Here is a 72,089-nt window from a genome sequence, read left to right as displayed (position 1 = left end):
TTGTGCAAGAAATAGTAGGGGACCCTGGGTCTTTATACTTAGGAGTAGTGGTATTCTGAATAATAGAACTCACATGACTAGCTAGGAAGGCTTTCTTCTGGACACTAAGTTTTCGCTTTCGCGTACACATATCCTTAAGAAACTTGGCATAAGCGGGAATCTGCTTAATCGCATCTAACAATGGGAGGTTGATAGTAACCTGCTTAAAAACCTCCAATATCATTAAAGTTGGACTCCCTCTTAGTTGGAACTAGCAGCTGGGGGAACGGGGCTCTGGGAACAAAGCGGGCTCAGCAGACCCTCATTGGTCTCTTTGGAGACTCTATCAGTCTCCTCATTTTCTGGCTCAGAAGGGTGAACTACAACATGTTCACTATCAGGCATGGCAACCTTATTGTCAACTTTCTTTCCACTCCTAAGGGTTGTTATAGAATTCACATGATTGTACGATTTCTCTCCTTTAGGGTTAGGATCAGTTTGACTAGGGAACTTCCATCTTCTCTTTCACTAAGAAACTTAGCTATTTGGCCGACTTGAAGTTCTAAGTTAGCAAGAGACTGGGAATTATTCTTAAAATTCTGCCTGGTTTCTTCTTGAAAACCACAGTGGTTCTTTGATAACATCTCATGGTTCTTTGCTAACATAGTAAGGGTTTCTTCTAAGGTGGAGATCTTTTTCTCATTCTGAAACTGGGGTTGACCTGAAGAGTTCTTAGCATAACCAAAACCTGGGGAGGCTGAGAATTACTAGACTGTCCTTGATTCTGACCCTTAGACCAAGAAAAATTAGGATGGTTTCTCCAACCAGGGTTGTAAGTCTCTGAGTATGGGTCAAACTTCTGACGGTTCTCAAACCTAGCATTGTTATAGACAGCATGGGCTTGCTCTTCACTAACCTGACCTTCCCAAAACGAGTTATTGGGTTCTACTCCACAACTAGACACTTGAGAGGCTCTAAACCTATCATCAGGTTCAACAAGAGACCTATGTTTAGGATGATTCAATTCCAAAGCTTCTAACCTTCTAGACAAAGCAGCAAACTTAGCATCAGACCCGAAGCTTGTATCTACCACATTGGTGCTACTTCTATTGACCAAGAGTCTTTTGGGGGTTCAACACAAGACTCCCACTGTTGGGATTTTTCAGCGACAGCTCCTAAGAAGGTGAAAATCATCAACTTTTACTAGTGAACTCACCAGCGCACATAGACTCAACCATGGCTTTGGTTGAATAGTCTAAACCATCATAAATAATCTCTACGAGTTTCATCTTATCAAATCCATGGTGAGGACACTGGGATAGGAGATCATTGAATCTCTCTAAGAACCTATAAAGAGACTCTCCCTCTTGTTGCACACTAGCACTAATTTTCTGCCTAACAGACGCAGTTTTATGCTTAGGGTAGAATTTCATATAGAAAGCAGCAATAAGTTCCTGCCATGTTTCAATGGATTCAGATGGTAGGTTGTTCAGCCAGGTCTTGGCTTTATCTCTCAAGGAAAAGGGAAACATCTTAAGTTTCAAGACTTCATCAGTAAGGTCTTTTATTCTAATTGTCCCACAAATTTCCTCAAAGTCCCTAATATGAAAATAAGGGTTCTCATCATCTTTCCCTAAGAATATAGGGATCATCTGAAGAATACTAGGTTTTATCTCGAAATTAGCCGTAGTGGCTGGCAATTTAATGCACGAAGCTCGGGTGGACCTAGTTGGGAACATGTAATCTTTCAAAGTTGCCATCGCTGGCACAACTGAAGTACTAGGGGTATTTTCCTCACGAAGAGACAGATTCTCAAAACTGAAGTTTCCAAAAAAGGGCTCTCAAAAGAAGAGTCTTCGAGCTCCCCGCCTTCACAAGAAGAACTACTAGGTTTATCACTAATCAAACGACCTAGAGTGTTTCTTTTCCAAGCCCGCTCTTTAATAACCTTGGGCATACACTAGAAAAACAAAAGAAAAGAAAGAAATCCTAAAAGGAAGGGAAGTTCTATGCAAACACAAACAAGGCTGACTCCACCAAAGCAAACCTAAAGATTTCTAGCAAACAAAAAGCATGATGGCTCCACTTAGATTGTTTCTAGACCAGCTTCTAATCCTTCGAAAGGGAATTCGTTACAATTTAAGCAAACCCCTCTGGAATCAATCCGAGTTTAAGTAAGTTGAATCGAGACGAGGGAAGCTCAATGGAGCTTTGATACCCAAGGCCTCACCGGCGTTACAAGGCGGCGTATTCAACTCACAGAAACCATCATGAACTTTGAAGCATGCTTAAAAGAGTAACCAATATTTTTCGAATGACTTTCCTATTAAGCTCGTTACCCTATAGGTCTCGTTCTAGTCAAATTTTAGGCTTAGGTTCGCGTTTGGTTTCGTTTTCCTAAGGCGGGCAAGAAGGGAACGGTGATGAAATCCGAACCCTTATCTTGTATGGCCAGTCCTTGCCCTTTACTAGGAAATTAAAGCAGCCGTTTTCAAATCCTCAGCATATATGCAAACGAAGGAATACAGTAACTCGCTGACAGGAGATTCGCGAGTGTTTCGACAAACTTACCTCCCGTACCAGACGGGGGATGAACCGCTGAAGTCGACTCGGGCCACGACTCCTATGTCATGTACGAACCCGAGGGGCCGAGGCGATATCGTAATCGCGTCCTTCTCTGCAAACAGTTGATATTTAAACTACCCTTCCGTAGGGTTTAAAAAAATAAAGTCCCAAAGTCCAAGTCCAAAGTCCAAAAATAAAGTGCAAAAGAAAAAGATAATCTAAAAAAAAAAAAAAATTGTCTCTCTCTCTCTTTTTTTAATTAATTTTTATTCTCCTTTTCTTTCGCTCTTTGCTTTGCTTTACTCCAAATCTTTAAGTATTCACCAAAAGCTTTGGCAAATTTTTCTTTCGCTCCAAATTCCAAAATCTGTAAGGAAAAGACAAAAACCCAAAACGTAAAGAAGAACAAATAAAATAAAAATGAAAAACAAATAAAAACCTAAAAAAAATCTAAAAACTCTAGCCTAAAGACAAGTCCGCGTCGGCGGCGCCAAAAATGATGATTTTTCAATGATGTTGTAGTAATAAGTTCGTTGAGACTTGTGAAAGCAAAAGATTTTAGACTTATAAAACTTAAAAATAGAAAACTTATTGCAAAATTGATTTCAAGATATTAAAAGTAACCAAGACACTAGATTCCACTATTACACATGAATGAACGATACCAAATATGTTTCAAAACTCTAACTATCCTTTAAGTCCTTTATTTCTTAATTCACACATAATCAAACATATTCCCAAATATTAATTGTATTCCCTAAGAATAGACTATCAATCAATTAAACAAAGTATAATCTATCAAATTGAATCACAAGTAATTAAGAAAATTATGTGAACATTTAGAACTCCGCAAAAGCGGTGATTGAATGAATTATAAATTGTAAATTAGAGAAAATAAAATTGTTACCAATCATTCATGCATAGATAGCTTCATCCATTGCCTTGGTTGCGCGAGAATTAGCTCATCATCATGGAAACACGCTCAAAATTCATTTTTATTGCTCAAAGGGTGTTTACAAAGATGAAATGGGAGAAACAATGATAAAACAGTGATTTTCTTTTCTCTCCCAAAAACTCTCCCAAATGTGCTCTCTAGCTCTCTATTTATACACACAAATACACATCACTCAAATATATTCTTCCATAACTCCAAAATCTTCTTCTTTTAATTAAAAATATCTTCAGAATTTTTCCTTCTCTTTATTCTATATATTTCTTTACTAAACCCATATCTTCTTTAATTCGCAGAATAAAATCCAAGATAAAATCTTCTAAGGATATCTTTCTTGTTTAATACAAGATAACTTCCTTTTTCTTCAAAACTTCATGTTTGTAAGGCAAGAAGATATTCTTATCTTAAAAATAATAAATCCTTTACCGATAAACCAAATTTCCCGCCAATTTTTTCTTTTCAAATCAAGGAAGAAGATGGAGCCCCCTTAACCAGTAATGGGGTGCGATTAGCAGTTTATTCCCTGGGGTTCCCCTTATCAGTTAGGTGCCCCTTATCATTCCTCCTTCTTCTTCTCTTTCTTTTCTCCCTGCTCTTTTTCTGCCGACGTTTGAGAGGTGAGTTTGAGATTCGGTTTGAGAGAATCAGTTGATGAGGATATGCAGGGGTTGAAGGTGATGGTGCTGTTGTAAGTTGGGAAGAGAACAATTAATAATCGAAGATATTAATCAAGGGAATTACAGTTAGGGTTTGTAAAACTAGTTAACTGAGTTCGTACGGAATTGATAGGGTAATTAGGTTGATGCTAGATGAAGAAGCAATGGGTTGAGGTTTAATTGCAGTTTTGAAGATGTTCTGGAATAAATCAGTTAGTTAGGGTTTCTGGATTTGAAGCTAGATTTGCATGGAGATGATAGTGATGATTTCTAGTTGTTAATGGATGAAGATCGAATGGGTTGATGTTGTGTTTGTGAATTGAAGTTGTTATGAAGATGAATCGAAGAATGAAAGAGTTAGGGTTTCATGAGAATTGCAGAAGAGAATGAGAAGATGAAATTGAAGGTCTAAAGAACTGATTAGAGATGGGTTTGCTCTTAATTGATGTCTAATTGAAGAGACAGGGTTTCTGTGATGAAATGGAATTAGGGTTTGTTATGAAAAGTCACAGATGATGAAATTGAGTTTATAAACTATTGATTTGAAGTGGGTTTAACCTGAATTGGAGTTCTAAGATCGTTTTAAAAGATGAATTAGAGAACCAAGTTAGGGTTTCTCAAAGAATTGAATTAGAGTTCAAATTAAAGATGTATGAGAAGAATTAAAGATTGGGTTTGGCTGGTTGAGGAAAGGGTTGGTGTTTAATTGATGAAGTGAAGTTGTTCTGAAGCTGAATTGAAAGGAAAAGATAATTAGGGTTTCGATAAATTAATATTGGTGCTGATGCTTACTGAGTGTTAATTGAACAAGAATGATGGGTTGTTAATGTTTTGAGATGAATTGCTGAACCAAGTGAAAGCAAAGGAGAATCAGATTTAACTGTTGAAGGCCATGGTTAGGTAAAGCTGAATTGAGGTAATTGTTTTTAGTAGTATTAATCAGTTCAAGTTCCTTATTGAGTTTATAAACTTCTTTATGAATTAAGAATTGGAATGGTTTGTTGGATATGTGTTGTTGATATGTCTTGAGTCGTGCTGAAGAGAACTGAATTGTTGTGGTTGAATAATACTGAGATGAAGATATGTAGTTGTAAAGATGATGTTGTTAATGGAATTGAGTTGATGTTATGGTTAGTTGAATTTGGTGATTATACTGTTGAACTGATAGAAGTGGATTGTTAGGGTTGCAATTATGTGAAATGGAATTGTTGATGTTAGTATTCAGAGGTGCAGGACTGGATGGAATTGTAGTTGTTGGAGTTGCTTGTGAGATGATGAAGTTGTAATGAGTTTAGCTGAAGTTAATTGTGCTGGAAGAAGATGTAATAGGTGAGGGTACATGGAATGAATTGTTGGGTTAAGTGAACTGATAGTGATCCAACATAAGAAGTTATGTGATTGAGGTATTAGATGATTTCTAGATGAATGTGTGGAGTTGAATCTCTCATGTATAAGCTTAAAGCTGCAATGCAGGTAGGCATAGTCTTTAATTGTAATTGAGTTTTGATTTATAAATTAAAATGATTGAATTGTTGTTGTTTAGTCAAGAGTTATAAGAATGCTTGTAATAGAATCTTGAAGCTAGAGTGATGTACCATTATGGTGTAATAGTACCCTTGGCCTATGCATTGGCCTGTATCAGATCAGCTAGTCTGCTAGCTAACTTATCTTAATGAACTTATCTGACTGAGTCGGAACTAGTTGACTCACTGAGTTACCTGTCTTGACCCGAGTTAACTCAGTTGACCGATTTAGACTTGACCATTGGACCATGACTTAACCTTGACTGGACGTTTACCATTAATTGACCTTGTTGACTGTTAGAGACCGTTAGTTGACCCTAGTGGACCAGGCCTTGTGTAATGGGCTTGTTTAGTTGGACTTGGGTTTAGGTTAATGTTCCCATTTTAATGTATTGAACCCTTATGGTCTGATTTAGCCTTTGGTTTCTTCTACAAAGTTGTAGATGTTCGTAAGGCTTAGCTAATAGACTATAGAGCCAATCTAATTGAATTATTAAACATTTAGATATGCAATAGATGGATAATAAGAAGTGTAGAACCATAAATGGGCTCAGAGAAATTAGATAGACTTGTATGATTTTTGTATGAGCCATTTTCGCTAGCTTCTTAGACTTCTTATGTGATTAACAATTAGTCTGTATTAACAACGATCTATTCAAAGGAAGAACCAGTGGATCGTGGATCTCGAGGTAGGCGTGGCTTGTCATCAAAAGAGGTGGGAATACATTGGACTCTTTTGTAACCATTGTTGTTTCTTTTACAAAAGTTTATGCTTAAAAAATTAATGCATTGTCTAGTGTGCATTCCATATTTTGTTTAAATTGTATTACATACTTCTGTTGATTTTGTTAATCTTTCCATGGTTTGGAAAGGACTTGTAATGTTTGTTTGTCATATGAATTGTTATGGGAAATACGAATTTCCACTTGTGGTATATATGATACGCTCCTTCACATTTATAACTACATGAATTCAGCTTTTGTGCTTATATCGGTCGAGAGTTTGCGAGTTCGGAATTGTCGACATCCATATTTACGATTATATTTGGATTTGCGAGTTCGGAATTGCACAACCATAGTATACATTGTTTGAAGAAGGAGTTTGTCCATATACATGTTTGTTTACTTCTGTGAGGATATGCTCTTTCACATTTATATCTACATGAATTCAGCTTTTATGCTTATGTCGGTCGACAGTTTGCGAGTTCGAAATTGTCGACATCCATATTTACGATTAGGTGTGGATTTGCGAGTTCGTAATTGCACAACCATAGTATACATTGTTTGAAGAAAGAGCTTGTCCATATTCTTGTTTGTGTATCTCAGTGACTTGGTCACTATTTAATGTCTGGGAAAACGTTATTGTTTTCCTTAATCTTGTTTATGATTACTTAGAAGTTAAATGTTAATTATTCTCACTTTCAGTTTTCAGAGACAGATCAGAGTTGCGCAGCGAAAGCCACAAATGTTGACTCCGTTAATTAGTTAACTTATGCTACGTTTATTATGTTGTTTATTATATCTGTAAACCAAATTGACTATTGTATATGTATCATTTGAGAGAAGTGCATGTATATATATTCTGAGCGGGGTTAGTTTTGGGACAAGTTTTGTAGCAGATTTCTTAATTGAATGTTTAAGTATTTGAATTAGAGTCGTAGTGCATCTTTATTTGGTTAATCTCTTGGATTAGTCAGCTGCTAGTTTAGGGAGCGCTACAGTGTTGGTATCAGATCTCACTATTAGATCTTACGTGGGAATAGATTGAAATAGCCAGTGCCAGCTAGTGAAATAGCTTAGTTTAGAACTAGGTTGGTTTGTGAGATAAATCTTAATTACTAAAAGCTATCAATAATTAAAAGATTTATTTGATTGATTGATTGATTTGTTTGTTTGCATATGTAGTGAAGTAAAAATTGTAGGGTACACCATTAACTTTAGCCGATATGGATTTGAGAATAATTGATTTAAATAGTATGAACAGGTACACAATACAATACTAAAAAAAATAGTGAGATTAATATTATTTATAAATCTTGGAAGTCACATTAATAATATTTTTGGACTCAATAATAATTGAAATAGTAGTTAGAATATTAGTTCGATCATCAATGTTAATAATAAAATATTATAATAGTAATTACAGATAATAAAAGTAATAATAATTTTAATAAATTATGTAATCTTTTATCAATTAGTATCATATTAAATATATTAAAATTTTAAAAGGATATATAACTTGATAAAAACAATAATTATGATTAAATAGCTATGAAATAGTAATAAGCGGTATCTATGATAAGTTTTGTAATTAAACTAGTGACAAATTAGCGATGTATGTTTGCGTTTAAACTAGATAGTAAATATGATACTTATTGGGTGGACTTAAGAAAGCGAGGACAGTATATATAAAATAAAAAGACTCAACCTATTATTAATCTAACAAAATTTAGTTTAGTCTAATGGATGATCCAGTAAATCGTAATAATAAGGTGGAACAAATATACATGAAGTATTAAGAATAGTATTCAGATGTTTTGGTGTAGTATTAGAATTAAAAGAGAAAATAAATTTGTATATTAATAAGATACTTCACTTTGATAGCAAAATCTAAAGACTATAAGACATATTAAAATTTTATGCAGACTCAAATCTAAATCATATTAATTACCAACGCAAAGGATTTGGCAAGAGATAGTATATAGATTCAATATGAATAAAAAAATCTATTATAGCAATATTTACGTGATGTAGAATTTATTAGAAAGTTAAGGCTTATATACCAATTGGACATTAACTTAAGAATAATGAGAATAATAACGCAACTGAGTAATTAAGCTAGTAGTAAATCTATAGTAAATAAACCGAAAAATTTGTATATGGTATTACACTAAAGTTAAAACTATCAAATATTATAAATTGACATTAAGATCGAATTGGGATTACTATATGATAAAAAGTAATAAATAAATAAAAATTCAGATGATTAAATTACCTAAATGAGTGTGTGAACTATTTATATATGTTATGAAGTAAAATTTTAGGTTACAAAGTTACAATAAAATTTAGAGATTAATTAGTCGTAATAATTAATCCAGATCTGGGGAATAGTGAAGGTTGTGTTCTCTCTGTTTGTAGGAAGGCATGTGGGACTGGCCCAACCTTGACAGGGCAAACTGCATTCAGAGATGACCGATCATAGAAGTTGTTGTATAACTTTTAGAAACCGATATAGAGATAAATTCTTAGAAAGATTCGTAGGGAATTCCTTGTAATTAAAGACAATTATCTTATGAAATAGAAAAGTAGTAGTTGAACCTAGAGCCGTAAATAGTAGTAGTAGAAATCCATATTGGTTTTGTTTTGTTTTAGTTGTTTGCGCTTAGAAAAGAGTGGATTATTCTTAAGGTGGGAGTTTTGAAGACCAAAGGTGGTTCTTTTCGAGGACGAAAATGATAAGGTGGGAGAATGTAAGGACCCTTAAGCTAGTCAACGCTATTAGACTAGAGAGACATATTAGACAATAGTATCTCGATTAGTGTAACACGAACGTTAATTAATAGGAATTAATCTAAAAACGACCTAGATACAAAACTAGTACCGCTGGATAGATCTTGAAAAGTTGTGTGGATTAGACTACTCGAACGTGTCATTCGGTTACCAGACGAAGAAGATATCATCCGAACCGTGTGAACGGAAAAATAAGCATTTGGTGTTTTAGCCGACCCGGATCCCTTATCATTTTGAGGTGTCCCATTAACAAACATTGACCTCATCTATAGCCAAATCGATAGGATAGCTCTCATTCTTTCTTCTTCTTCTTCATTCCTCCTTCTTCTTCTCTTTCTTTTCTCCCTGCTCTTTTTCTGCCGACGTTTGAGAGGTGAGTTTGAGATTCGGTTTGAGAGAATCAGTTGATGAGGATATGCAGAGGTTGAAGGTGATGGTGCTCTTATAATTCGGGAAGAGAACAATTAATAATCGAAGATATTAATTAAGGGAATTACAGTTAGTGTTTGTAAAACTAGTTAACTGAGTTCGTACGGAATTGTTAGGGTAATTAGGTTGCTGCTAGATAAAGAAGCAATGGGTTGAGGTTTAATTGCAGTTTTGAAGATGTTCTGGAATAAATCAGTTAGTTAGGGTTTCTGGATTTGAAGCTGCATTTGCATGGAGATGATAATGATGATTTCTAGTTGTTAATGGATGAAGATCGAATGGGTTGATGCTATGTTTGTGAATTTAAGTTGCTATGAAGATGAATCGAAGAATGAAAGAGTTAGGGTTTCATGAGAATTGCAGAAGAGGATGAGAAGATGAAATTGAAGGTCTAAAGAACTGATTAGAGATGGGTTTGCTCTTAATTGATGTCTAATTGAAGAGACAGGGTTTCTGTGATGAAATGGAATTAGGGTTTGTTATAAAAAGTCACAGATGGTGAAATTGAGGTTATAAACTATTGATTTGAAGTGGGTTTAACCTGAATTGGAGTTCTGAGATCGTTTTAAAAGATGAATCAGAGAATCAAGTTAGGGTTTCTCAAAGAATTGAATTAGAGTTCAAATTAAAGAAGTATGAGAAGAATTAAAGATTGGGTTTGGCTGGTTGAGGAAAGGGTTGGTGTTTAATTGATGAAGTGAAGTTGTTCTGAAGCTGAATTGAAAGGAAAAGATAATTAGGGTTTCGATAAATTAATATTGGTGCTGATGCTTACTGAGTGTTAATGTTTTGAGATGAATTGCTGAACCAAGTGAAAGCAGAGAAGAATCGGATTTAACTGTTGAAGGCCATGGTTAGGTAAAGCTGAATTGAGGTAATTGTCTTTAGTAGTATTAATCAGTTCAAGTTCCTTATTGAGTTTATAAACTTCTTTATGAATTAAGAATTGGAATGGTTTGTTGGATATGTGTTGTTGAGATGTCTTGAGTCGTGCTGAAGAGAACTGAATTGTTGTGGTTGAATAATACTGAGATGAAGATATGTAGTTGTAAAGATGATGTTGTTAATGGAATTGAGTTGATGTTATGGTTAGTTGAATTTGTTGATTATACTGTTGAACTGATAGAAGTGGATTGTTAGGGTTGCAATTATGTGAAATGGAATTGTTGATGTTAGTATTCAGAGGTGCAGGACTGGATGGAGTTGCTTGTGAGATGATGAAGTTGTAATGAGTTCAGCTGAAGTTAAATGTGCTGGAAGGAGTTGTAATAGGTGAGGGTACATGGAATGAATTGTTGGGTTAAGTGAACTGATAGTGATCCAACAGAAGAAGTTATGTGATTGAGGTATTAGATGATTTCTAGATGAATGTGTGGAGTTGAATCTCTCATGTAGAAGCTTAAAGCTGCAATGCAGGTAGGCATAGTCTTTAATTGTAATTGATTTTTGATTTATGAATTAAAATGATTGAATTGTTGTTGTTTAGTCAAGAGATATAAGAATGCTTGTAATAGAATTTTGAAGCTAGAGTGATGTACCATTATGGTGCAATAGTACCCTTGGCCTATGCACTGGCCTGTATCAGATCATCTAGTCTGCTAGTTGACTTATCTTAATGAACTTATCTGACTAAGTATCTGACTGAGTTGGAACTAGTTGACTCACTGAGTTACCTATCTTGACCCGAGTTAACTCAGTTGACCGAGTTAGACTTGACCTTGACTGGACGTTAACCGTTAATTGACCATGTTGACTGTTAGAGACCGTTAGCTGACCCTAGTGGACCAGGCCTTGTGTAATGGGCTTGTTTAGTTGGACTTGGGTTTAGGTTTAATGTTCCTATTTTAATGTATTGAACCCTTATGGTCTGATTTAGCCTTTGGTTTCTTCTACAAAGTTGTAGATGTTCATAAGACTTGGCTAATAGACTATATAGCCAATCTAATTGAATTATTAAACCTCTAGATATGCAATAGATGGATAATAAAGAAGTGTAGAACCATAAATGGGCTCAGAGCAATTAGATAGACTTGTATGATTTTTGTATGAGCCATTTTGGCTAGCTTCTTAGACTTCTTATGTGATTAACAATTAGTCTGTATTAACAACGATCTATTCAAAGGACGAACCAGTGGATCGTGGATCTCGAGGTAGGCGTGGCTTGTCATCAAAACAGGTGGGAATACATTGGACTCTTTTGTAACCATTGTTGTTTCTTTTACAAAAGTTTATGCTTAACAAACTCATGCATTGTCTAGTGTGCATTCCATGTTTTGTTTAAATTACATTACTATACTTCTGTTGATTTTGTTAATCTTTCCATGGTTTGGAAAGGACTTGTAATGTTTGTTTGTCATATGAATTGTTATGGGAAATACGAATTTCCACTTGTGGTATATATGATACTCTCCTTCACATTTATAACTACATGAATTCAGCTTTTGTGCTTATATCGGTCGACAGTTTGCGAGTTCGGAATTGTCGACATCCATATTTACGATTATATGTGGATTTGCGAGTTCGGAATTGCACAACCATAATATACATTGTTTGAAGAAGGAGTTTGTCCATATACATGTTTGTTTACTTCTGTGAGGATATGCTCTTTCACATTTATATCTACATGAATTCAGCTTTTATGCTTATGTCGGTCGACAGTTTGCGAGTTCGGAATTGTCGACATCCATATTTACGATTAGGTGTGGATTTGCGAGTTCGGAATTGCACAACCATAGTATACATTGTTTGAAGAAAGAGCTTGTCCATATTCTTGTTTGTGTATCTCAGTGACTTGGTCACTATTTAATGTCTGGGAAAACGTTATTGTTTTTCTTAATCTTGTTTATGATTACTTAGAAGTTAAATGTTAATTATTCTCACTTTCAGTTTTCAGAGACAGATCAGAGTTGCGCAGCGAAAGCCACAAATGTTGACTCCGTTAATTAGTTAACTTATGTTATGTTTATTATGTTGTTTATTATATCTGTAAACCAAATTGACTATTGTATATGTATCATTTGAGAGAAGTGCATGTATATATATTCTGAGCGGGCTTAGTTTTGGGACAAGTTTTGTCGCAGATTTCTTAATTGAATGTTTAAGTATTTGAATTAGAGTCGTAGTGCATCTTTATTTGGTTAATCTCTTGGATTAGTCAGCTGCTATCTTAGGGAGCGCTACAGTGTTGGTATCAGAGCTCACTATTAGATCTTTTGTGGGAATAGATTGAAATAGCCAGTGCCAGTTAGTGAAATAGCTTAGTTTAGAACTGGGTTGGTTTGTGAGATAAATCTTAATTACTAAAAGCTATCAATAATTAAGAGATTTATTTGATTGATTGATTGATTTGTTTGTTTGCATATGTAGTGAAGTAAAATTTGTAGGGTACACCATTAACTTTAGCCGATATGGATTTGAGAATAATTGATCTAAATAGTATGAACAGGTACACAATACAATACTAAAAAAATAGTGAGATTAATATTATTTATAAATCTTGGAAGTAACATTAATAATATTTTTGGGACTCAATAATAATTGAAAGAGTAGTTAGAATATTAGTTCGATCATCAATGTTAATAATAAAATATTATAATAGTAATTACAGATAATAAAAGTAATAATAATTTTAATAAATTATGTTAGCTTTTATCAATTAGTATCATATAAAATATAATTAAAATTTTAATAAGGATATATAACGATAAAAACAATAACTATGATTAAATAGCTATGAAATATTAATAACGCATATCTATGATTAAGTTTTGTAAATTAAACTAGTGACGAATTAGAGATATATGTTTTGCGTTTAAACTAGATAGTAAATATGATACTTATTGGGTGGACTTAAGAAAGTGAGGACATTATATATAAAATAAAAAGACTCAACCTATTAGTAATCTTACACAAATATTATGTTTAGTCTAATGGATGATCCAGTAAATCAATAAGATGGAACAAATATACATGAAGTATTAAGAATAGTATTCAGATGTTTGGTGTAGTATTAGAATTAAAAGAAAATAAATTCGTATATAAGAAGTACTTAACTTTGATAGCAAACTCTAAAGACTATTAAGACAAATTAAAATTTTATGCAAACTCAAATCTAAATCATATTAAATTACCAACGGAAGGATTTGGCAAGATATAGTATACAGATTCAATATGAATAAATAAAATCTATTATAGCAATATTTACGTGAATGTAGAATTATATTTAGAAAATTAAGGCTTAATATACCAATTGGACAATTAACTTAAGAATAATGAGAATAATAACGCAACTGAGTAATTAAGCTAGTAGTAAATCTATAGTAAATAAAACCTGGAAAATTTATATATGGTATTACACTAAAGTTAAAATTATCAAATATTTTAAATTGACATAAGATCGAATTGGGATTACTTATACTGATAAAATTAATAAATAAATAAATAAATAAAAATTCAGATGATTAAATTACCTAAAATGATGTGAACTATTTATATATGTTATGAAGTAAAATTTTAGGTTACAATAAAATTTAGAGATTAATATGTCGTAATAATTAATCCAGCACTGGGGAATAGTGAAGGTTGTGTTCTCTCTGTTTGTAGGAAGGCATTGTTGGGACTGGCCAACCTTGACAGGGCAACTGCATTCAGAGATGACCGATCATAGAAGTTTGGTATAACTCTTTTAGAAACCGATAGATATAAATTCACTTAGAAAGATTCGTAGGGAATCTCCCTTGTAATTAGAGACAATTATCTTATGAAATAGAAATTAGTATAGTTGAACCTAGAGCCGCAAATCGTAGTAATATAAATCCATATAGGTTTGTGTTTTGTTTTATGTTGTTTGCGCTTAGAAAAGAGTGGATTATTCTTTAAGGTGGGGAGTTTTGAAGACCAGAAGGTGGTTCGATTTTCGAGGACGAAAATGAATAAGGTGGGGAGAATGTAAGGACCCTTAAGCTCGTCAAAGCTATTAGACTAGTCAAGAGACATATTAGACAATAGTATCTCGATTAGTGTAACACGAACGTTAACAACGACCTAGATACAAAACTAGTACCGCTGGATAGATCTTGAAAAGTTACGTGGATTAGACTACTCGAACGTGTCATTCGGTTACCAGACGAAGAAGATGTCATTCGGTTACCAGACGAACTACCCGGATGCCCTTATCATTTTGAGGTGTCCCATTAACAAACCTTGACCTCATCTATAGCCAACTCTAGAGGATAACTCTCATTCCTCCTTCTTCTTCTTCATTCCTCCTTCTTCTTCTCTTTCTTTTCTCCCTGCTCTTTTTCTGCCGACGTTTGAGAGGTGAGTTTGAGATTCGGTTTGAGAGAATCAGTTGATGAGGATATACAGAGGTTGAAGGTGTTGGTGTTGTTGTAAGTTGGGAAGAGAACAATTAATAATCGAAGATATTAATCAAGGGAATTACAGTTTGGGTTTGTAAAACTAGTTAACTGAGTTCGTACGGAATTGATAGGGTAATTAGGTTGTTGCTAGATGAAGAAGCAATGGGTTGAGGTTTAATTGCAGTTTTGAAGATGTTCTGTAATAAATAAGTTAGTTAGGGTTTCTGGATTTGAAGCTAGATTTGCACGGAGATGATAATGATGATTTCTAGTTGTTAATGGATGAAGATCGAATGGGTTGATGCTGTGTTTGTGAATTGAAGTTGCTATGAAGATGAATCGAAGAATGAAAGAGTTAGGGTTTCATGAGAATTGCAGAAGAGAATGAGAAGATGAAATTGAAGGTCTAAAGAACTGATTAGAGATGGGTTTGCTCTTAATTGATGTCTAATTGAAGAGACAGGGTTTCTGTGATGAAATGGAATTAGGGTTTGTTATGAAAAGTCACAGATGATGAAATTGAGTTTATAAACTATTGATTTGAAGTGGGTTTCTCAAAGAATTGAATTAGAGTTCAAATTAAAGAAGTATGAGAAGAATTAAAGATCGGGTTTGGCTGGTTGAGGAAAGGGTTGGTGTTTAATTGATGAAGTGAAGTTGTTCTGAAGCTGAATTGAAAGGAAAAGATAATTAGGGTTTCGATAAATTAATATTGGTGCTGATGCTTACTGGGTGTTAATTGAACAAGAATGATGGGTTGTTAATGTTTTGAGATGAATTGCTGAACCAAGTGAAAGCAAAGAAGAATCAGATTTAACTGTTGAAGGCCATGGTTAGGTAAAGCTGAATTGAGGTAATTGTCTTTAGTAGTATTAATCAGTTCAAGTTTCTTATTGAGTTTATAAATTTCTTTATGAATTAAGAATTGGAATGGTTTGTTGGATATGTGTTGTTGAGATGTCTTGAGTCGTGCTGAAGAGAACTGAATTGTTATGGTTGAATAATTCTGAGATGAAGATATGTAGTTGTAAAGATGATGTTGTTAATGGAATTGAGTTGATCTTATGGTTAGTTGAATTTGGTGATTATACTGTTGAACTAATAGAAGTGGATTGTTAGGGTTGCAATTATGTGAAATGGAATTTTTGATGTTAGTATTCAGAGGTGCAGGACTGGATGGAGTTGTTTTTGTTGGAGTTTCTTGTGAGATGATGAAGTTGTAATGAGTTCAGCTGAAGTTAAATGTGTTGGAAGGAGCTGTAATAGGTGAGGGTACATCGAATGAATTGTTGGGGTTAAGTGAACTGATAGTGATCCAACAGAAGAAGTTATGTGATTGAGGTATTAAATGATTTCTAGATGAATGTGTGGAGTTGAATCTCTCATGTAGAAGCTTAAAGCTGCAATGCAGGTAGGCATAATCTTTAATTGTAATTGAGTTTTGATTTATGAATTAAAATGATTGAATTGTTGTTGTGTAGTCAAGAGTTATAAGAATGTTTGTAATAGAATTTTGAAGTTAGAGTGATGTACCATTATGGTGCAATAGTACCCTTAGCCTATGCACTGGCCTGTATCAGATCAGCTACTCTGCCAGCTGACTTATCTTAATGAACTTATCTGACTAAGTATCTGATTGAGTTGGAACTAGTTGACTCACTGAGTTACCTGTCTTGACCCGAGTTAACTCAGTTGACCGATTTAGACTTGACCATTGGACCAGGACTTGACCTTGACTGGACGTTTACCGTTAATTGACCCTGTTGACTGTTAGAGACCGTTAGTTGACCCTAGTGGACCAGGCCTTGTGTAATGGGCTTGTTTAGTTGGACTTGGGTTTAGGTTTAATGTTCCCATTTTAATGTATTGAACCCTTATGGTTTGATTTAGCCTTTGGTTTCTTCTACAAAGTTGTAGATGTTCGTAAGACTTAGATAATAGACTATAGAGTCAATCTAATTGAATTATTAAACCTTTATATATGCAATAGATGGATAATAAAGAAGTGTAGAACCATAAATGGGCTCAGAGCAATTAGATAGACTTGTATGAATCTTGTATGGGCCATTTTGGCTACCTTCTTAGACTTCTTATGTGATTAACAATTAGTCTGTATTAACAACGATCTATTCAAAGGACGAACCAGTGGATCGTGGATCTCGAGGTAGGCGTGGCTTGTCATCAAAAAAGGTGGGAATACATTTGAGTCTTTTGTAACCATTGTTGTTTCTTTTACAAAAGTTTATGCTTAACAAACTCTTGCATTGTCTAGTGTGCATTCCATGTTTTGTTTGAATTGCATTACTAAACTTCTGTTGATTTTGTTAATCTTTTCATGGTTTGGAAAGGACTTCTAATGTTTGTATGTCATATGAATTGTTATGGGAAATACGAATCTCCACTTGTGGTATATGGGATACGCTCCTTCACAATTATAACTACATGAATTCAGCTTTTATGCTTATGTCGGTCGACAGTTTGCGAGTTCGGAATTGTCGAAATCCATATTTACGATTAGGTGTGGATTTGCGAGTTCGGAATTGCACAACCATAGTATACATTGTTTGAAGAAGGAGTTTGTCCATATACATGTTTGTTTACTTCTGTTAGGATATGCTCTTTCACATTTATATCTACATGAATTCAATTTTTACGCTTATATTGGTCGACAGTTTGCGAGTTCGGAATTGTCGACATCCATATTTACGATTAGGTGTGGATTTGCGAGTTCGGAATTGCACAACCATAGTATACATTGTTTGAAGAAAGAGCTTGTCCATATTCTTGTTTGTGTATCTCAGTGACTTGGTCACTATTTAATGTCTGGGAAAACGTTATTGTTTTTCTTAATCTTGTTTATGATTACTTAGAAGTTAAATGTTAATTATTCTCACTTTCAGTTTTCAGAGACAGATCAGAGTTGCGCAGCGAAAGCCACAAGTGTTGACTCCGTTAATTAGTTAACTTCTGTTATGTTTATTATGTTGTTTATTGTATCTGTAAACCAAATTCACTATTGTATATGTATCATTTGAGAGAAGTTCATGTATATATATTCTGAGCGGGGTTAGTTTTGGGACAAGTTTTATAGAAGATTTCTTAATTGAATGTTTAAGTATTTGAATTAGAGTCGTGGTGCCTCTTTATTTAGTTAATCTCTTGGATTAGTCAGTTGCTAGCTTAGGGGGAGCTACAATGTGGGTATCAGAGCTCACTAGTAGATATTACATGGGAATAGATTGAAATAGCCAGTGCCAGTTAGTGAAATAGCTTAGTTTAGAACTGGGTTGGTATGTTAGATAAATCTTAATTACTAAAAGCTATCAATTATTAAAAGATTTATTTGATTGATTGATTGATTTGTTTGTTTGCATATGTAGTGAAGTAAAAATTGTAGGGTACACCATTAACTTTAGCCGATATGGATTTGAGAATAATTGATCTAAATAGTATGAACAGGTACACAATACAATACTAAAAAAAATAGTGATATTAATATTATTTATAAATCTTGGAAGTCACATTAATAATATTTTTGGGACTTAATAATAATTGAAAGAGTAGTTAGAATATTAGTTCGATCATCAATGTTAATAATAAAATATTATAATAGTAATTACAGATAATAAAAGTAATAATAATTTTAATAAATTATGTTAACTTTTATCAATTAGTATCATATTAATATAATTAAAATTTTAATAAGGATATATAACGATAAAAACAATAATTATGATTAAATAGCTAAGAAATATTAATAACGCGTATCTATGATTAAGTTTTGTAAATTAAACTAGTGACGAATTAGAGATGTATGTTTTTCATTTAAACTAGATAGTAAATAAGATACTTATTGGGTGGACTTAAGAAAGTGAGGACATTATATATAAAATAAAAAGACTCAACCTATTAGTAAGCTTACACAAATATTATGTTTAGTCTAATGAATGATCCAGTAAATCAATAAGATGGAACAAATATACATGAAGTATTAAGAATAGTATTCAGATGTTTGGTGTAGTATTAGAATTAAAAGAAAATAAATTCGTATATTAATAAGATACTTCACTTTGATAGCAAAATCTAAAGACTATTAAGACATATTAAAATATTATACAGACTCAAATCTAAATCATATTAAATTACCAACGCAAGGATTTGGCAAGATATAGTATACAGATTCAATATGAATAAATAAAATCTATTATAGCAATCTTTACGTGAATGTAGAATTATATTTAGAAAATTAAGGCTTAATATACTAATTGGACAATTAACTTAAGAATAATGAGAATAATAACGCAACTGAGTAATTAAGCTAGTAGTAAATCTATAGTAAATAAAACCTGGATATATGGTATTACATTAAAGTTAAAATTATCAAATATTATAAATTGACATAAGATCGAATTGGGATTACTTATACTGATAAAAGTAATAAATAAATAAATAAAAATTCAGATGATTAAATTACCTAAAATGATGTGAACTAATTATATATGTTATGAAGTAAAATTTTATGTTACAAAGTTACAATAAAATTTAGAGATTAATTAGTCGTAATAATTAATCCAGCACTAGGGAATAGTGAAGGTTGTGTTCTCTCTGTTTGTAGGAAGGCATTGTTGGGACTGACCAACCTTGACAGGGCAACTGCATTCAGAGATGACCGATCATAGAAGTTTGCTATAACTCTTTTAGAAACCGATAGATATAAATTCACTTAGAAAGATTCGTAGGGAATCTCCCTTGTAATTAGATACAATTATCTTATGAAATAGAAATTAGTATAGTTGAACCTAAAGCCGCAAATCGTAGTAGTAGAAATCCATATAGGTTTGTGTTTTGTTTTATGTTGTTTGCGCTTAGAAAAGAATGGATTATTCTTTAAGGTGGGGAGTTTTGAAGACTAGAAGGTGGTTCGATTTTCGAGGACAAAAATGAATAAGGTGGGGAGAATGTAAGGACCCTTAAGCTAGTCAACGCTATTAGACTAGTCAAGAGACATATTAGACAATAGTATCTCGATTATTGTAACGCGAACATTAATTAATAGGAATTAATCTAAAAACGACCTAGATACAAAACTAGTACCGATGGATAGATCTTGAAAAGTTGCGTGGATTAGACTACTCGAACGTGTCATTCGGTTACCAGACGAAGAAGATATCATCGGAACCGTGTGAAAGGCAAAATAAGCATTTGGTGTTTTAGCCGACCTGGATGCCCTTATCATTTTGAGGTGTCCTATTAACAAACATTGACCTCATCTATTGCCAACTCGAGAGGATAACTCTCATTCTTTCTTCTTCTTCTTCATTCCTCCTTCTTCTTCTATTTCTTTTCTCCCTGATCTTTTTCTACCGACGTTTGAGAGGTGTGTTTGAGATTCAGTTTGAGAGAATCAGTTGATGAGGATATGCAGAGGTTGAAGGTGATGGTGCTGTTGTAAGTTGGGAAGAGAACAATTAATAATCGAAGATATTAATCAAGGGAATTACAGTTAGGGTTTGTAAAACTAGTTAACTGAGTTCGTACGGAATTGGTAGGGTAATTAGGTTGCTGCTAGATGAAGAAGCAATGGGTTGAGGTTTAATTGCAGTTTTGAAGATGTTCTGGAATAAATCAGTTAGTTAGGGTTTCTGGATTTGATGCTAGATTTGCATGGAGATGATAATGATGATTTCTAGTTGTTAATGGATGAAGATCGAATGGGTTGATACTGTGTTTGTGAGTTGAAGTTGTTATGAAGATGAATCGAAGAATGAAAGAGTTAGGGTTTCATGAGAATTGAAGAAGAGGATGAGAAGATGAAATTGAAGGTCTAAAGAACTGATTAGAGATGGGTTTGCTCTTAATTGATGTCTAATTGAAGAGACAGGGTTTCTGTGATGAAATGGAATTAGGGTTTGTTATGAAAAGTCACAGATGATGAAATTGAGGTTATAAACTATTGATTTGAAGTGGGTTTAACCTGAACTGGAGTTCTGAGATCATTTTAAAAGATGAATCAGAGAACCAAGTTAGGGTTTCTCAAAGAATTGAATTAGCGTTCAAATTAAATATGTATGAGAAGAACTAAAGATTGGGTTTGGCTGGTTGAGGAAAGGGTTGGTGTTTAATTGATGAAGTGAAGTTGTTCTGAAGCTGAATTGAAAGGAAAAGATAATTAGGGTTTCGATAAATTAATATTGGCGCTGATGCTTACTGAGTGTTAATTGAACAAGAATGATGGGTTGTTTATGTTTTGAGACTAATTGTTGAACCAAGTGAAAGCAAAGAAGAATCAGATTTAACTGTTGAAGGCCATGGTTAGGTAAAACTGAATTGAGGTAATTGTCTTTAGTAGTATTAATCAGTTCAAGTTCCTTATTAAGTTTATAAACTTCTTTATGAATTAATAATTGGAATGGTTTGTTGGATATGTGTTGTTGAGATGTCTTGAGTCGTGCTGAAGAGAACTGAATTGTTGTGGTTGAATAATACTGAGATGAAGATATGTAGTTGTAAAGATGATGTTGTTAATGGAATTGAGTTGATGTTATGGCTAGTTGAATTTGGTGATTATACTGTTGAACTGATAGAAGTGGATTGTTAGGGTCGCAATTATGTGAAATGGAATTGTTGATGTTAGTATTCAGAGGTGCAGGACTAGATGGAGTTGTAGTTGCTTGTGAGATGATGAAGTTGTAATGAGTTCAGCTGAAGTTAATTGTGCTGGAAGGAGCTGTAATAGGTGAGGGTACATGGAATGAATTGTTGGGTTAAGTGAACTGATAGTGATCCAACAGAAGAAGTTATGTGATTGAGGTATTAGATGATTTCTAGATGAATGTGTGGAGTTGAATCTCTCATGTAGAAGCTTAAAGCTGCAATGCAGGTAGGCGTAGTATTTAATTGTAATTGAATTTTGATTTATGAATTAAAATGATTGAATTGCTGTTGTTTAGTCAAGAGTTATAAGAATGCTTGTAATAGAATTTTGAAGCTAGAGTGATGTACCATTATGGTGCAATAGTACCCTTGGCCTATGCACTGGCCTGTATCAGATCAGCTAGTCTGCCAGCTGACTTATCTTAATGAACTTATCTGACTAAGTATCTGACTGAGTTGGAACTAGTTGACTCACTGAGTTACCTGTCTTGACCCGAGTTAACTCAGTTGACCGATTTAGACTTGACCATTGGACCAGGACTTGACCTTGACTGGACGTTTACCGTTAATTGACCCTGTTGACTGTTAGAGACCGTTAGTTGACCCTAGTGGACCAGGCCTTGTGTAATGGGCTTGTTTAGGTTTAATTTCCCATTTTAATGTATTGAACCCTTATGGTCTGCTTTAGCCTTTGGTTTCTTCTACAAAGTTGTAGATGTTCGTAATACTTAGCTAATAGACTATAGAGCCAATCTAATTGAATTATTAAACCTTTAGATATGCAAGAGATGGATAATAAAGAAGTGTAGAACCATAAATGGGCTCAGAGCAATTAGATAGACTTGTATGAATCTTGTATGGGCCATTTTGGCTACCTTCTTAGACTTCTTATGTGATTAACAATTAGTCTGTATTAACAACGATCTATTCAAAGGACGAACCAGTGGATCGTGGATCTCGAGGTAGGCGTGGCTTGTCATCAAAAAAGGTGGGAATACATTTGAGTCTTTTGTAACCATTGTTGTTTCTTTTACAAAAGTTTATGCTTAACAAACTCTTGCATTGTCTAGTGTGCATTCCATGTTTTGTTTGAATTGCATTACTAAACTTCTGTTGATTTTGTTAATCTTTTCATGGTTTGGAAAGGACTTGTAATGTTTGTATGTCATATGAATTGTTATGGGAAATACGAATTTCCACTTGTGGTATATATGATACGCTCCTTCACATTTATAACTACATGAATTCAGCTTTTGTGCTTACATCGGTCGAGAGTTTGCGAGTTCGGAATTGTCGACATCCATATTTACGATTATATTTGGATTTGCGAGTTCGGAATTGCACAACCATAGTATACATTGTTTGAAGAAGGAGTTTGTCCATATACATGTTTGTTTACTTCTGTGAGGATATTCTCTTTCACATTTATATCTACATGAATTCAGCTTTTATGCTTATGTCGGTCGACAGTTTGCGAGTTCGAAATTGTCGACATCCATATTTACGATTAGGTGTGGATTTGCGAGTTCGTAATTGCACAACCATAGTATACATTGTTTGAAGAAAGAGCTTGTCCATATTCGTGTTTGTGTATCTCAGTGACTTGGTCACTATTTAATGTCTGGGAAAACATTATTGTTTTTCTTAATCTTGTTTATGATTACTTAGAAGTTAAATGTTAATTATTCTCACTTTCAGTTTTCAGAGACAGATCAGAGTTGCGCAGCGAAAGCCAAAAGTGTTGACTCCGTTAATTAGTTAACTTCTGCTATGTTTATTATGTTGTTTATTGTATCTGTAAACCAAATTGACTATTGTATATGTATCATTTGAGAGAAGTTCATGTATATATATTCTGAGCGGGGTTAGTTTTGGGACAAGTTTTGTAGCAGATTTCGTAATTGAATGTTTAAGTATTTGAATTAGAGTCGTAGTGTCTCTTTATTTAGTTAATCTCTTGGATTGGTCAGCTGCTATCTTAGGGGACGCTACATATTCCCTCACACGTTACCTCATTTTCCCTTATCAACTTTTCTCTGCTCTTTTGTTCTCTTTGTTAAGAAAATTCTCTTTAGTTTTACTTCCTAAACAAATATGGAGAGTGAGAAAAGAAACACAAAATTAAAAGGATCTACTAGTATCCCTGCCAGTTGATTAAGTTTTGTTGTGGATAAAGAATATGAGTTTCCAAATTTTAGACAAGTAGCTGGTGATGGTGTACTCCCTATGCACATATCTGGCCATCCGGAGCGAGTTAATTCAGTCAATCTAAGAGGTGGATGGTTTGAATTCCATACGATGTTTGGGTTACTTCCCCCTGTTATTCAAGAGAGAGTCCGAAGATATCCTTGGCAACATTTATACCATATAAATTCTAGAAACCACATGACTCAAGGAGTTCAAGTTATATTCGAACGATGGTTGAAGATTATAAACACGTTCTTTTTCAGAGATTTTGAATGTCGTAAGTTAGTTTTTTCTAGTAATTAAATTTTTAGATTATGTTTTTTGTTTTATAAAATTCAACAAACTTTAATTATGGATATGTTGTTAAAAAGGAGTTACACCGATAGATTTATACATGTTTACGGGAATTCCATATGCTGGAAACTTACTTCCATTTTACAAACTAAAATGGTTATCATAAGATAGATAGAAACAAAGACTTCCTTTATACTCAAATGATATATAAGGAAATGATGCATATAGACAAATAAAAGTAAATGGATTAAAAGTGGCTGGGTTGAATAGTTTTTTGCAACGTTATGCTAGGAAAATGAATGAGAACAGGTTAAGAAATAATGAATATTTGTTCCCCTCGCATTATGAGGAGCCCGAACGTCTTTTTGTGTTGTGGACACTAGGCCAATGTCTATTTCCAAATACTAGCTCAGTGGTGTCAATTGGTTTTCTCGAAGCATTAGAAGATTTAGAGAAAACACCAAGATATGATTGAGGGTCTCCAATTTTATCAGGGATTTACATATCCCTCGGTAATTGCTCAACGTGTGTCAAAGATAGTTTTAATGCTATTTGGGGAGTGTTGGAGGTAAGAAACAACAGGTATGTAGAACAAGCCTTAACCTTGTCTCCACGTTCTATGAAGCAATCCCTGAGTTTGAAGAAGAACAAGCTCAGAGAATGATACAGCTAAGCCTTAAAAGGATCGTGTTATACAGTCCTACTTTTGGAAAGGGTGTTTAGTATTATGATGAAAAACTACTTCTTCAGTTGCAGAAAAGAATAGTGATATCCGTCAACCCCTATCCAAGTGAAGAGGTTTCTGAAGACGACTACTTGAAATTCATAAGGGAAGGTCATCATTGGAAAGAAGCTGATGAAATGATCTAGGAGCCGATGGACAAAACTGACCACCTATATTGGTTTAACACTATTTGCAAGCCCAATATTGTTATGCAACCGCAAAGTTTGAGTCGGATGGATTTCCCAGCTTTAGGTAGGATGCCTGATACATGTGTATCTTCCTCACTCCGGGAACTACTAATCCTAAAGACAGACTAGGGATATAATTGTAATTTAGGAGGGATTACTGATTTAAGGAAGTATTCCTGTAAAAGGAAAATAGATTCCTAAGAGGTTTGGGAAACCAAACCAAAGTAAGGAAATACTTCCTAGACAAGGTTAAATTCATAGAAAGGAAATATACCTAGAAAAAGAATTATTCCTAGATAAAGAAATAGATTTCTAGAAGGTTTGAGAAACTGTTAAAGCTATAAATAGAGATGTTTAACACATAGCTAAGACAATCTAGAGAGTTTGGTTTGACACCTAGAAAAGGAGGTTTAACACACATACCTAGAGAGAAGTTTGTGAGGTAATTAATTATTGTAAAACAAGCTTAGCAAACAGTTTAAGGTTATTTACCTAGAGAAATTGTGAGCGTAACAAAGAGAGAATTGTAATAGTTTTCTTGTTCATAATATAGAGAAGATATATTTCTTCGAATTACTTCTTTGTATTCTGTTTTTTAGTTTTTGTCTATTATTATTCTGAATTCCGCCTCTATAATAAGTCACCAAGGTACAGAGATCATACGTATCAAGTTGGTATCAAGAGCAAGGTTCGTTTCTTTTAGGGAAGATTCCTATGGTTTATGGTTTTCACTATATCTCTCTACGTAAAGCTTGGTGAGTTACTCGATAAGCAAGAAGATGTTAAAATAATAAGGGGACCAAGGATGACTAAGTCAGACAATGATCCTAAGCGTAGCGAACCACAAACTACAGAAGAAAAGGTGGCTGCGCTGCAAACAGACATGAAGTCAATTCAAGTCACCCTTAAGGAATTAGGTGAATGTATTCAATATCATACGCCCAAACCGAAGACGAAGAAGAAGATTATATCTTCACCTGAAGCTTCGGAAGAAGAGGACGACGAAGAAAAAGAAGAAGATAAAGATGAGGATGAAAAGAAGAAAAGCGAGATTCTTAAAAGTCCTACTTCAACTAAACTTCATGGTAAGAATCTTAAAATTTATTTTCATGTTGATATTACACTTTACGATGGGAGTATCAATGTAGAAAAAATTGGATGATTGGATTCAACGTTTAGAGATGTATTTCTCTTTCTTTGAATATGGTTCAAAGGAAAAGATTGCTTTCGCGGCATTGAAGCTACAAAAGCATACTTTAACCTGGTGGAAAGCTTATCAAAGACAACTTGAAAAAGCTTAGTATTGTCGTGGAAAAGATTCAAGGTAGTTGTAAGGAAACAGTTTTATCCGGTTGGCTACCTTGAGGAGAGATGGTTCAAGTGGTACAACTTGAAGCAGTCCTACAACCAAACCATGCAAGAATATACTTCGGAATTTCATAATCAAGCTATGGTTTTGGATTTAGACTTGGAAGATTATGCTATCTATATGAAGTATATCTCCGGGTTCCGTGAGTATATTTGGAAGGAGTTGAAGATGTTTTCGGTGGATACTATCTCCGAAAAAAGCATAAAAGCTAATGCCATCGAAGGAAGGCTTAATAAATATGATGTTAAGGGACACACTAAGGGTAAGTCTGGAGGTTTCGTTGCTAAAGGATATGAAAGGATAAAATAGGATAGGAAGTCTAAAGACAAAGAAGGTTTTATTTGCACTCATTGCAAACAAACAGGACATGTTGTCGACAAGTGTTGAATGAAGTATCCTAATCTAAAACCAAAAGGGTTGCAGAAGAGAGAATCCATGATGCCAACACTAGTTGCACAATATCCAAAAGAATTCCAAGGACTAACATAACCTAATTAAAAGCTCTCTCTTATGGCAGGAGGCGTAGAAGAACTTGCAAAAGACGATCCCAGGGGACGACTCTTAACAGTTAAGATGCAAGTTAAGACAACACTAATAGATGTTGTTATTGATCCTGGAAGTCAGAAGAATTTACTTTCACATTCTTTGGTACAGAAGTTGGGTTTGAATACTTTCAAACAACCGAAACCCTATCCTTTAGGGTGGCTTCGAAAGGAAGGTGGGATACAGGTTGCAGAGCAGTGTACGTTCAAGTTTGGTTTTGATGAGGTTACATGCAATGTGGTTCCATTAGATGTTTTTCAGGTTGTACTTGGTAGTCCTTGCTTGTGGGATCGAGATGCGGTTTTACATACCTAGATTTTGTAATACGAGCTATAGACTCTCCTCTTGAGGGAGCGAGCTTGATTACAACCACTTAGGAAAAACGGTTGGTGAATGATAGTACAAAGTTCATTCTCCTTATCCATTCTCTTGATGAAAATCCGAATAGAGTTTGTTTGGATACCCTAATCAAACAACAGGAAGACGACTTAGGAAGGTTGAAGATGTTTGAACCACCATTACTAGATAATGTCGGAGATGACAAGATAATCTTGCCACATGTGGAAGACTTGTGGTTTGATAGAGAAGAACCAGTCGAAGAGGATTGCATTACGGAGCGAAGAGTGAGTAAGACAAGACAAGAAGATAAGGACGCTTTTCTAATTGGAAGTCAAATTCAAGTTCCAAGCAAGGAGAGATGGTTCAACAGGGTGAAAGGAACTCTCGGGTTCCCTAACTTCCAAATCTAACTTTCACACGAGTTCAAGTTCTTGAGGGGGTGGGGGGGGGCATGATACATGTGTATCTTCCTCTCTCCGGGAACTAGTAATCCTCAAGACGGATTGGGGATATAATTGAAATTTATGAGGTATTACTGATTTAAGTCAGTATTCCTATAAAAGGAAAATAGATTCCTAAGAGGTTTGAGAAACCAAACCAAAGTAAGGAAGTATACCTAGATAAGGAAATACTTCCTAGAAAGGGAAATATACCTAGAAAATGAATTATTCCTAGATAAAGAAATAAATTTCTAGAAGGTGTGGGAAACCGTTAAATCTATAAATAGAGATGTTTAGATCATATCTAAGACAATTTAGAGAGTGTGGTTTGACTCCTAGAAAATGAGGTTTAACACAATACCTAGAGAGAAGTTTGTGAGGCAATTAATTATTGTAAAAGCAAGCTTAGCAAACAGTTTAAGGTTATTTACCTAGAGAGATTGTGAGATTAACAAATAGAGAATTGTAATCATTTTCTTGTTAATAATCCAGAGAAGATATATTTCTTCGAATTACTTCTTTGTGTTATGTTTTCTACTTTTCGTCTATTATTATTCTGAATTCCGCCTCTATAATGAAAGTCACCAAGGTACAGAGATCATACGTATCAATGCTACTTAGCGGTTAATTTCTTCCTTCCTAACCTCCATCAGAGACGGGTGACGCATTTGCATATCCTTCTCAAGATGGTTCATTGTCAACTATGCCACCATTTTCTTGGGATGTACAGACTTTATCCACCACATCTGCAGAGATTTTTACTTATCCAATTTTTTCTAATGAAATTGATCGGAATTATCCATATTGAGGAGTCAATGCTGCACCGGAGCAGTATCAGACCCAGTTGAATGATTATCATGCTCTATTACATGGATTTCAGAGATTCCACTTGGATGAGTTGCAAAAACTGAGAGAAAGCATGATGTTTGACATGAGTCAAGGATTTTCCTGTCATGATGGTGCAGGTAGTAGTAGAGGCATGAGTACCAATGTTAGAGGTATGAGTCACAGTGGTAGAGGAATGAGTCCCAGTGGTAGAGGCATGAGTCCCAGTCGATCAAGTCAGCGAAGTCGTGGAAGTGAAAGAAGTTTGAGACTTCTTTCTATGCTTGAGGTACCAGAAAGTTCTACTCCAAATTAAGTGTTAGATACTCAAGTATTACGTGAAGGTAATGAATATGTTTCCATGGATACAACTCCTGCACGTCTGTTTACGAAAATGCCAACTGACATAATGACTCCTGGTGGTGGTGTAAACATGAAAGCAATTAGGGAATCAACTGTGTATACCCCAATTGCCTCAACCCCCACCCCGACCCACCCCACACACCCCCACCCAATTACCTCAAGCTCATCATCATTTCAACCATTTCAGCAAACTCCTCCAGCATATCAACAACACACATTTCAAGATTTGTATCATGTTCCCCTGCGCCCTGAACCCATTATTTATCAAGGTTATGGTGATTCTGATGAGACTCAACCACCAAGTAAGTCTTAAACCGGCTCGCTAACTGATATGTTGAATAACACTCTTGATCCAGAAAATGCAGGCAATAGGGTCTTTGGCCAGGAAGGAAATGGCCAAGAAAATGAGTAGTTTATGAACATAATTTAGTTTAAATATTTCAAATATAATATTTTTATTTGAATTAATGGAAACTATCTTTTAGATTAGTACTCAAATATAAACTAATTTTACATTTCATTAAAAAATAATCTTAATTGTATAATACAATACTTAAAAATTGAATCCTTGCATGTCAACTTGTAGAGTTCATAACATTCGTCGCGACTAAACCATCTTCTGTTATCTTCAACAAATTTGGTATGAGCTCTAATTTTTAGTTCTTCAGTTGACAACCCAGTATTATCCAATTTTATCATCCACATAATTTGCTAATACTTTCTCACATCGTTATTGATGAAACAATAACGATTTTGAAGACAATCATTTTTTCTTCTTGAATTTACGTAACTTAACGTCATAAACCTTTGAAACATAGTGTCCCATAAGTTAAAAATCTCTAAATTGATTTATCTATCGCTTGCAACTGGAATCCAACATTGAATTAGTGAAACATCTTCTTCTCGAGTGAAATCCACTTCGGTTATGTGAGCACTAGGCATGTTGAAATGAATTTGAAGTTGATATGGTGTGAGTTGAAATGAGTATTTATTAGAGGGAATAGTAGTCGAGGAACTGATGAACGATGTTCAAGTTAGCGAGGGACGTAATGATTATCCAGTTTTTTGGTTAAATAGGCCCTATATTTGAATTCCTGGGTCTAAAAGACAAGCAAACTATGCCAACCTTTCAAATATTCATATATTGAAATTTATGGTTCAAATAACCTTGTATGGATATTTCATCCAAACTTTATGACTGATTTTATATCCCGGTACTAATATACCCTTTTTAATAATCATCTTTTATAACCTCGACGGTGGCGACAACCTTTTCTTTTTCTGATTGAAACAACTTCCTCTTCTTCTTCTTCAGTTCAGAGGCAAGAAGCACAGATCCGTTGATTGTTGAACAGGGATTTCAGCAAGGCAAAGAATGATAGGTCTCGAATTAGTGGAAATTTGGTCGAGTTTCAAGATCAGAAATGGAAGCTAGGGTTGTTGATGAATGAATCGAAGAATCTGGTGATGATAATTAATGATCTAAAAAGGGAAGAAGATGGGATTCACTTGGTTTTAATGAATTGAAGAATCAATCCATCAGGTAAACTCCTTTATTAAGGTTTTAGTATTTCTGGTGGTAGCTGCATTTGGATTCGTAAAATGGGAGAGATAATGTTTCTAGCATTGGAGAAGGTAAAGTTTGCACTTGTATAGAGAAAAATTCAAAAAACCCATGAACATTTACCTTCTCCAATGCAAGAAAACATTATCTTTTATATTTTTTTAATTGTTTTTTATCATTTCCAATGCCAATGATTGGCTCTTATCTTGTGCATGGATGCACAAGATAACAAAACCCTTGTAAAATATAGGTCTGGGTGAAAAAGACACAACAAAACTTAGTCATATATACCCTTTACTTTAAACTTTATTCTTTATCATATCCTTTTCTCTCTCTTATTTATTTTATTTTTCCAATTTAAAATTAATCGCGAGAAAGGTCTTAACTTCCGAAATATAAGTCGGATTTTAATAAAATTTATATTTTTGGAAAGTGCTCGAAAATCTCTACAAAACAAGATCCATTGTTGATATGAAATTCGAAAAAAAAATATTTTATTTAAAACCATGCCGATTATACATTATGCACCCAGGTGCAACCAGGCCAAAATTTATTTCCTATAAAATTATTACATGTAAAAATATGCATTATGCACCTAGGTGCAACCTGGCCAAAATTTATTTTCTAAAAATATGCATTATGCACCTAAGTGCAACCTGGCCAAAACATTTTCCTATAAAAATATGCATTATGCACCTAGGTGCAACCTGGTCAAAACATATTTCCAATAAGAATATGCATATACATTATACACTCGGGTGCAACCAGACCAAAACCTATGTTCTGCCAGAATATACCTTATGCACTCAGGTGCATCTTGTGTATTTCATGGATAAATTTTAGGGCTGCACAAGAACCGGTTAGAAGGACCTGTACCGACCTGGAACTGAAATTACCGGCCTGGAACCGAACCGGTACCGGAGTAACCGGTACAGGGACCGAGACATAAGATTAAAAACCGAAGCTGACCGGTACAGGGACCGGTTATGGAGGGAGGACCGGCCTATACCGGCTTGAAAGTCCCGGCTAATATGAGACGTTGATTATATTTCTATAAATCAATCTCAACCATCCATTTTAGGTATGGTATAAGAGATAAGGGTGAAGTCTCGATCTGTTTCTCTTTCACTCTCACTTTTCTTCTTCGTTTTTTCTTCTCTGCAGAGCAGAGACTGCTCTTAATTTATCATCTTCTTCGTTTTAATGATAAAATCAACCTATGAAGATTGAATCTCTATCTTCGTCAAAGAAGAATAAGAAACTCAATCCTAGAAACCCATTGGCAGACGTTAATTTATCATCTTCTTCATCTTCTACTTCTGCAAGTACTGTTTCAATTAAAGCTTCATCAGAATGGTTATGAAAGTAACGATATATGTATGATTCAATCAAGGTAAATCAGTAAATCACTCATCTTTTGTTTGATGAACTATGAATTCTCCATAATTAATTGCATGTTTAGTTTAATTCTTTTAATTGCATGATTGAATCTGTGCTAGGATTTTATTTGAGATAGATTTGGGTTTAGATGCAGATTAATTTTTTCATCAGATTAATTTGTATAGCTATAAATTGACTTAGGATTTTTTATTAATTTCAGGTTTGATATTAGGGTTTGATAAATTGTTGATGGAATAGTTGCTGATAAATGGAATTGGTGGTGATTAAATGGGTTGAGGACGGGATTCGTTGTTGAATAATTACATGGAGGTTTCTCCTGAGTTGAGCAAGGAGATGGTAGAGAATTTGAGGGTTCTGTGAGGAACAAGATGGTGGTGTAACTGGTGTTTGGAAGAAGGGATGGATGATTGATGCACAGAGATGAAGAAGAAATTAGGGTAAGAAGAAATTAGGGTTAAGGTTAGAATGAGATGTATTTGAGTGAAGGAACAAGAACCTGACTCGTTGCTGATAAATAAATTAGTGAAGTATTTTAGTTTTGAACTTCTGCAAAAAAAAAAGAAAAATTGGAGAGCAATTGTGCTACTTCTACTTATGTATCAAAATTTCAGGTAAAAAACCCGGTACCGGCTTGTACCGGACCGGTACCGGAAGTACATCAACACAAGGTACAAGTACAGGTACCGGTCCTCAAAAGAAGGTACCGGTCAACACCAAGTACAGGGACCGGTTCCATAAGAGAACCGGGCCGTACCGAACTATGTGCAGCCCTAATAAATTTAGGTTTATCCTACTAATCAACTGCAATATATTATGTGCAACCAAATCACTAGTTCATGATCTCGAACAATAAATCCAGCACCATTACCATCTCATTCACCATTAAAACATCAACCAAATATAAGTATCATACAAGAAAAATAAGACGAACAAAACAAAGATTCAAAAAAGAAAAAATATTATGCACTTGGGTGCATTTAAACCAAAACCTATTTTTCTGACAGATTATATGCTAAGCACTCGGGTGCATCTTATGCATTTCATGAATAAATCTAAGTTTAATCTAATAATTACCTGCAATTTATTATTCACAACTAAAATCATTAATCCAAGATCTCAAATAAAATAATCCACCACCATTATCATCACATTCACCGTAATAAAAACAAACTTGTAAGCAAAATCTTAGCCGGGAACAATGTACTGGACTACCTAAATATATCCCCATGTATATACGCCAGTGGGATATCAGAGATGATATAGCCCCAATACGTAATGACTGAAGGTGTTTCATACTAATGCCAAAAGCAACATGCCAATAGCCTTCCACTGCCACATAAAAAAGACAAAAGTAAGAAGTACTCACCATTAAATAGATAGATCAAAATAAGTACATCATGAGGTGCAACAACTAAAAACCAGTTGCAGGCTTTCATCACATGGTCTAAAATCTAGGAATATTAGTGGCTCCATCCCGATATGAGTGGACTAACTAATCTTTCTCGATATAAATTTCAGTCCCTCGGAGCAAATTAATAGTTAAAATCCAAACTATTAACCCATGACTTTTTGCGACAATGTCACCGCTTATTACTGAGGTGTACACACCCTAGTTAGTAAGTTCGCGAATGATTCGCGAATGATTCGCGAATCATTCGTGAATTTTTCGGTATCACGAATTTTACCATCTTATTCGCGTACGTTTGCAACTCCGAACCCAAGTCGCGTATTATGTGGCATTCCCGGATTATTCGCGAACCGTTCACGAATTTTACGTATCCCGAATAATACGTCCGCTTAATTCGCCATAAATTCTTTAGCTTTTACTTTTCAAAGATCCCATTTTTTGGGCTTTACTGCCTCCCGAGCATACACGACCGAATATTAGACGTGTTGTAATTTTTATAAAACAAAAACGACTGAAGAGATTTGAAGGTGAAGGTGAGAGAGATCTCAAACTCACTAACCAAGCATCTAAACCACCATACGACGTCCTCTTGGATAACTAATGTTGTATATATTATTAATATCATCATATTAAGTTTATTTTTTCTTAAATAACTCACACATATGCATAAAAATTGGTCTATGACCTTATAAATACAAATTATTTGTTATATATAGATACCGAATTTTCAGAACCGAACTCACATTTATAAATCGAATTATACACGTACGTATGCCGTTCCGAATTACTAACGAATCACGTCCCGTTGACCGAATTTTGGACCGAATCTGGATTTTACAAAACCGTATAATACTCGTAGTTTGACGTTCCGTACGTTTGCCGAATCCCGAATTGCTAACTAGGGTACACACAACAAACGATGAAGTCTTGTTGACTTAAAAAGTATATGTATGCAAGTATCAGTATGCAACTATGTGGATTCTGCTAGGGGAAATTTCACAAACATTATATATGCATAACCAAATTCTCAAGCTAACTTAAGCAGGCAGAAATTCCAACACAAACCCAATATAAGAATTAGAGTTTACAATTAAAACCCATCTTAAAAACACATTTTAGCCAGAAAATATTCATGCACAGAGAAAACTAACCAAATGAATCCAAATGCAGCTACCACCACAAATACTAAAACCTTAATAAAGGAGTTTACCTGATGGATTGATTCTTCAATTCATTAAAACCAAGTGAATCCCATCTTCTTCCCTTTTTAGAGCATTAATTATAATGTAATACACAAGAAACACATATTCCGGCAGGACATAGTTTTTTTTTGGTTGCACCGGAGTGTATAATGTATATGCATATTCTTATTGGAAATATGTTTTGACCAGGTTGCACCTAGGTGCATAATGCATATTTTTATAGGAAAATGTTTTGGCCAGGTTGCACTTAGGTGCATAATGCATATTTTTATAGAAAATAAATTTTGGCCAGGTTGCACCTAGGTGCATAATGCATATTTTTACATGTAATAATTTTTGGCCAAGTTGCACCTGGGTGCATAATGCATATTTTTATAGAAAATAAATTTTGGCCTGGTTGTACCTGGGTGCATAATGTATAATCGGCATGGTTTTGAATAAAATAATTTTTTTCGAATTTCATATCAACAATGGATCTTGTTTTGTAGAGATTTTCGAACGCTTTCAAAAAATATAAATTTTATTAAAATCCGACTTATATTTCGAAAAATAAAATAAATAAGAGAGAGAAAAGGATATGATAAAGAATAAAGTTTAAAGTAAAGGGTACATAGGACTAAGTTTTGTTGTGTCTTTTTCACCCAGACCTATATTTTACAAATACATTACACCATCACTTTATGGATTGTGGTCATATGACCCATTTTCCGTAATCGCTAGCGCTGGAATGACCAACGAGCGATATTTAGACCATCTAGCGATAGACACTCTATCGCTCGCTGGAAAGTCGGTCGTGTATGCCTATATTTTATAATTGACATATAGACATATATGTTTAGTACTTTGGCATACCCATAATGGGTGCATATATGGAAAAATCTGATGTTTGTCATGTGCTTAGGAATAGGCCTAAAGCAATTCCTATGGTAATGTTTAAACTCAAAATTTTGTTGAGCCACGTGGATGGCCAAACGGGTTTCTCCACTATGGTAAAGCAGGACAAAATGAATATATTTGGTTTTCTAGGGCCCCACTTTTGTAAGATAAAGATGAAAAACAAAATATAATATTTAGGTAAGATAAAACAGGATGAAGTGAGATAACATATGATGAGTGAGATAAAATAGGATAAAGTGAGATAAAATAAGATTAAAAAATAGTAAAATAATCAGGAATTCTACTTGGCGTTAATCCCAGAGTCGCGGGCGTCAATGAGAAACTCGCTGGCGTTTTTGGCATGGTCGCGCGTTGGTGCTTCCAACGCCAGCGTTATCAGCTAGAACGCGCGTTCTGGATGGTCCGACTCAATGTTCAAATCAACAAATCTGTTGATTTGAACATCCATTTTGCATGTTTGTTCATTTCATAGTGAGAGCAAAATGAACAAACTCTGAATTTGTTCATTTCATAGGAATTGCTCTAATGCAGCCAGTAGTAGTGTAGTAGTAGTTATGCTTGCCATGTCTTTGTAACGGCCACTCCCCACCGAAAAACGTTATTTTATTCTCTTTTGTTTCTGTTTATCACTGCCAAGTCTTGGTCGTCTTCTTCACCCTTTTCACCGACTTGGGCGTGGAGTTAGTCTGCTGCACAAACTCTCGCTATGATGAAGAAAGGAGGTCAAAAAGGGAAACAAAAGCAGGATTTAAGAGACGAGAAATGGACTGTTAAACCCTTAAACGAAGATGATCAAAATTTCACAACACCATCTCACCAACAACATTCCAATCAAGAAACGGCAACACAAAGTATCGATTTTTCAACAATACCTATATCAGATTTCATCTCAACTTCTTCAAAATCATCTTCTATTCGTAGAAAATCAAAGAGGATTGGTCGAAATAGAAGTGCCCGTGTTGTCGAAACACCAAATTCTCATATGGGGACTTCTGATTTTAACAAAGAAGAGGTGGTGTCTGAGGAACATGATGTGATCGAGAGTGAGAAATCTGGAGATGGGTTTGCTTCAGAAGCAAAGATTGATCATAGAGAGCAGGTAATTGAGGGTTCTAGTTCGTTTGAGGAAGTAAATTGTATCTCTAATTGTTTGGAACAGCTTCAGTTGTCTGCCCAAGAACCTAAACTGTCTGAAGAACAACTTACAATTAATCAACAGTTGCAGGAAGATGAGGTAAAAATTTTCAAACTTTACCCTTTACTAGTTTTAGGTCTTTTCGACTCGGGGACACTATATGGATATACACACAACAAATTCTTTAGGAATGCCTGCATCAAAATTCTGCATTCTATTTGGACTTCTTGTCCATGGTTCTCGGCTTCATAACAGTAATCTAGTATTTTAGGCAAGATAGGAAGTTATCCCATTGCCAGATGGGATTAGTACTACTTCTTATTTAGTTTGGTTGTTAGAGAACAAAATAATTCAGTATAGAATGCAAATGTAGAAAATACCAATGCTATGTATTCGCGTGTGCAATTTTGAGCCCGTAGTTTTCTTTAAGAACTATACAACAAGCGTTTTCTATTCATGTCATGGACCATAGTTGTGTTTTGCAGATACTAGCAATGGAGGCCATATATGGTGAGAATGTAGTAGTACTCGAGAGAGACGATGGCTTACGATCTTTTCAGGTATGCCAAACAACCGGCTCTTACAGTATTATATGCGTTCAGACTTCAAAAAAAAACCTGTTTGAAAGTCTTATTTTGCAAGAGTTGTTTTCTCTTATGCAGATAAATATACATATTGAACTTCCTGGTGAACTTAGAATAGCTACAAGACTTTCGTCTGGTGGGAAGGTCAAATTTGGAGGAAAAACCAGCGACGCAATGGCCACAACTGATAGTTCGAATGAGTTCTTTTATACATTTAAAGTTCAGTATCTTCCTCCGATGGTACTGACATGTTTACTACCCAAGTCATACCCAAGCCACATTTGTCCTTATTTTACCATATCAGTTCAATGGTTGAATTCCATGAGGATTTCCAATCTTTGCCACATGCTGGATACTATTTGGACGGATCAATCGGGGCAAGAAGTTATATATCAATGGGTAGAATGGTTACAGGGTTCATCTCTTTCTTACTTAGGGTTTGGTGACGAAGTAATTCTCGGTCCCTATAACAATCCAGATGATGTTGGTGGAGACAGACGTGCTTTATCAGAGAGTGTTTCTCTAGATACTGATATACCTTCATTGATGAATTACAACGACGATAAATGTCATGAAGTTTTTCGTCAAAACCTACATGAATGCTGCATTTGTTTTAGTGAATATACAGGTGCCGCTTCTCAATCTCTTTTTCTTAAATGTTTTATGTCTTTTACTTATCAGAAACTGCTAAAAAAAAATATTTTTTATTTTATTCTCAACCACCCACCGTCCTATTAGAATATCGATTTTCTCTAAAACCAGCTAACAGAATTTCTATTAATTTATAACTAAGTATAATATAATCATATATCATGCAGGCTTTGGACTGACATACCTAGTAATTTCTTACCAGGCACTGATTTGTAAGACTGCCATGTAAACACTTTTTCTGTTGGAAGTGCATGGAGACTTATTCAAAAATACATGTTAAGGAAGGTACAATAAACAAGTTACTCTGTCCTGATTCAAAATGTGGGGGCCTCGTTCCACCTGGCTTGTTAAAAAGTCTGCTTGGGGGTGAAGAGTTTGATAGGTGGGAGTCACTATTGTTACAAAAGACACTTGATTCAATGTCAGATATAGTCTACTGCCCTAGATGTGAAACAGCTTGCTTAGAAGATGATGATCACCATGCTCAGTGCCCAAAGTGTTTTTTTAGCTTCTGTAGCCTATGTAGAGAGCGGCGTCATGTAGGAGTTTCATGCATGACACCTGAAATGAAACTTCAGGTCTTGCAGGTAAAATATGAAGTCATAGTGATGAGCCAATGTTTTTTGATACTTAAGAATATTGTACCTCAAAACCAATTATTTTTTTATGTTTCAGCGCTTCTCTAAGTGTTGAATATATGTGATAACCATCCAACTTGCTGCGAGTAATACCTTTTTGTTGTTGAGGTTTTTTGTCGTCTGCTTGCAAGAGCGCCAGAATTCATCTCAACTCAACAACGATCAAAGACGCAAGGAGCGTGAGATGATTAATGAGCTTCTTAGTGTGCGAGAAATACATCGTGATGCTAAACAATGTCCTACTTGCAAGATGGCAATCTCCAAAAGTGAAGGTTGTAACAAGATGGAATGCTCGAATTGTGGACAGTACTTTTGCTATCGTTGTAACAATGCTATTGATGGTTATGATCATTTCAAGTATTGCTCTCTCTTTTCCTTTTTTCTCAAACTAATTTAAATGGAAATTAGGTTTTATATTCGAATGTAGACCTTATAAAAACTGTTGTACTATGAAGGGATGGTGGTTGTGTCCTGTTCGAGCTTCAAGAAATTCAACAGTGGCAAGAACGGATGAATGGCCGGCAGATGTTAGGTCAGATACAAGCTGAACTCTTTGCAGATCAGGCTCACCATTACCCCAATTGTGGTCAAATGAATGCTAAGGTGAGAGAGATCAACTATCTAGAAAAAATAAACTTAGTCAGTTAGTTGGCATTGGCAAACACTGTTGGTATGTGGAACTTATTCAGAAACCCCATATTTGCTTCTTATACAAAACAATAATAATGTTAATGGTTTAATTTAAGGATGAACATTTACTGCTGTGCATCGTATCTTCCTGTTTCTCAAGTTAAACCATAACTTCATAGTGTGATTTGTCTTCGCGTAAAAATCAGGTTGGAAACAACAATCACATCTTTTGCTGGGCTTGCCAAAGCCATTATTGCTACTTGTGCAAAAAGAATGTCCGGCGCAGCTCTCAACATTATGGACCTAAGGGCTGCAAGCAACACACAGTTGGATGACGTTTTGTATGGCGAATTCGTCAAGGTTGGTTTCAATTGATTAAAATTAAATCCAGTATAGGGATCAGAATTAAGCTCGTCCCTTAATCAACTAACATCATTGGTTACTGGAAGTCCATTTACGCAGATATTCTTTCTCCGAGCAATATTGAAACTCCATTGTATGTTGGACAATGGAAATAGGACACATTTTTGTTGTTGTTTGTTTAATTTGCTGAATTATCTTGTAATCATTTCCTTGTTTAAGGTTCTTCCAATTTGTTTTTCATGTTTGTTTGGAATGAGTAAAACAAAATATCTTTATTTATGAGGAAAAAGAAATTTGACAGTGCCACTCGTGTTATTCCTACTTCAAATATATAGCCTAACATATATGTATCTGAATAGCTCATATGGTTCTGCCTAGGGCATAAAAGGTAGGTATGGCATGAATTTTGACCATTCAATTCATTCAATCTCAACATCTTTCTTCTTTTTCTTGTGTATGAATTGTACATTTCTAGTATCAAAATGTTATACAATAACCAATTTCGATTGACTTCAGAATACATGGTCTACGTGAGTGAGGTGTACAAAGGGGGGCAAAACCTTCACTCTCAAGTGACTTGTCACAAGCAGCAAAACAAGAAAGGCACATAGGAAAAACAGCTTGATAATGTTGGGAAATGAAAAAGAACTGAAACCTTCCGATTTAGCCTTGGTAATTTATAAAACAGCAGCATTCATGAATTGATGGTTCAATACAGCTTCTGCAACTGGTCGCTTACGAAAGTCTGGATTCAGCATTGCCTGGACCATTGAACTAAGTCATGTGAGAGAAACAAACACTACTAGCTAGTTTGGGAACCTTAATCATATGAAGGATGCAAATCAAAATTGCTCTCTTAGAATCCAAGTCATTCCTTTGAGAATAACCTTGTAAGTTGAGACAGAAATAAAAGAATCTATCGTTTAGAACCCAGGATGTGCATTGGCTTATAAAATTGGGGACTCAGTAGTCTCTCTTTGCAGTTGGTATAAAATCAAATTATAGATGGAATAGTTTATTTAGTATAAAATCACAAGAGGAAAATCTGGATGATTGTAGTAAATTTGCGAGGTTGTAGTATGACCTGAAGTAATTGCCAACCAGAACCGCCATCAAGATCAAGAAACTTCACAGCTTCTAACAGGCGGTCATCTGCAAGACAGTACCTGAAAACCGGGCGAATGAGAAAATGGGAATAAAACCAGTCTTCATATTATAAATTGTTACCAACACTTGCGAATGTCTGAACGAATGTTTAGCTCAAGTTCTACAAATCCCTCGAAAGAGATATTAGACTTACTGCATGACCGCAGACATAGGATATAAGGGTGCTTACTCTCTAGCAGCTACTAGATCAAGCTGAAAGGTGTTTTCAAGAAGCCTCTGCAAGCAAAATCTTAATCGATTAAGGTGTGATAAAAAAGAGTCACAGGCAATAACATATTGGAAGATAAAAGAAGCATTTTCCTGAAAAGTAATGCTTATTAACAAAGCAGAGTCAAGTCCTGGATATCTCTCATCAGCTTACTTGCAAGGAATGGGCATCCATGATGCCTGTTTCGCAGAATGGAAAAAAAGCCAAGTACGCAAAAAGAAGACCCGCTCCATAGCTGATTGTGGAAAGCAACAAAGTAGAAAGGCAGAACCTTAAGACGTGAACTTGAAGGATTAAACTCTTTGTTTGATGGCATAAATAAACTTGAGAGCATTACATGTCATCTGCTATTCCAAATGCTCTTTTCTCCTTAGGACTGAAAGCAGAAGCTGATGATGCACGTCTCCAAAGCCCATCTGAAAGTTCTCCAGAACTTTCTTCTAGGGTTGAATTCCTTGCGCAAATGATAGTTCAAGTACAAAATGTATACTTTTCTTCAGGCTAGATGCGAATGATGATAACAAACAAAAGGGTTTCAAGAATGCAACACACAGATAATTATCCATTTTCTTAACCATTTTAAGGTTTAAAACGCTGAACCGAACTCAAAAACATGTAAAGTGCATGGCCATTCTTCACCAGGGGAGAAAGAGAAACATACCTTAAATCAACTGAAAATGCTAAATCGCGAAGCCGCGGCACTAGATAAGCTGCATCTTTCTCCACAATCGTGCTGCAGCAATTGAGAACTTCATAAATAGACTAAAAAGTGCGGGATTTCAAATTTTCACACAAGTAAGGATGAAATATAGCATTCGAGTAATTTATTATGAGCAAACCAACATACTTCAGAACAATAGAAGCAGGTCCAAGACTCTGGTGTAGTCTTTCATGATCATGCATGCAGGATAGACCCTTCATAACACCTTGAAGAAGTCGAAGAACAAAATACCTTCGACGTTTTATTTTTAGTTCTTGTTCGAAAGGATTCCAGATATTCTGTTCTCCTAAAAGACTATCCTTTGATATTTTGTCACTTGCAACTTTGGCATAGTCTGCTGCGCTATATTTGCCATCATTACGGAAAGCAAGCCACTGCCATGAAGATATCTGCTTCAAACACAACTTGGAAATATACGTATTCTGGAAAATATAGATTAGAACAGTTGATAGTATAAACCTGTTCCCCTGTTTGTGTCTCGAACCCCCCTAAAAGTATCTGAATGTTCTTACAGATATCCTTGGGATCACTCTACAAAAAGTTGAGCTACTACATCAGAAAGGGTTTGTAAGGGAAAACTATCTTTAGTTGTTTAAATTCTTACTTGTAGAAATAAATGAGCATTTAGCTCATTTGCCGCCATCATATCTGCCTCAGTACCACCAGCACGTTGCCCAGGATATACCTTCATGTGTAACAAAACAACAAAAATTGTATGACAATTAGTTTCCATCACCTCAACCAACCCATCCCCGTCACAACCTTTGGCTCTCATAGTTCTATTAAATCTATTTACAACCGAATCGAAAAAGAAATTCCCAAGTGTAACACAGACACCCTTTTCTTCGTGATTTTTGTTTGTTTTATATGTGGGTGAGGTTAAGCGCAACGGATATTCTTGTTTTTACTTGTTACTCAAATTCATATGCCATTCCCAGGTTTGTAACTTATTAAATAGTTCAAACTCCATAAGCAACCAAAAAATGAAACTCGTGCGACTTTAACCATAACGTTTAGTACAGCATCCATCAATCAGAACAGGAAAACAACACTATTACGTGATGAACCTTTCAATGATACAATCTTTGCAACTTTTGGAATTGTCAAATAATCCTACCCCTAATACTTTTCTGAACCTACCCCATTGACCATTGCCAATAGAGTTTCGAAAAACATAAGGTGGTCAGGTTAGAAAGTTGATTATATCTAGAACTAGCATTGAATGTTATGGTACAAGAACAACATGTACATTCTATCCAAGGAAAATCTGGCAAGGAAAACAGGAGGAAAAGGGTAACACCTTAAAAATAACACGTGTTCCTTTTGATGGACCCTGAGTTATTCTCCCCTCATAAAGCCTGCATTGGAACTGCCATGAGTGGCATCAGTGGAAAGAGGTAGAGCTATCTGAATGATTTAGCTAGTTATCAATTACCCATCTAGTTAATTTCGAAATAATTATTACGACATTCTTCTTAAACTTCCAATTGGTGCCAAAATTTTCCACATATAATTCATGTCTAAATAAAGTTCACCTGATCTTCACTTGACCTTCTCCCACATCTTGAACTCTTAATCTATCCGCGTCACTGGATGAATACTGAACATCTTCGGCCCCAGCATTATATTTCGAGTAACTAGATATCAAACAAAAAAATATATACATCCATTAAATTCTTTAACATTTCACCATATTGAAACTAAAGTTACGAAGATTCGGTCAGTATAGAATTTCACCTAGTGATATTCATGAATCCGTAACTTCCGACGGAGCGTCCAACTTCAAAATCTTCTGGATTAGTAATCAAAGACGCTTTACAAATCCGGGAACTTCTTTGTTCTTTAAATTTCAAATTCGAGTTCAATAAACAACTAGAGGAGAAATTAACGGATCCATGAATAAATGAATTATAAAGAAATGAAACCCTAGAAGAGTGAGATGGAACTGTAGTTGTCATTTATTGAATCTGAGATTTGTTCTTCTGCAAGGTGCTTTGGAGATGTGTAACCAAATGGCGCCAAGTTTGGAAACCTCATCGATTAAATAGCAGCCACTGAATCGATAATGTTATTAATATCTCCTAGATAATGTCCTCCGGTTTTGTTGACCCACTAGTAGTAAATTAAGGGAAAATCTACAAAACTTTAGTACAAAATAGTAATACTGGTACAAACTATTAACAAAATGGTCATATTCCCTTCCCTTAAGTAGAGAGTTAAGTGGTGATTCACAGTTAATTTTTCTAATGAAATTACCTACGTATCCTTCCTATTTATCCCACCATACATAATTTTAAATTTTGCTTTCATTATAAATATTTTGACGGTGGTGCTATTTGTAGGTGGTGGTGCCGCCACTTACATATCGTTACATCGCGTTCAGGATCGTTAGAACGCATTCGGGATCGTTACGCCGCATTCACCCAAAGGGTTCATCGCTTCCCCTTCGGGGTTTAACGAAGATTTTTAAGCCTCCACTACCACCACCACCGCTTCATCACCACCACCACAGTTAAATGAGAAGATTATTTTGGGGAGGATACTTCGAGAAAAGTTAACACCGTTGTATCCAAAGGTGGTAAATCGGATGGGAGTGTGACCAATTTGTAAACGAATTATAAAAGTATGACCATTTTGTTAACGAATTACAAAAGTGTAACCATTTTGTGAACGAATTACAAAAACTATGATCATTTTGTAATTGACCCTAAATTAAGCTAATAGTAACCCACCTTTGTTAACGGTTGGTAACTTATGCATGTCCGAGGGAAAGACAAGAATATCTCTAGGTAGAGGTGATTTTCTTGCGATGTTATGAATTTAGTAGAGGTGTAGTTCTTCAATCTGTTGGTTCTTCGTCGATTTTGAATTTTCTGCTTGGCTGGGGGCTCAACGATTGGTGTTCGTTAGTTTTTCTAGTTTTATTTTTCTCTTTCTTTTCCCTTTTCTGTGGTTTCGATCCTTTATCTATTTGAATTTGGATCTGGGTTCTCGTACGGAGATGACAGATAAGGTTTCTTCTAGTTTTGGAAAGGAAGGTAGGCGAGGTAATTCTCTTTCAATGGTCGGATTTATTGACTTCAAAGGAGAATGAGGTTATTTGTGAATATCTGTTGTTTGAAGCTCCTTATATGGTAGAGGCAGAAAAGCTGATGGTGTTTTCTGATGGGGAAGTCGAAGAGGATGTGCGTAGATGTGAAGATTTGGTGGTAGGTTGTTTTGTTGGTAAGATATTTTCATTTTTAATAGCAAAGAACATTGTGCAGAGAATCTGGAAGCTGAAAACAGAAATCAAATGACTCTCTGTGGAGACACTATTTTTGTTTTTGAGTTGCTTCTGTCGAGGATAGATCTCATGCTTTGGAGCATAGTTGTTTTTTCATTGTTTATTTGTGGTAAGACCTTGGACTTTGTTGATTGATCAAGAGATAGTTGAGCTTAAGATCATTCATGTTTGGTTGAAACTAACGGAAACACCTCTTCATTTGTGGGATGCTAGAGGATTGGTAAAGCTTGCTAGTTCCATTTGTGTGCCCCTGATGTTATATAAACATGATGCTACTTGGTCTAGAATGAATTATGCTCGATTATGTGTGGAGATTGCTATGAAATCATATTTTCTCGCTCATATTCATATTGTGTTTGATAAAGTGGGGACTAAGGTACATGTGGAGTATAGTTGGAAGCCCACAAGGTGTTTGCATTATGCAGCATATATCATAATCAAGATAAGTATACCAATGTTGTTGTTGAAAAGGGGGGGTATAACAACACCACTCAATATTTCGCTTAGCAATCTGTATGGACTAACTCCGAAATACATTCTAGAAAATTAACTAGACAATCAGACTCAATCTAGGTAAAAGTATCTCAAGGAGTTAATATCTCTCTCTTGTTTTGATTTACTCAAGCTAATAGAAATCAACGAGTCTTTAATCAAACACAAGGAATAAATGGATGGTAATAAAGACCAATATCCAAGGATCAATCAATGACAATCAACAACCAAAGGTTGGATTACACTAATTGATGATCTAACACACAACCTGTATTATTTCAATTATAAAGATAAAACAATATAATGCGGAAATAGAAATAACACAGACACCATAAATTTTGTTAACGAGGAAACCGCAAATGCAGAAAACCCATGGACCTAGTCCAGATTGAACACACACTGTATTAAGCCGCTACAGACACTAGCCTACTCCAAGCTAACTTCGGACTGGACTGTAGTTGAACCCCAATCAGTCTCCCACTGATCCAAGGTACATTTGTACTCCCTACGCCTATGATACCAGCAGGATACTGCGCACTTGATTCCCTTAATTGATCTCACCCACAACTAAGAGTTGCTACGACCCAAAATCGCAGGCTTTGACAATAAACAAATCTGTCTCACACAGACAAGTCTATCGATCAATCTGTCTCCCACAGATAAACCCTAAAGGTTTTGTTCCATCTTTTGATAATAATCAAGGTGAACAGGAACCAATTGATAATCCGGTCTTGTATTCCCGAAGAACAGCCTAGAGTTATCAATCACCTCACAAAAATCTTAATCGTATGGTAGCGAAACAAGATGTTGCAGAATCATAACAATGAGACGAAGATGTTTGTGACTACTTTTTATATCTTGCGTATCGGAGATATCAATCTCAAGCCAATCAATCTGATTGTACTCGTACGATAGAAGATGCAAGATCAGATCACACAACTACGATAAAAGTAGTATCGGTCTGGCTTCACAATCCCAATGAAGTCTTTAAGTCGTTAACCTGGTTTTAGAAGAAGAAAACCAAAGGGTAAATGAGAAACGACTCTAGCATGCAAACTAGTATCACATGAGGTGTGGGGATTATTTTTGCACAATACTAGATGTCTCCTTTATATAGTCTTTTAAATCAAGGTTTACAATTAAGTTACCTTGGTAACAAAGCAATCAATATCCACCATTAGATGAAAACCTGATTTAGATTCAAGCTAATATTTCTCAACAGTTAGATCGAAAACTTAGCTTGTTACACACACTTGAAAATGCACGTTTCTAGGTTTGTTAAACGTACCTAAACGTATGCACTTGTTGGTTCAACAATAGTTAACCAAAAGGTTAGCCATATGAGCATTTCATATCAACCATGTTCTTATTCACCATAACTAGTTCAAATGACTTCAAGATGAACTAGTTAGAGAGTTGTTCAATTGCAAGGAAATCTTATGTACTACACAGGACACAATTGAAGCAAAGATGATTTGATTCACTTGAATCGGTTCACGAACTTTTATAGCCACGGTTTGCAAACTGCATTCCCTAGTATTTTTAAGTTTAAGTTCAAAAATCATCTTCAGATATATAACCTTCTCAAGTTCTCTGACTAGGTTCGCGGACTTAAGTTACCGGGCAGAGTTTACAAACTTCAGTAGAAATTCTTGGGTATGAGAACTTCGCCGGTTCGCGGACTGGGTTCGCGGACTTATCTTCACGCAAGTAGTTTGTCAACTCCAACATAAATTCTCGGGTTTGAGAACTTCGGCAGTTCGCTGACTGAGTTCGCGGACTTGGCTCACGCCATTCTTCCGGTTCTCTTGATCAACAAAGTTCGCAAACTTTGGTTAAAGGAATATGACTTATACATAAATGTGTTTCCACAAAAATGCTTATGTCCACCATTGGTTATGTAATCTAAACTCTCATTTAAATCATTGAAACATTCTTAGAGGACGTTATACAGTTGCTACACCATTTCTCGTCAAAGCAATTTTCAAGATAATTGAAACATATCATGACTTTCGTCACTAGGTAAAGATAAACTTGATCGAAGTGAAAATCTTACCAACACATATTTCGAGATATAGATAGGCGAGGTATACTCAGCTCGAAATACTAAATGTGTATAATCAAAGTCTATATATAGCATATGACTTCTTGTCTCAAAGAGTAGGAGATAGAGTAGATATACTTTTGAGTGATAGATAAGTTCAAGTCTTCACATAGCTTTTTGTCGAGAAGTTCCACCGGTTCCTTGAGTAGTTCTTCTACTTGTATGATGAATCGCCATGATGTCCTTGAGCTTAACTACACTTTCTATCCTAGTCCGAGACTTAGCTATAACAGACTAGAAATCAAGACTTATAGTTTTGATCAATAACATTGACAAACATGCTTGAGATAGCAACGCATGCAAGTTCGACCGATCAATGCTCTAACAGTTATCGTTACTGCTACAGAAAAACTGGTCCTGGAATCTAGTTTGGAGAAGGTGAAGAAAGCTTCTGAACCTGATGGTTTGATAGTAAATAATTTGAAGAGTGGAATGGGTAAGCATTTTGCTAAGACTGATGGGGGCTGGTGGCGAGAGAACAGATGGTTCGTATGGTAGTGGCTCAGGTAGTGTGGTGGGGATTCCCATTATTGTTAAGAATAAATTTTAGTAATTAGCCTAGGGAGAAATTAGCGATAAGACGGATGCTGAAATAGCTACTTGGGGTACTAATTTAGTTTCAATAAGCACAAGCGTGGGGAAGGAAAATGAAGCCAATAGTATGGAAGTGGTGATTCCTTTAGGTGGTATAAATGAAATAGAGTGGGTAATCCTATATTTAGTGAGGGTGTTGGTTTTGTGCTGCATCGGGTGGAAATTTTGGATGAAGATCGAAGGGGTAATGAGTCTGTAGGAGCTAAAGTCATTTTATGCCTGGAAATGTTGTTCGGTGGAAGCCTAACTTGAGTGTGAAAGGAGCAGATAATAAATTTTCCAAGGTAAAGAAATCAAACCCCTCAAATGGTTAATATGATTAAGTTAGGTTGTTGGAATATAAAGGGATTTAAATGACCGTATAAAACAAATGGAGGTTGGTAAGCTCATTATGGTTGAAAAATTGGTGACAGTGGTAATTGTAGAAAATGGTATGATAGTAATAAGAGTAGTGAAAAAGCGGGGGTCTAACAACACCACCCAATATTTCTCTTAGCAATTTGTATGGACTAACTCCGAAATACTTTTTATAGAATCAACTAGATAGTCAGACTCAATCTAGGTAAAAGTATCTCAAGGAGTTAATATCTCTCTCTTGTTTTGATTTACTCGAGCTAATAGAAATCAGCGAGTCTTTAATCAAACACAAGGAATAACTTGAATGGTACCAAAGACCAATATCCAAGGATCAATCAATTTAAATCAACAACCAAAGGTTGGATATTCTAATTGATGATCTACAACGCACAACCTGTATTATTCAATAAAGATAAACAATATAATGCGGAAATAGAAATAACACAGACACCAGAATTTTGTTAACGAGGAAACCGCAAATGCAGAAAAACCCCGGGACCTAGTCCAGATTGAACACACGTTGTATTAGTCCGCTACACACACTAGCCTACTCCAAGCTAACTTCGGATTGGACTGTAGTTGAACCCCAATCAGTCTCCCACTGATCCAAGGTACAGTTGTACTCCCTACGCCGCTGATCCCAGCAGGATACTGCGCACTTGATTCCCTTAGATGATCTCACCCACAACTAAGAGTTGCTACGACCCAAAATCACAGGCTTTGACAATAAAAAAATCTGTCTCACACATACAAGTCTATCAAAAGATCAATCTGTCTCCCACAGATAAACCCTAAAAGGTTTTGTTCCGTCTTTTGATAACAATCAAGGTGAACAAGAACCAATTGATAATCCGGTCTTATATTCCCGAAGAACATCCTAGAGTTATCAATCACCTCACAACAATCTTAATCATATGGTAGCGAAACAAGATGTTGCGGAATCACAAACAATAAGATGAAGATGTTTGTGATTACTTTTTATATCTTGCCTATCGGATATATCAATCTCAAGCCAATCAATCTGATTGTACTCGTACGATAGAAGATGCAAGATCAGATCACACAACTACGATAAAAGTAGTATCGGTTTGGCTTCAGAATCCCAATGAAGTCTTTAAGTCGTTAACCTGGTTTTAGAAGAAGAAAACCAAAGGTTAAAGGAGAACCGACTCTAGTATGCAAACTATCACACGTGAGGTGTGGGGATTAGTTTTGCACAGATTCTAGAGTTTCCCTTATATAGTCTTTCAAATCAGGGTTTGCAATTAAGTTACCTTGGTAACAAAGCAATCAATATCCACCGTTAGATGAAAACTTGATTTAGATTCAAGCTAATATGTCTCAACCGTTAGATCGAAAACTTAGCTTTTTATACACACTTGACAATGCACGCTTCTAGGTTTGTTAATTGTACCCAAACGTATGCACTTGTTGGTTCAACAATAGTTAACCAAAAGGTTAGCCATATGAGCATTTCACATCAACCACGTTCTTCTTCACCATAACTAGTTCAAATGACTTCAAGTGAACTAGTTAGAGAGTTTTTCAATTGCAAGGAAATCTCATGTACTACACAAGACACAATTGAAGCAAAGATGATTTGATTCACTCGAATCTGTTCATGAACTTTTATAGCCACGGCTTGCAAACTGCATTCCTTAGTCTTTTTAAGTTTAAGTTCAGAAATCATCTTCAGATATATAATGTTCTCAAGTTCGCAGACTAGGTTCGTGAAATTAAGTTACCGGGATGATTTTACAAACTCCAGCAGAAATTATCGGGTATGAGAACTTCGCCAGTTCGCGGGCTGGGTTCGCGGACTTAGTTTCACCCAAGTAGTTTGTCAACTCCAGAAGAAATTCTCGGGTTTGAGAACTTCGGCAGTTTGCGGACTGAGTTCGCGGACTTGGCTCACGCCATTCTTCCGGTTCTCTTGATCAACAAAGTTCGCAAACTTTGGTTCAAGGAATATGACTTATACATAAATGTGTTTCCACAACAATGCTTATGTCCACCATTGGTTATGTAATCTAAACTCTCATTTCAATCATTGGAACATTCTTAGGGGACGTTATGTATTTGTTACACCATTTCTCGTCAAAGCAATTTTCAAGATGATTGAAACATATCATGACTTTCGTCACATGGTAAAGATAAACTTGGTTAAAGCGAAAAGCTGACCAACTCATATTTCGAGATATAGATAGGCGAGGTATACTCGGCTCGAAATACCAAATGTGTACAATCAAAGTTTATATATATAGCATACGACTTATTGTCTCAAAGAGTAGGAGATAGAGTAGATATACTTTTGAGTGATAGATAAGTTCAAGTCTTCACATGCCTTTTTTTCGAGAAGTTCCACCGGTTCCTTGAGTAGTTCTTCTACTTGTATGATGAATCACCATGAAGTCCTTGAGCTCAACTACAATTTCTATCCTAGTCCGAGACTTAGCTATAATAGTCGAGAAATCAAGACTTATAATTTTGATCACTAACATTGACAAACATGCTTGAGATAGCAACGCTGCATGTGGGGAAAAATGATTTGCTAGTTTTTACGGAATCGAGGAGATGACCTTGCGGAGGAGACTCCTTGAACCGAGCAAATGCTCAACCTCACACAGATGCACTGCAAGAAGGAAGTGCTTTAAGTTCGAGAGATCAATCTGTAGGACTCCGTCCTAAACCAAGACAATGGCCGTTGCAGAGTCAATTCAGTCACAAGAGAGGATGGGTCGATCTGTAGGAGGGAAGATAAGAAATGTGTGAGATCAATAGTGATCGAGATTGTAGGTGTGTTGTGTATTCTACGTAAGAAAGTTCTGAATGATTGAATTTACTCAGTTGAGAGTGATTGCTCAGACGATGAGTTCGTGTAGACGAAAGATTGTCTGTATGAACTTGTCGAGAAATTCTTGTCTGTTTCAATCATGATTCAAAGGTCTTTTATATTGCTGGAACTGTAAACACATTGATCCCATGAAGTGTGACAGTTGTTGAAGTCAATGAGTGGGGAAGTGGGAAATGGTGTCAAAACCAGTTGCTCATCGTGCCTAGACTTGGTTAATTTTCCACCCACTACTTTGCTAACTACTCCAACTGATTGCACGACTTGATCACATTCTCATTGTTTGTATGAACACACGTGCCGTAGACCGCCAGACCAAAACCCTAGTTAATATCCCACATGTGACACGATTGACATCTCGTGATTGTGGAATCAGTTGCTGACTTATGGGACGATGAGTCCTTGTATTGCTGAGTCGAACGTGATTTGCAAATGTTCTGAGAATCATGAATTGAACATGTCTGCTGAGACAAAAATACATCGTCGAATAAATGTTGATAGCTAAAATGAAAAAATATTGTTCTGAGTCGTTGAATATTGATAGTTGAACCAATATCCCTTGATCTAAGCAAATATTGCTCATCTGAGCATATGTTGCCCATTTGATGAATTGTTGTATATTAATAGTTCAACCAATATTCTTTGGTGTGAGCAGATGTTTCTCATTTGAACAAATGTTGCTCGTTTGAGGAATCATTGGTAACAGGACCAAGATAAATTTAAAATACTGGCAGCTGAACCGAGTATAATTAATTAGGGTGTTGATCATGGGATCAACATAAAATTATTAGAATTTGAATCTGGAATTATGAACCTTGGATTCGAAACCCTAATTTTGATCAACTGCTGAATTGATGATAAATTGATGATGTATTGAAAATCATTCATGAAATGAAGGAGGGACCGACTACATGGGATGATGAATCGACCAAGTAGCACCCAAATGCTCAAGTGAGCAAGATACCAAAGTCTCTTGAAGACCTGGTGAAAGGATGATTAAATGTTGGTTTCATCATTTATTAAAATAATGCTCATGTGAGCATTAGGTAGTAAAACCTGATTATGGAGAGATGAGGGACCGACCAAGAGGCATGAGACCGGACCTTGGTGATCATGGGACCAGTTGATAATCGTTTGAGCAAGGAGACATGCCCGTGTCACCATAATGGCCATGTCTCAGTCCTGAGAGTTTCGATATTTTCTGATGCGCGTTTGAGCAACATTTTGAGAAAATATGAAAAAATCAGGGATTTTTGCTGAAACCAGGAAAACTTCATGAGATGAAGGAATAAATAATTAAATAATGAAAGAATCATGAAGTGTGGGACCGACTATGGCCAAGGCATGGCCGGCCGTCCAAAGAGCCCGGTCCCAAGGCACTTTTCCTAATTTCATAATATTTTTCATGATTTTAGGGAAATATCATAAAATCAAGAAGTTTGTTGAAACCAATGAATTTGTTGAAATCAAGGAGTTTCCATGAGATGAGGGAAACATAAAAAATAATAATAATAAAATAAGGGGTGTGTAGGACCGGCTAGGGCTTGACCGGACGCCTAGGACCCGGTCCCACGAGTTTCCCTAATTTTATATTATTTTCATGACTTGAGGGAAATTTCATGAATTCAAGGAGTTTGCTGAAACTATGGAGTTTCCTTGAAGTGAAGGAGTTTCCATGGGATGAGGGAAACAAATAATATTAAAATAATGAGACAAGAGCGTGTGGGACCGGCCATGGCTAGGGCATGGCCGGCCGGCCAATGAGCCGGGTCCCGTGCGTTTTCTCCCTAATTTTACATAATTTTCATGAGTTTAGGGAAATATCATGAAATCAGGGAATTTTCATGGGATGAGAGAAATAACAAAACAATAAGGAACCACGAGGTGTGGGACCGGCCACGGCTAGGGCATGGCCGGCCGGCTAGTGAGCCCGGTCCCATGACACCTTTCCTAATTATTTTATTTCTTTGATGCGAGGAAACACCATGAGACTGGAGAGTTTCCTTGAAACGAATGAGATTTGCTTGAATGAAGAGATTTTCATGAGATCAGGGAAAAATAACAAAATACGATAAATATAGAATTGGGCGTGGGACTGGCCACGCATGACTGGCCGGTTGGTGAGCCCAGTCCCTTAGCGCCTTTGCTAATATTTTATTATTATTATTTTTCTTCCTATTTTGCATTGGTTCATCGTTCCTTCGTGTTTTGGAATGCTCGTTTGCGTATTCAGGTGCTCGTTTGTGCATTATTGCTGAGTACACTCACACCATTTTGGTCGGGGCTTACTCTATAGCGGCTCAGATGCCCGTTCGTTGAACATTTTTCACTAACCCGTGGAATTCTGCTGGGAAGAACCACGAATTGAAGTGACGAAATATTACGAAGAATCGTAGAATATTGCTGAATATTCAGTTAACGATTAGAGATAATTAATTGATGGATCTATACTAGCAGGCATGCTGTGTAGGAGCATTAATTATCTAAAAATTGAGAAATATGAGCTTGTTGAAACGTCATATCTCCTTTATATAGTCAAGAAAAACCTTGTTACATCCTGAAGACGTTATTGCTCTATACTAGCAGGAAAGCTGTCTAGGAGTCGTCCAATCTTTCGATTCTATATAGAAGTAATTACCGAAATTGCTCAGTATTCATGAGATGCGCCATTGCCTCAGCTGAGAGACTACACATCTACATATACTCTGAGAGACAGCATTCTCAGTCAGAGATTTTGTGGCATGAGCTTTCATGCTTTCGACGAGAGACATGAGTCTCAACACTCATCTGATTGCTGGATCAGGAGTACTACAATTATGGTTTTACGATTTTAGCCTTTGTCGAAAATCCACCATCTACATTAAGTCCCCTGCTTAGTGAGGGACAGTCATGTTCCTCAGTCGGCACTGAATGGTGATTTTCCAGTTATGAACGAAATAAGTAATTGAACTTAGTCGTAAGATAAGATAAGACGTTAACGTATTTTCAATTGTGCGAGGGGACCATGGCTTGAACGAAGATCCCAGTGGCATGATGGAGCATCGTCTAATGAGCATAAATTGGTGTTGAACCGCTGGTTTGGTGATGGGACCTTGATCGAATTAGGATTCACGGGCCCGGCCCGAAAAGGAAATCCTTGTGAAATTAGGTTTTGGAAATAAAAATTGATATAAAAGGGAATTAATCCTTTTGTTTTTTAATTTCTCCTCACACATCCGACCACCAACTTCATCTTCTTCCCTCCTTCACGTCAGCAGCATAAGAGAGCAGGAAAATTCGTCGGAAATCACCGTCGTCGGCCATCCGATCACTGTCCGACCAATTTCCGGCCGGCATCGACAGGTACGTAATTTTTTTTAATTTTCAGAAGTTTTATGATTTATTCATCAGTTGTTCATGCTTTCATCATACTAAAATTATATACATATGTATATATGAGTGTGAGTTTTGTAAAAACCCTTATTTTTTATTAAACGTATGTTCGTTCGATCGTTAGTTCAAGAGACTAGTAATAACCCCTAGCTTGAGAGATTTTTCTTTTTGAAATAGACCTGTGTCCAGTGATAAAATTTTGTTTATGAGCTTTCATGAAAACCAAAACTTTATCTTAAAACGTGTGAACTTTTCACAAGACCGAAATAAACCTTCGTTTCAAAGAAAAATGCTCGTACGAAGGAAAAGAGATTTTTTTTATGTGAAACCGTGACATATATAATGCCATATATTTATTTACATGAGTAAATAAAAGGTTTTGAAAAAATTTCGTGAATTATTCACGTTAATCATTGTTTCGCAAAATCAAAACATAGGTTGTGAGTAACCCTTGAACTTAGACAATTTATTTATGAAATATTTTCTTGGTGTATGTTTCATAGCTCAGTTGTGGATGTTTATACTATGAAAATTATGTTCATGATTTTATGAAAAATAGGGTTTCAATGTTCAAATGATAAGGCTTTGTTCGTTATTACAGGTTTCAAAGAACGAACTAATTTCGGAATGTTAACTCTTATATCACAATCACTGCTAGTGGAATTGTAAAGAGGTAAGAGTTAAGGATTACCATTTTTGTAGATACCTGCATGAATATTTTGTTGTCAGATTGTGTAACTCCACCATATTGTCGAAGTTTGCGTCTTGTATGACAATATTCTGAAATAATGTTTGCACACATTACAACTACTTCGCAAAGATGTCTGGCTCCCAGGAAAATGTTATCTCCAGAGATGATATGTGTATGGATGAGACCTACGCTGGTGAAGAAGAAGAATATTGACGTCTACATGAAACTATGCATAACGGGTTTGCAAACAAATTTTCAAGTCCGCGAACTTAAACCCCTGGATTTTGTTTTTAAAAGATGTTATGCATATCTGGTAGGTGTACCATGAAGTCCAAACATCCCGAACAATAAGTTAGGTAGAAATTAACACAGATTAAGTTAGGTAGAAATTAACAATAAGCAAGGTACATGGATCATTATAAAAACACAAATCTTGCTCAGGTTTATAGACATACCTTTTTAGAAGAATCCAGTTGAATTCTACAGCCTTACCGAACATAATCTGTGTGCCCCAATTCTCGTGCTTCCCTTAGCGTATACATAACATGGCATTCCTTGGTGAGGATGCACTTACAACACGGTCAAGTTGTGTTGGGGTGAACAACGTCTTTCTCACCATAAGTGACCTTTGGATTATCATAAAAGAGATCGCTTTTAGAACCTTTTTCACATCTAATTCCATTTTTCCAAAATACTTGTTAAGTTCCAACATCATGGATACTGCCTTCTCCATAGTCATGGAATTTTCTGGAAGATCATTCCTTTTCACACTCAAAGAATCATTGGCTTTATTTGGTACCCACTTCTGAGTGCGTTTAGGAACAACTGGAACCTTCTTCCCATTAGTCTCTTCTAGAATTCTCGGAAGAGAATTGGATTGGCTATTCTTTTGCAAGTTAGTCTTTCTCCAATTGGGAGCATCGGATCTTGTCTTCGTATTTATGAAGTTATCCTTTTTATAATCATTACGATTGTGAAAAGGATTTGTATGACGTTTATAGGCAAAACTAGGACCATCACAACACTGATTCCTTTGCCTAAAGGTTGGACAGTTACAACCTGTAACGTTAAGGGGATTAGTCTTAACATATGATCTTGGTTTCACAACTTCTTGTGATGCCCAAACAAGAACATCATGAAGTTTCTCATTCCTTATACGAAAACGACATCTCCTTTCCAGGTGACCTTTATTTCCGCAATAGTGGCAAACATAAGGAATGTTCTTACCTCGATCCGTGTGTGCTGACTTGGGAGGTTGATATGCTTTGCTCTTTCGAACTTTAACTTATGGTGAAGGTATTTCACTTTTACCATCAGTGGAAACCTTTTGTTGAGAAGAATCACTATCCTTAACAAATTTTACCTCTTTGCTAATACTTGGAGCATTTATTCCCTTATAGCCCAGTCATTGTGTATCACGATGATTTTTACTTGCTCCTAGCATAGTGGTTAATTTTTTTGAACTAGTATTGAACTTTTTCAAGTCATCTTCCAACATCTTGATTTTATCAAGAGCAGCAGCTAAATCAGCCTCAAGACGTTTTTCTCGAGTGAGACAAGCACTTTCTCTGTCATCAAAACTAATTTGTTGAGAGTTAAACCTTGATTCAGATTCTGCAAGTTTCTCTTCCAACAAAAAATACTTTTGATAAAGATTATCACATTCAAGTGACTTCATACGTAGGTGTTGATGGTAGTTTTTAGCTTAGGGTTAAAATCGTAAATCCTTAGTCAGAGAGTGACGTCACACTTGAGTAATAATTTCGCCACTAGAACATTTATTGAAACATTCAACATGTCTGCGTAAAATTACCGGGGTACCTTTTTTATATGCCATGCTCCACGGCAGAGCCCTCGGTACTGACTGGCATCATCTCTGCACATGCCAGTCGCGCATGCTAGCCAAACGTGCTAATCACGCGTGCCACATATTTTAAACTAGGGTTTCGACACGCTAAACCCTAATATCCATATCTACACGCAAAAGTCATGCCAACCATGCCAGCCGCACCACCATGCAATTGGCATGCCATGCCAGCCACATCTCCGCGCAAAAGGCATGCCAACCATGCCAGCCGCACCACCGCGCCAATGGCACGCCATGCCATCCATAACTCCATGCCAAAGGCATGCCAACTATGCCATCTGTACCACCGTGCCAATGGAATGCCATGCCAGCCACATCTCCGCTCCAAAGGCATGCCAACCATGCCAGCCGCACCACCGTGCCAATGGCATGCCATGCCAGCCACATCTCCACGCCAAATGCATGCCAACCACGCCAGTCGCACCACCGTGCCACTGGCATACCATGCCAGCCACATCTCCGCGCCAAAGGCATGCCAACCACGCCAACCGCACCACCGGGCCAATGACATGACATGCCAACCATCCCAGGGCACCACCGTGCCAATGGCATGCCATGCCAGCCACATCTCTGCGCCAAAGGCATACCAACCATGCCAGCCGCACCATAGCGCCAAAGGCATGCCAACCATGCCAGCCGCACCACCGTGCAAATGGCATGCCATGCCAGCCGCACCACCGTGCAAATGGCATGCCATGCCAGCCACATCTCCGCGCCAAAAGCATCCCAGTCGCACCACCGTGCCAATGGCATGTCGTGCCAGCCACATCTCCGTACCAAAGGCATGCCAACCGCACCACCATGCCAATGGCATGCCATGCCAGCCACATCTCCGCGCCAAAGGCATACCAACCTTGCCAGCCGCACCATAGCGCCAATGGCATGCCAACCATGCCAGCCGCACCACCGTGCCAATGGCATGCCATGCCAACCACATCTTCGCGCCAAAGGCATGCAATCCATGCCAGCCACATCTCCGCGCCAAAGGCATACCAACCATGCCAGCCGCACCATAGTGCCAATGGCATGCCATTCCAGCCACACCTCCGCACCAAGCCATGCCGGCCATGCCTCCATGTCGTTGGCTGTCAAAACGAAGGGTCGTAACAATCAACGGCCACCCTTCCCTACGAGATGCAAATCTCAACCGTCCAAGTTCGCCACCAAATGCATGGAAACTTTTGGCCCAATGCCAAGCCCTAATTTTGGCCGCGCTTGAACTATGCCAAAACCCTAATTTTGGCAGCACCTAAAACTATCATAGCTTGGCCACGCCTAATTTGGCCACGCCAAAGCCATGCCGGCCATGCCTCCATGCCGCTGGCTGCCAAACGGAAGGTTACAATAATCAACGGTTGTCCTTCCTCCTGAGATGCAGATCTCAGCCCTACAAACTTGCCACCAAACGACTTGTGGAAATCTCTTGGCTACGGTGCCAACTCTTAGCCATGCTGCCAAAGCCTTAATTTGGCCACGCCAAAGCCATGCCGGCCATGCCTCCATGCCGCTGGATGCCAAACGGAAGGTTGCAATAATCAACGACTATCCTTCCTCTTGAGATGCAGATCTTAGCCGTACAAACTTGCCACCAAACGACTTGTGACAATCTCTTGGCTACGGTGCCAACTCTTGGACACGGTGCCAAAGCCCTAATTTGACCATGCCAAAGCCATGCCGGCCATGCCCCCATGCCGCTGGCTGCAAAAAGGAAGGTTGCAACAATCAACGGTTTTCATTCCTCCCGAGATGCAGATCTCAGCCGTACAAACTTGCCACCAAACGACTTGTGGCAATCTCTTGGCTACGGTGCCAACTCTTGGCCACGGTGCCAAAACCCTAATTTGGCCACGCCAAAGCCATGCCACCATGTCGTTGGATGCCAAACGGAGGGTTGCAACAATCAACGGTTATCCTTCCTTCTGAGATGCAAATCTCAGTCGTACTAGCTCGCCAGTAAACCAAACGACTTGTGGCAATCGTTGGCTACGCTGCCAAGTCTTTGGTCACAACACACACTTAGCTACGCCAATTCTATGGTCACGGCACCAAACCTTAATTAGCCAATACAAGAGCATGCGCAAGCCATGCCAGCACCGTGGTCGCGCCACTGGCTACCAACGGAAGGTAACCACAATCAACGGCTAACCTTCCTCTCAAGATGCAAAATCTCGACCGTCGAAGGTCACCACCGAGCCGGCAAGCCTCCCAAGCTCAACTTGCCAAACAATAGCAACATGCTACACAAAACACTCGAGACATCAAAATATGTCACAAACTGGGGGATGCTCATCAGGGTATTGGTCTAGCAGTTTACAGCGTGCGGCGTATACTACGCCCGCTACAAGAAAGTGTCATAAGAGTGAGGCGGTTAGTAAATACAAGAAGTAATGGTGAAACGTTTCCTTCATTATGGAAACATCAACTCCAGGCGTTACCCGTTACCGCTTTCTTCCATTTACTCAACCGTTTCCACTTCTTACGAGACCAGGGTACATTTCGTTGCGACTTGTATAAATATGTCTCACCTATTTCCACCAAAGAGGAGGTTTTTTGGTCAGGAGAATAAAACACTCAGAAATCACTTGTTAGCTTCCCAATCTGCTAGCGTTTCACTTTCTGATACAAGTCGTCAAACAACTACTCTTTCGGAATCAACTATTCTGGTCTCAACACTCTCTTCGCTTCCCTCCCTAAGACCAGCCCTTGTCCTTCACTTTGTGACCGAAGCAAGTCTGGAACAACCATTTCTTGGTTTAGGCCAGATTTGTACAGATTGTTCTCTCGAATCAAAGTACTCCCTTGTAGTACATTGTTTAAAGTTTAGACTCGTTTCTCACCCACACACTCGAAATTACCGAAATCAGCAGAAACTATTTTCACCCTCAAACAATTGGCGACCACAGTGGGAGATTAATCCCTCGGTTACAATATCAATTTCCAATTCCCGATTTTATTCTTCAACCCAAATTCTAAGATGGTGAAAGCAAACGATCCGCTTGGGGATCAATGGTTCAGTCACCAAACGGCTCAGTTACCAGTTATCACATGGCAAGGGGTGATTGGGGACTTCTAAGATGGTGAAAGTAAACGATCCTCTCGGGGATCAATGGCTCAGTCACCAAACGGCTCAGTTACCAGTTATCACACGACAAGGGGTGACTGGGGACTTCTAAGATGGTGAAAGCAAACGATCTTCTCGGGGATCAATGGCTCAGTCACCAAACGGCTCAGTTACCAGTTATCACACGACAAGAAGTGACTGGGGACTTCTCGCGGTCAGGAAGGCGTCGCCCATAAAACTATGGAGGACATGCCTATGGCTAGGGTTTATACCAATAATAGAAGAGCAAACAGAAAGAAGAAACACAGAGATACGTACCTGGAATATGTCCACCTGCTTTATTGCTACCACTCTACCGCTAGCACCAAGACGTAGAAACGAAGCCAATAATACGAGCGCTAACATCTTGCGTCCTTCCAGCGCCGGCAGCTTGCATCTTTTCCAGCGCTAACAGCTTGCGCCCTTCCAGCACCAGTAGCTTGCATCTTTTCCAGTGCTAACAGCTTGCGTCCTTCTAGCGCCGACAGCTTGCATCTTTTCCAGGGCTAACAGCTTGCGTCCTTCCAGCGCCGGAAACTTGCATCTTTTCCAGTGCTAACAGCTTGCGTCCTTCCAGCGCCGACAACTTGCATCTTTTCCAGCACTAACAGCTTGCTTCCTTCCAGCGCCGGTAGCTTACATCTTTTCCAGCGCTAACAGCTTGCGTCATTCCAGCGCCGGCAGCTTGCATCTCTTCCAGCGCTAACATCTTGCGTCCTTCCAGCACCGGCAGCTTGCATCTCTTCCAGCGCTAACAGCTTACATCTTTCCAGCGCCGGCAGATTGCACCCTTTCAGCGTAACTTCTCCGCCCATAGACGATTGCACCAACAACTCCACGTCCCAAGCCGAGCCAACGACGTTGACGGCTCAACAAGCCAAGATGGCGCACTCCGAGCCAATGCTAGCTGCTCCACTTCAAAACAAACACCGTCGGCTCCATGTCAAGTCGACGCCAACAGCTCGTGTCCTAGCCAACAACGCCATGGTCCATTCTTTAGTCGGTCGGGGCAGCGCCATCCCCCTTTCCATAGCCATACAGAGAACCGTCTCACGGAATAAGTTGCAGTGCCACCGCTACCGATCAGTAGCCAAAGTTGCAGCGCTGACGCCAATACTCAATGGCCAAACCAAATTTATGCAAAGCCGCGAATGCAAGGATCACAGATTCTTCATGCCTCCTAACAAAGTGACATTAATACGCCACCTGTCAACACCAGCGACGCAGAAAATGTCCCTTCAGGCGTTACACCCCGATCACCAGAGCCAGAGCCGCTTCCGCCACCCCCAATGTTTCTTCAAGTGTGACAGCTCCAAACGTCACCAGAGCCGCTGCTACTCCACCATCAGGACGAGAGATTGGAGGATCCAGAAGAAGCCGACCTCCTTTTGCCGCTGTTGATTTGATGGAAAGATGAAAGGATCTCGTAAGGCTCAGACAGACATGGCTACAACTCAGAAAGAGATACCTATTTTCCGCAAGACACTAATGGAGCGTCCACCACAAGAGTCACGTCAACCCCAGATGGATATGGCAAGGAATACTGTTAACATCCGGTGTAGGCACTTCAGCAGATGCCAAGAATGTTGTGGATGCAGTGCGGACTGATTTTGCAGTAATGCTTAAGATGAAATCGAGAGTTACTTGGTTGGAGGATGGTGACCAAAACACTAGAATTTTTCATAATAGAATTTGTATGAGGCGGAGTCAAAATACAATATCTGAACTTAGGATTTCATCTAACTCTACTGGTTTTGCAGGATGAAATTAAAGATTTCATTGTCAATCACTATAAGGAAAAGTTTAATGGTGGAGCGGCTGTCATTTATCCAAAATTGTTTGAATTTGAGCATGAAAGAATCTCAGACCTTAAGAGTTCTTTTATGGATGCGATGCCAACTATAGACGAGATTAAGAGAGCTGTTTTTGACTTGGGAGCGGATTCGGCGCCTGGCCCAGATGGTTTCTCAGGTTCTTTCTACAGACATTGTTGGAATATTATTGCTACTGATCTTTTAGTGCCATTAAAAATTGTTGGTTGATGAGGAAAAATCCTAATGGCATTAATTATAGTTTTATTGTTCTCATTCCAAAAAACACAAGGTCGGATGCTATTAAGGATTTTAGGCCTATTGATTTGAGTAATTTTTTCTTCAAAATCATTACAAAATTTTTGGCTACCAGGCTTGGTACGGTTCTGAATAGACTGATTTCTGAAGAACAAGTGGCTTTTATGAAGGGAAGAAACATTCATGAAAATATAGCTCTTGCGTCTGAATTGATTAATGAGATTTCTGCTCCAAGGAACTTTGGTAATGTCGGCTTAAAACTTGACATTTCTCAAGATTTTGATATTGTACGTTAGGAGTTTATAGCTGAAGTTTTCCGTGAATATGGTTTCTCTGAAACCTGGTGCTTTTGGATTCATAGTATTCTTAGTTCGGCTAGGATTTCTGTGCTAATAAATGGCAGTCCGGAGGGTTTCTTTAGCATCACTAGAGGGTTGCGCCAAGGTGATCCTCTTTCACCTTTGATTTTTGTTCTTATTGAAGATATTTTGAGTCGTAATCTCTCTAAATTGTTTGCTAAAAGAAGTATGCACAACATGGTTAGTAAGAAAGGTGTAGTTCCAACACACCTTCTCTTTGCGGACGATATTCTTGTTTTCTGCAGAGGTAATCTTCATAGTTTGCAAAATTTAAAGACTATGCTTAATGTCTATGAGAAGGCTTCAGGCCAGTGCGTAAATTATGCAAAGAGCAAATTTTATTACGGTGGTGGCACTTATTCTCGAAGTATTACTATTGCTAATTATTTGGGCATGGAAAGAGCTTTATTTCCGGATAAATATCTGGTAATTCAATTACATCCTGGCATTGTGCAGAACATTCATGTCAGGCAGGTGGTTGAAAAGATTATGGACAAGTTGTCTGGTTGGAAGGGTAAACTCTTATCTTTTCAAGCTAGACTGGTTTTGATCAGATCAGTGATTGCTAGGTATGTTATTCACTCTATGGATGTTTATAAATGGCCTTGTAATATCATTAAACAGGTTGAGAGGTCCATTAGGAATTTTCTTTGGTCGGGTGATGCGGAAAAGCGTAAGTTCTTTACGGTTTTATATGATAACCTGTGTTGTTCAAGACGTGAAGGTGGAATGGGCCTTAGAAGATTGATTGATGTTAACAAGGCTATGCTTATAAAGTTATGGATTTCAATTCGTGATTCAGACAAGACTTGGGCCAGATTTTTGAGGGCGAAGTACTTCAAATTGAATGGAGTTTTCATTGATTACAAACTTGGTTCTACGGTTTTTCCTGGAATCAGGTGGGTTTATGATTTTATGCAGCAACACACTAGGTCAATTATAAGTGATGGCGCTAATACTTCCTTATTCTTTGATAATTGGCTTGGTGATTTTTCGATTGCGAAGAGATTAGGTATTACTTCCAAAGGCCCTAATGATTTTAAGGCTAAGGTGAGTGATATCATTGTTGATGGTGCTTGGACTATTCCTCAAAGCACACGAGATTTGATGGTTCGACTCAATATTGATGTTGGGAATTTGCCTATTATTGCTGGGGGGGATGACTACAAGATTTGGGATTTATATAGCAAAGGAGTCTTCTCAGTTAAATGTGCAAAGGCTGCCATTAGAGAGAATGCGGAAACTCTGCCAGTTGCAACTTTGTTTTCTCGGCCAGTTGTGCACACTACTCTAAGTGTTCAATATTAGAAGGTCTCGGCAAAGCAGTGTTGTGCTAGTGATGATAACGTCATTAAGAAGACTAGAAGGTGTTTTCCTTCAATGTGCCATTTGTGTAGACGAGATTGCGAAACTCTTAGCCATATTACTTGTCAGTGCAGATTTTCCAAGAGATTTGGTGGCTTCGTATAAGGCTGCTAAGGGGTGCAGCAGGATGATTAAGGATCTGTGGTTGGTTGCTAATCTTGCAATCACTACGAAGTTATGGAGGCTGCGCAACAAATTTTATTTTGAAGATGTTGTTGTGCATTGGCTAGGTCTTAAAGGTAGAGTTTATCAGTTAATTCATGATAACTCAATATGGATGAAGGGCCATATGAATAATACAATGGAGGATTTACGCATCTTGAATTATTTCAAAGTGAAGCATAGATCGTGCAAAGTTTCTTCTCCAATTGAGGTAAGGTGGTGTCCTCCTAACCAAGATGAAATCATGATTTGCTGTGATGGTGCATCCCTTGGGAATCCAGGCCCGGCTGGTACTGGCGTTACTTTTCGTGATGCAAACACATCTGTTTTGGGAGTCCTCTGTGTTGGCCTGGGATTGCAGACAAACTTTTATGCGGAAGTGTGCGCAGTTATATATGGTACTATGTTGGCCAGAAGGTAGAATTTTAGGAGTATCTGCGTACAATCTGATTCGATGATTTGCATTCAAGCTTTTCAAAATGAGGGTTTACCTTGGAAATTAAGTCAGAAGTGGAGATTGGCGAGGAATTTCTACTCCAATATTCTCTACATTCATAAATATAGGTAAGTTAATTTTTCTGCAGATGCTTCGGCTAAGCAGGCTTGTTTGCTAGATGAGGACATTTTTGAGTTTTATGAGGGGAGGCCAATTTATATGCTTTCCATAGAATGGCCGGGTGAGGTTTATTTTCGTTTTAAATAGGCTAGTTTTGTTGGTAGCCCATGGCTAGCTCATTATAGCCTAGGACCTGTACAGTTTTTGCTTTTTTATCTATTTTATTGACCGAGTAAAAAAAAAAGTAGGCACTTCAGCAGGACGTGCGTTTATAGACGAAGAGGCTCGCGTTGCTCTTGAACGCCAAGTATAAGGGAGTAAGCAATCCAATTTCATCACACGTGAAGATAAGGAACGAGTTCTCCAAAATCAAGGCAAAGAAAATCAGAAACCCTCCTGAGTTCACAAAGATTCTCTTCCTGTCAGGAGCTGCATGAGTCGAGGACTTCGACCACAAAATCGTGCAGTCTATGATGAAACATTTATGTGAGATTCTATGTTTCTCCAAGGTGTAGCGTCAAGACATATTTTCATCCCTCAACCGCGCTGCATCAGGAAAGAAGTTGTTTCCATCCAGGGAAGTCGTTCCCAAACCCCAACCTCTCCTGGAAAGCACGATCGATAGATGGAACTGGGGACTCCTAACCACTGTTCACTTGAAGGATGTCGAGTTTGACAGAATGCTGAGTGACGCGGTCTCCGACTTCAACATTTTAACCGTCAAGGCTCTGAGAGTTTCAAGGCGTCGTTTCAACGTTCTCCAGCAGTGGCTCCACTTCAACGTTCGCTCCAGCAGACGCTCTGCTTCAACGTCCTCCAGCAGCGGCTCCACTTCAACGTCCTCCAGTAGCGGCTCCGCTTCAATGTTCGCTCCAGCAGCCGCTCCGCTTCAACGTCCTCTAGCAGCGTCTCCACTTCAACGTCCTCCAGCAGCAGCTCCGCTTCAACGTTCGCTCCGGCAGCGGCTCCGCTTCAACGTTCGCTCCAGCAGCCTCTCTGCTTCAGCGTTCTCTCCATAAGCTGCTCCAGGATCCGAAGCCGAAACTTCAGCGTTTGGCTCCTTAAGTTTCAACGTCCTCCCCAAGAGCCGAAGCTGCTTCAACGCCGCTCCTTCCGGCCAAATATCGTACCGTGGCCGCCACTCCTTCCTGCAAAGGATCGTGCCACCACACTCCCCATGTCAAGGATCATGATCGCAGCCAACCAATCTTCGTAGTCATGGCCACCTTTTGATTCATCCCGCAAAAACTCGTGATCATGGAAAGTTTGCTCGCTTACGCATCCAGTCAATCCTTTTACTTTCATGGATGCCCATACAATTCCAGCCAACCTACTTTGTTCCCACGACAACGTAGTCTCTTATGATTACATCTGCTACCAAGAACTGTTGCTGCTCATTTTCCGATACCATCCAGAGCTTCATCGCAACAACAATCACTACAAAGGTAACCCGTACTCCTTCATATTTTAGTTTCACGTGGAAGAAGTAACAAAATCACCAGTACAAATGCACGATGGTGATGTCTTTACCATGGTCAACCCACTAACCATACAATATGGAAACATGTAAACCATACTTGGGGACTGAGGATCTACACGGAATCCCTTCACTGTCAAAGCTCAGAAGACACAGTCAACCAAAAGGTCATAGCCACAACAAGGTCGTCTACCCTTCAAGGGCGTAGCGCAAGAATATCATTACCTCTCTGTCTAGAAGAAGCCTTCAACACTTTACGAGGCCGCGGTGGATCACAAGCCTTCTCAGAGGAAAATACTTCAGAAACTAAAGAAATATGCGACTGGGGACTGCTCATCACATTCCATCCCGATGACCATTAAAGACTCATGAGACAACTCCAGAGACGCGGCTGAAACATTTTCTTGAAGAAACAGAGGGAGCCACGATAAACAACATAACTCTCTCATATCTACCTCTTCGCTATCCAGAATATTTCATCCATGTAATATCCTGAGCATCCCAGCGTCACATCCAGAAGAGTACAATAAGCGTGTATCAAATCCCGTGAACATGGATTCAAGGCGATGCAATGAAAGTATGCTACACATGGGTACTACCAGCATGGGAAACTTTCACTCCCCTTAACCTGGTTATTTCTGATTTCAACATCATCACTGTCCAAGTTTTACGAGTCACAGGAATTTCTCAACATGAAGTTGTACATGTGCATCGAAGACTTTAAAAGCACGCCACAAAGATACATTCACATATTTGGCCATGCCATCGGATCTAACAGAAATATAATTGGGGACTGCTCACCGCATCCCATTCCATACGATAGTCCAAGACTCAGAAGCTAGTTCGAAGGATGTCTCTTGGAACAAAGTCCTTAAAGACTTGATAATAGCACATCGGCAACAGAATGTCTCCCAACTCATCTATTTCATCCTGTCGCTTCAGAAGATTTCTACCTGTTGATGGTGGTTTTTAGCTTAGGGTTAAAATCGGAAAAACTTAGTCAAACAGTGACGTCACACTTGAGTAATAACTTCACTACGACCACTAGCACATTTATTGAATCATTCAACATGCCTACGTAAAAATTACTAGGGTACCTTTTTTTTACATACGCTATATTTCACGGCAGGACCCTCAATACTGACCGACAACATCTCCGCGCCAAGGCATGCCAACCATGCCATCCTCACCACGGTACCAATGGCATACCATGCCAGCCACATCTCCATGCCAAGGCATGCCAACCATGCCAGCCGCACCACAGTGCCAATGGCATACCATGCCAGCCACATCTCCGCGCCAAGGCATGCCAACCATGCAAGCCGCACCACAGTGCCAATGCATACCATTCCATCCACATCTCCGTCACGGAGGGCTGCCGCTAAGGATCCCATGCGTCGTCATGAAGCTGGAGAAAATGCCCTGGATTTCCCGTTCCCGGTCGATGAAGTGATCGAACTCTTAGACGCATGGATCCAAGATGATGTCATCAGACTACCACCCCCCAAACGCCCACCGACCGAGGCAGAGATGGAACACCCCAAATGCTGCCGCTATCATCGGTTTGTTCACCACTCGACCAGTGACTGCAACAGACTAAAGCATATCTTCAAGGAGAAGGTAGAGGCAGGGTAACTTCAGCTGGGAAATGATGGAGTGCATAGAGATCCCCTTCCATTCAGAAATTGCGGAATCTCTGGGGACCCCGTACATGAAACTGTACAATCGATGATGCAACATGTGTGCGAAATTATTTACCTTTCCAAGAGTCAGCGTCAAGACATCTTCACGGCCCTCAATCGTGTTGTGTCGGGCAAACAAATTTTTTCCGGTTACGAAAGCTACGCCAGAATCCCTGACTCTTTTAGGGGACAGCGTTGAAAAACACAATTGGGGACTGCTAACCACGGCCTATATAAGGGGCACTGAACTCGACAACACTTTGATCGATGCAACCTATGTCTTCAATATCATTACCATCAAGACCCTGAGATCTGCGAGAATTTTGAAGCAAGAGGCTACACACTCCCAATCCGTGGTCAAGAATTCATAAGGAAAAGCGATGAACGCATACGACTACATTATCCTCAAAATCAAGATGGGAGATGCTATAATGCGTGGAAAATTCCACATTGTCAAAGAACTTCAAGTTATGACATGATCCTAGGGCGTTCTTGGGTATTCGATAACAAACCCAAATTGGGGGCATCCCCTCTGCCAGTGTCAATGACCGAAATATTTTCCAACAAGCCGTCCAACCTGCTGCCGTACCAACAACTTACCAATGGAACTCGATTGCCCGAGGAAAGCCCGTCCGCGCTCTCTCATAGATCCCAAACGTAAGTAAGTCTGGTCAAGCAACCTTCTCTGCAACCATTCACTTCTTTTCTTAACCCGTCGTGGGGACTCGATCCGATTATCAGCACGGACACATTTGAGAGATGTGAGTGGGGTGATGGACCCTTTAAACGCTTCACCACGAATTTGGAAACTGTAGTCAAAGATGAGGGGACCAAGAGTCAAACGGTTACACAACACTCAAACTCGTTTCAAATTGGAGACGTGGTAGTCAAGGCGACCTCATTTCAAGTCGGAAACATAACAGTAAGGATAGCTGTTCGAACTGGTTCGCCCGAAGAAAGGAAAGATGAGCCATATCTGGTGGCAGACATCCTCTTAGGAGGTTACTGCAAACTCATCAATGCTGATAAGTTAGAAGGCGTGATGATTCACTCACGATGGCTCAATCCCTTCAATACCTAAAGTGTTGCGCTACTTTCTCCTCCAACGTTTCTTTTTTCCCTTTAGTATTTCCTTCAACTATTTCCTTTTCCACTCAATATTTGTATTTCCTCCAAGATGAATACATCGTTTGCATTCTCAATTGGGGTTTCGATTCCTATTCAAAAGGCACACCTTTCCTTTCTAACGAGTCTCCTGAATCTCAAAGGAAAAACACTAAATAAATCCCGAATCATCAGGAAACCGTTACCCATCAAATCACGACCAGAAAAGCCGAAGCCCTGCAAAAAAATACTTTACCCGAAACTTTGAAGGGAAAAATGTACAAGGAATCATCATACGACAGGAAAGGTATGGAATATCAAACAACTTATTTTGATGAAGGCTTTGGACCCTTTCGAAAAAGAGGTTTTATTCAAAGAATCTAAATAAGCGGGATGTTATTTGGCGAAACCGTAACTTCTCCATAAATACAAAGAAGATAAAAATGAGTATGTAAAACATCAAAGCGGCTACACGCCAAAGAGAATCGGTAAAAAGGAAAACTGGTCATCAGATGCTCGGATCGCCAACGCCTCTGTCAGAGCCCTTTCAAGCACTTCCCCAACAATCTTTCGGACAACAAACGTTCCATTCAGAAGCCGCCTCCGTAACAACAACTCCGACATCCCACCTGGAAACCGCCTAAGCAGCAACAGTTTCCGCCTCCTGTCCAACACCCACTTCGAAAACCGTCTCATCATATGCCACCACAACTTCTCCAACGTCCCTGGCAGCAGTTTCGGCGTCCACTCCAAAAGCTGCTTCAGTTTCGTCAACCACAGCGACGACTTCCTCGAAAGCTTTTTCAGCGGTCTTTCGAGGGTGTCCCAGTTCATCCACATCAGAATCAAGGATTATGACACCGTCTCGGACAGGGAAATTAAGCTGGCTCTCCCATAGAAGTTTCACAGACTCAGTCTTCCGCCGTTTCAACCGAGAGGCGAGTTGTTCAGCCCTAGCGCTGGGCTGTGAAGAAGTTTCGTTACCCTGAGGTATCTCAACGCGCTGGTATGCTTCATCATCTCCCTGATTTTCCTCCATGTCCACCAGAGTCATGAAAGCCTGAGCATGCATCCGCACTCCACATAAATAGGTGAAAGGCATGCCCTGAAGCATTTCGCCAGCTTCACGAAATAGACAATTAATTCTGCCCAATGCCTCCTCATGAGAAGAAAACCAGTTTTCGTCGATCCCAATGCTTCTCTCCGAAGAGTCAGAGGTACGGTTGTTACTGGAGGATCCCATTATCTACCACATGATCTAAAGACGGGATAAGTTCTCACCCTATATGCACCAGCAATCTATATGAACAAGAAAACAGAGTGAGGAACCAGGAGAAACCATGAGACGATACCTGTAAAAAGGATAGACGTGATTTCAAAACGATCTGTACGAACGAAGGATTCAAGATCGCCTCTTATATTCAGCAGAGCGATGAAATCCGAAAAAGGAAGACTTTCTACCAGTCATGAGTTAAGGCATGATATCGTCTGGAAAAGATATTTATCTATGCGATTCAATTAGGTTTTGATAAAAAAAAACGCGGAAGTACGTGTTTGGAACATGCTGGCCTGCGTTATCGCTAGTGCTCTACTTCCAGCCCCGGAACTTGGAAGAAAAACCGGAGGTTTAACATGAGAAGGAGAAGCTAATGCTTTTCATATGGACGTGATACTTTGGGATATAAATAAGGAAAGGATTTCCTACCCGAGCCACGCATGGAAAGGGGCAACCGAGCCAGCAAGAGACACCACCAATCCGCGCCACGTAGAGCTAACAACCCGTGCCACACCAAGCTCGCACCGTGCAAATCCGGCGCCTATCCCTAGCCTGGCCAAGATGACGCCAACCGTTTGCATCCCGGCCAACAACCACCTCTACCACTCCGCGGCCTAGCTAGCAACACCACGAGCAGAAGCTACAAAAAACCGCCAACACAAGAATCACGAATCCTCCTCACTTCCCAAAAAAGGTTAGACGGATCTTCCGGACCATCTCTTCATGACTTGTCGTTTCGATTTTGTTCTTGTCTGTCACCATCTTATGCTTACCTCGCAACAAATCCCCTGTTCCGAGCTAAGCAGGGGACTTAATGTTGATGGTGGTTTTTAGCTTAGGGTTAAAATCGGAAAAGCTTAGTCAAACAGTGACATCACACTTGAGTAATAACGTCACTACGACCACTAGCACATTTATTGAATCATTCAACATGCCTATGTAAAAATTACTGGGGTGCCTTTTTTTTATATACGCTATATTCCACGGCGAAACCCTCAATACTGACCGGAAACATCTCCGCGCCAAGGCATGCCAACCATGCCAGCCACATCTCCACGCCAAGGCATGCCAACCATGCTAGCCGTATCACAGTGCCAATGGCATACGATGCCAGCCACATCTCAGCGCTAACGCATGCCAACTATGCCAGCCGCACCACAGTGCCAATAGAATGCCATGCCAACCACATCTCCGCACCAAGGCATGCCAACCATGCCAGCCGCACCACACTGCCAATGGCATACCATTCCAGCCACATATCTACGCCGAGGCATGCCAACCATGCCAGCCGTACCACGGTGCCAATGGAATACCATGCCAGCCACATCTCCGCGCCAAGGCTTTCCAACCATGCCAGCCACACCACAGTTACAATGGCATCCCATGCCAGCCACATCTCCATGCCAAGGCATGCCAACCATGCCAGCCGCACCACGGTGCCAATAGCATACCATGCCAGCCACATCTCCCCGCCAAGGCATGCCAACCATGACAGCCGCACCACGGTGCCAATAGCATACCATGCCAGCCACATCTCCGCGCCAAGGCATGCCAACCATGCCATCCAAACCACAGTGCCAATGGAATACCATGTCATCCACATCTCCGTGCCAAGGCATGCCAACCATTCCTGCCGCACCACAGTGCCAATGGCATACCATGCCAGCCGCATCTCCGTGCCAAAGCCATGCCGACCCTACCACATGTCGTTGGCTTCCAAACGAAGGGTTGCAACAATCAACGGCTACCCTTCCATCTGAGATGCAGATCTCAGCCGTCTAAGTTCGCAACCTAACGCATGGCAACTTCCGACCCAAGGCCAAACATCACGGTTTTGCCAAAACCCTAATTTTGGTC

The 72,089-nt window shown here is 38.0% G+C and overlaps 3 protein-coding genes across 3 annotated transcripts; 2 read left to right on the top strand and 1 right to left on the bottom strand.

Annotated features, from left to right (window-relative positions):
- The first annotated feature begins 36,022 nt into the window (after window positions 1–36,022).
- On the top strand, window positions 36,023–39,612 carry LOC113301987 (E3 ubiquitin-protein ligase RNF14-like). The gene is made up of 7 exons (XM_026550813.1): window positions 36,023–36,605; window positions 36,992–37,066; window positions 37,169–37,725; window positions 37,950–38,340; window positions 38,513–38,736; window positions 38,835–38,982; window positions 39,216–39,612. Exons 1-7 carry the CDS (start codon window positions 36,078–36,080, stop codon window positions 39,342–39,344), a joined length of 2,052 nt encoding a protein of 683 aa, XP_026406598.1. The 5' UTR covers window positions 36,023–36,077; the 3' UTR covers window positions 39,345–39,612.
- A 185-nt stretch (window positions 39,613–39,797) lies between these two features.
- On the bottom strand, window positions 39,798–43,504 carry LOC113301986. Its single transcript, XM_026550812.1, has 12 exons — window positions 43,206–43,504; window positions 43,004–43,105; window positions 42,769–42,826; window positions 42,073–42,153; window positions 41,928–41,999; window positions 41,595–41,842; window positions 41,409–41,480; window positions 41,085–41,201; window positions 40,901–40,982; window positions 40,709–40,755; window positions 40,457–40,538; window positions 39,798–40,133 (listed from the first exon to the last, which is right to left on the bottom strand). Exons 1-12 carry the CDS (start codon window positions 43,424–43,426, stop codon window positions 40,050–40,052), a joined length of 1,266 nt encoding a protein of 421 aa, XP_026406597.1. The 5' UTR covers window positions 43,427–43,504; the 3' UTR covers window positions 39,798–40,049.
- A 20,445-nt stretch (window positions 43,505–63,949) lies between these two features.
- LOC113305765 lies at window positions 63,950–64,558 on the top strand. The gene has a single exon (XM_026554768.1). The coding sequence runs from the start codon at window positions 63,950–63,952 to the stop codon at window positions 64,556–64,558; it is 609 nt and encodes a 202-aa protein (XP_026410553.1).
- Window positions 64,559–72,089: the final 7,531 nt, after the last annotated feature.

Source organism: Papaver somniferum, chromosome 8 (assembly GCF_003573695.1).
Source record: "Papaver somniferum cultivar HN1 chromosome 8, ASM357369v1, whole genome shotgun sequence".
NCBI classification, from domain to species: domain Eukaryota; kingdom Viridiplantae; phylum Streptophyta; class Magnoliopsida; order Ranunculales; family Papaveraceae; genus Papaver; species Papaver somniferum.
Note: the sequence above shows the minus strand (reverse complement) of the source record. Positions and strands in the feature narration are given on the sequence as shown.

Excerpts from the sequence above, each read along its gene's own strand:
- LOC113305765 (XM_026554768.1), top strand. The coding sequence starts at position 63,950 with ATGATAACGTCATTAAGAAGACTAGAAGGTGTTTTCCTTCAATGTGCC.
- LOC113301987 (XM_026550813.1), top strand. The coding sequence starts at position 36,078 with ATGATGAAGAAAGGAGGTCAAAAAGGGAAACAAAAGCAGGATTTAAGA. Across the intron at positions 37,067-37,168 it reads ATGGCTTACGATCTTTTCAG|ATAAATATACATATTGAACT; the intron begins GTATGCCAAACA and ends TCTCTTATGCAG. Across the intron at positions 38,983-39,215 it reads GTGGTCAAATGAATGCTAAG|GTTGGAAACAACAATCACAT; the intron begins GTGAGAGAGATC and ends CGTAAAAATCAG.
- LOC113301986 (XM_026550812.1), bottom strand. The coding sequence starts at position 43,426 with ATGACAACTACAGTTCCATCTCACTCTTCTAGGGTTTCATTTCTTTAT. Across the intron at positions 42,827-43,003 it reads GAAGGTCAAGTGAAGATCAG|GCTTTATGAGGGGAGAATAA; the intron begins GTGAACTTTATT and ends GTTCCAATGCAG. Across the intron at positions 40,134-40,456 it reads CTGGTTGGCAATTACTTCAG|GCAATGCTGAATCCAGACTT; the intron begins GTCATACTACAA and ends TCAATGGTCCAG.